At 38.1% G+C, this 60948-nt stretch overlaps 6 protein-coding genes and 1 pseudogene across 8 annotated transcripts; all 7 read right to left on the bottom strand.

Annotated features, from left to right (window-relative positions):
* Positions 1 to 1287: 1287 nt before the first annotated feature.
* Positions 1288 to 3952, bottom strand: LOC137726545 (probable amidase At4g34880). The gene is made up of 5 exons (XM_068465477.1): positions 3241 to 3952; positions 2561 to 2775; positions 2169 to 2408; positions 1877 to 2075; positions 1288 to 1644 (listed from the first exon to the last, which is right to left on the bottom strand). Exons 1-5 carry the CDS (start codon positions 3766 to 3768, stop codon positions 1288 to 1290), a joined length of 1539 nt encoding a protein of 512 aa, XP_068321578.1. The 5' UTR covers positions 3769 to 3952.
* A 27-nt stretch (positions 3953 to 3979) lies between these two features.
* On the bottom strand, positions 3980 to 6932 carry LOC137724881 (probable amidase At4g34880; annotated as a pseudogene).
* Positions 6933 to 10817: 3885 nt separating this feature from the next.
* Positions 10818 to 12879, bottom strand: LOC137726964 (uncharacterized). The gene is made up of 3 exons (XM_068465910.1): positions 12622 to 12879; positions 11724 to 12249; positions 10818 to 11353 (listed from the first exon to the last, which is right to left on the bottom strand). Exons 1-3 carry the CDS (start codon positions 12770 to 12772, stop codon positions 11002 to 11004), a joined length of 1029 nt encoding a protein of 342 aa, XP_068322011.1. The 5' UTR covers positions 12773 to 12879; the 3' UTR covers positions 10818 to 11001.
* A 5941-nt stretch (positions 12880 to 18820) lies between these two features.
* On the bottom strand, positions 18821 to 21376 carry LOC137725234 (eukaryotic translation initiation factor 4B3-like). The gene is made up of 2 exons (XM_068463860.1): positions 20160 to 21376; positions 18821 to 19267 (listed from the first exon to the last, which is right to left on the bottom strand). The coding sequence occupies exons 1-2, from the start codon at positions 21293 to 21295 to the stop codon at positions 19180 to 19182; spliced, it is 1224 nt and encodes a 407-aa protein (XP_068319961.1). The 5' UTR covers positions 21296 to 21376; the 3' UTR covers positions 18821 to 19179.
* Positions 21377 to 30780: 9404 nt separating this feature from the next.
* LOC137725735 (probable magnesium transporter NIPA6) lies at positions 30781 to 34628 on the bottom strand. Of its 3 annotated transcripts, none has more exons than XM_068464506.1 (9): positions 34241 to 34628; positions 34003 to 34059; positions 33797 to 33887; positions 33542 to 33702; positions 33306 to 33433; positions 33066 to 33203; positions 32478 to 32570; positions 32238 to 32361; positions 30781 to 31726 (listed from the first exon to the last, which is right to left on the bottom strand). In XM_068464506.1, exons 1-9 carry the CDS (start codon positions 34362 to 34364, stop codon positions 31614 to 31616), a joined length of 1029 nt encoding a protein of 342 aa, XP_068320607.1. In that variant the 5' UTR covers positions 34365 to 34628; the 3' UTR covers positions 30781 to 31613. The 3 variants fall into 3 exon arrangements, with proteins under 3 accessions (XP_068320607.1, XP_068320606.1, XP_068320608.1); XM_068464505.1 differs by having other exon boundaries at positions 30781 to 31708; positions 33066 to 33236; positions 34241 to 34626; XM_068464507.1 differs by having other exon boundaries at positions 30781 to 31708; positions 34241 to 34623.
* A 3529-nt stretch (positions 34629 to 38157) lies between these two features.
* LOC137726848 (peptidyl-prolyl cis-trans isomerase 1) lies at positions 38158 to 39010 on the bottom strand. Its single transcript, XM_068465805.1, has one exon. The coding sequence runs from the start codon at positions 38920 to 38922 to the stop codon at positions 38404 to 38406; it is 519 nt and encodes a 172-aa protein (XP_068321906.1). The 5' UTR covers positions 38923 to 39010; the 3' UTR covers positions 38158 to 38403.
* A 2243-nt stretch (positions 39011 to 41253) lies between these two features.
* Positions 41254 to 59408, bottom strand: LOC137724539 (uncharacterized). Its single transcript, XM_068463300.1, has 32 exons — positions 59196 to 59408; positions 58919 to 59092; positions 58387 to 58482; positions 58072 to 58141; positions 57832 to 57965; positions 56888 to 57028; positions 56651 to 56808; positions 55553 to 55721; positions 55226 to 55324; positions 54909 to 54986; positions 54764 to 54823; positions 54493 to 54650; positions 54038 to 54239; positions 53359 to 53478; positions 52364 to 52449; positions 52163 to 52267; positions 51141 to 51218; positions 50666 to 50754; positions 50287 to 50435; positions 48696 to 48839; positions 48499 to 48606; positions 47991 to 48101; positions 47353 to 47457; positions 47133 to 47243; positions 46368 to 46531; positions 45799 to 46249; positions 45304 to 45411; positions 45090 to 45148; positions 43920 to 44304; positions 41997 to 43559; positions 41659 to 41866; positions 41254 to 41545 (listed from the first exon to the last, which is right to left on the bottom strand). The coding sequence occupies exons 1-32, from the start codon at positions 59301 to 59303 to the stop codon at positions 41445 to 41447; spliced, it is 5892 nt and encodes a 1963-aa protein (XP_068319401.1). The 5' UTR covers positions 59304 to 59408; the 3' UTR covers positions 41254 to 41444.
* Between the last annotated feature and the right edge of the window lie 1540 nt (positions 59409 to 60948).

Consider the following 60948-nt stretch of genomic DNA (forward strand, 5'->3'; position numbering starts at 1 on the left):
AAACCAATGTCGATGTAGACCGTAAAGTGTTTGGACTTGATTCCTTGGCGAAGCTTGAAGTGTTTGGACATATTTAATTAACAACGCCATCTAATGTGAAGCTTGTTGGCTACATGTGGGTGTTTGTAAGGAAGCGTAATGAGTGTGTTACAAAGCATGCCTTGTGGTGCAAGGCTTCTCTTAACGTCCTGTAATTGACTATAAGGACGTCTTAACGTTCTACTACCTTATCAGTCTAATAGCTTCCGAGAAACTAAGTATGTAGCTCATGGACGTGGTCATAGTGCATCTCTATGGGGATCTAGATATAGCTATCTGTGTGAAAGTTCTTGAAGGACTTGCATTGACTAGTTCAAAAAGTTTACGACCAAGGAAAACTTTTTCTAGTTGATTGAGACATTTGGTATGAATTAAAGCAATCCAGACGAATGTGATATAACAGTCTTAACGAGTATTTGATCAGTCATGAATATGTGAATAACAAGTTATGCCCTTGCATGTTCATTAAGAAGTCATATCCCGAATTTGTGAGTGTTGTAGTCTTACTTGATGACATGAATCTCATTGGAACTCTAGAGGAGCTTGAAAAAACTTCTCACATCTATAGTCAGAATTTGAGATGAAGGATTTTGGAAAAAAAACTCAATACTGTCTTAGCCTGGAGATAGGGCATTGTTCGAATGGTATTCTGTTCCACCAATTGAACTACATCCAAAAGGTGTTGGCCACGATAACAAGGATAAAGCGAAGCCTTCGAGTACTCCTATGGTTGTCCAAACTCTGGATGCAAAACAAGATCAATTTTGTCCTAAAGATGAGGATGAAGAGGTATTGAAACCTAGAGCTCCTTACCTAAGTGCAAGTTTTATGATGGACTTTCTTGCCTTACAAGTAACTATATATATTGATAATTTGATCTAAAAGTGAATAGGCAAAAAGTGGTTTCACGTCTAATGGATAAGAACAATCAATCTAAAACAAAATAAAATATTATATCAGAACATGGACTGCTCATATCATATTAGAATGTGAATAATGATAAACCATGTTTTGCATTGAAAGACTAAACATCATTTAATCCTTTAAACTATTATGCAAGGCTTTAGTTTCGCGGACAACACATATCAAGTGACATGAGAGCATGTATAGATGTTGGGTTGCACATATGAATAGCCTTTTAGTAAAATGATATCTTCATTAAATTCTTTAATGTGGAATACTCTTAGCTCATTTATAGATATTACAATACACCACCGTTCACGATTCGAAAACAGTAACTCTAAAGCTTCAAGGCAGAAATGTAGGAGCCTTTCTAACTTTAGTAGCTTGCTCAAAGCCATAGGCAATCTGTATAAGCTTTGGCTCAGAACCCTTCAGTCCCCCAAATGTTATCCCAAAAGGTACACCCTTCTTGTCAAACCCAGCAGGGACACTGATTCCTGGGAATCCCCCAATTGCAAGCACGGGTGAAACATCTGAACCAGGAGTCACCAATGCATCTAACCTGTTGTCCTTCAACAATTTCTCAAATCCATCTTTTGTCAGCTTTGCCAAATTCAACAATCCTGCCTTTTCATTGTTTCCTATCCCATTTGTTGCTTGGGCTGCAAGAAAAATATCTTGCCCAAATTCCTTGATCATTTCCTGGAAAATCAATCAAAGCATAATGGTCACCATTGAGGAAAGGCTTGAGTAAGTCTACGTTGGTGAAGGAAAATTCTTGGCTCCATACGTATATGAAGTCATTCCTCCTTACTTAAATATCATCGTCTGACACATATACCAATGACCCGAGTAATGTAAGGATGAATGACTTTTCACATGTAAAGAGCCAAAAAAAAAAAAAAAAAGAGAGAAATTGTACGTTTTTACTTACCACACCCGGGAACTTGAGGTTGAAGGCAATTACATCTGCTAAAGATCGAACCGGAGATTCTACTAGGTCTTTCAAATACGCATTCAAGGATAGTTTGAACTCAGCCAATGAAGCTATGGCTTCCCCACTCAAATTGAAGTTCAATATAACATCAATGTTAGCTATTTCTAGATGGTCTACCAATACAGCACCTTCTTGACTGCAATTTTGCAAAAACAACAGGGTTCTTCACAAATAAGCCCTTCGAAGGCTAACGGGTTGATAGAATATTGGGAAGAGCAAATGTTTTTACCTTAGAGTCTTGAAATGTTTCTCAAACGACTGAAGTTGGAGATATCCGCCGCCAGAAGTGAAGAACGGATTCCTGACTATTCCCAATCTCTTACCTTTGAGTCCATATCTCTGAAGGAATTGTTTATAGCCACCATGCGGAATGTACTTGGACGCCTCTCGGGTTGCTTGATCGTTGTAGTCATAGCCTACAATTGCGTCAAGAACATCAACCGCGTCTGACACTGTCCTTGTGATGGGTCTGATACAGTCAAACACAACGCAATTCATTAGTAACCGTTGCCAAAAATTGTTGAAACAAGTAATGAACATTACACTTGCAAAATATATTTTTTGACATCTGATTATCCATCACATACTCCAATTTAATTGCTGATTAATTAACATAATTACCCAATGGTGTCCTGTCTGGGAGTTACCGGGATCACCCCAGCACGGCTGGTGAGACCAACGGTTGGTTTGATGCCCACTACAGAGTTGAAACTTGCCGGACAAAGTATTGAGCCATCAGTCTCAGTCCCCAGAGTTACTGCTACCAAATTTGCTGCAGCTGAAATTGCAGATCCACTGCTTGAGCTACATGGAGTTGCTGATAGCACATAAGGGTTCTGTTCACAACACCAACCATAGTGCATTTGTGTTATAACGAAATGTTACAGAAATAGGCATAAACTAAACCAGTTACAAACTTTTATTAAAAAAAAAAATTAATAGAATTGCCAGCATTACATAGACAATAATCCGTAAATAAACACGGCTTAGTGCCCTTTATTGTCTGTTTAGTGTCCTTTTAATTCTCTTTGATTAAAAGTTTGTAACCGGTTTTATTTGTGTATAGTTTGAGTCAAAACTCTGAGTTCACAAGCATTACAAACTTTTCATAAATAAAAAGTAGAATTGCCAACATTACATAGACAATAATCTGTATATAAACCATGGTTTAGTGCCTTTTATTCTTTGTTTAGGTTCCATACAATTCTATTTTGATTAAAAAATTGTAACCAGTTCTGTTTGTGCATAGTTTTAGTCAAAACTCATAGTTCGCAAGCATTTGACAAGAACTTCATACTGACCTTTCCTTGGCCACCTCTGGGACTCCAACCAGCAGGTGCTGTAAGAGACCTAAACTGAGCCCACTCACTCAAGCTAGCCTTCCCCAATATGATGGCACCGGCATTCCTCAACCTGGTCACCACGCCAGCATCCCGAGGCACCACGGAACCAAGCAGCGCAAACGAGCCAGCAGTCGTGTTCAGCTTATCTTTCGTTCCAATGTTTTCCTTGAGCAAAACCGGAATGCCATGCAACCCAGAGTGATAATTGGGGCCCTTACTCTTTCGCTGATAGTCGGCCTTATCAGCTTGGTAAAGCACGTCCGGGTTGACCTCTATGACGGCGCTGAGGAGAGGGTTGAGCCGGCGGATTTCTTGAAGGTAGAACTCAACAAGTTTTCTTGAAGTGAGTTGGTTTTGTTTGAAAGCTTGTTGGAGGTCAGAGATTGTAGCTTCTTTAATATAGAACCCATGGACATACAAAGTTTGGGAACCAAATGAAGTTAAAGACAGAAGAATCAAGAGCAACAATGGAAGTTCTGTGGCCATGGAAAGGCAATGGAGTAGCAGGTTGCTGAGACAAGTAATTTGCCTAGTTTCTTGATCTGGAATTCATTTAAATAAACAAAAATTTTGGACCAATTGGCAATTTAATTAATCCCAATTTGGCATGGTTTATTTTTTAAATACATGCTAAGACTGAGTAAAATACTTTGTGTAGTCAAATACAACAACGAAATTAGCAGAAAAAGGCTGAGAGCATATGGAATTTAATCAACAATGGGCGAAATTCTGCGGCGTTGCCGGAAGAAGACATAGTCGAGATAAATGCAGAGACGGTTTTTAGCATTATATTTTTTGCTAGACACTTGTTTTATGACCAATTCAGAGCCTTGGCCGTCCCAATTCCAGTACATGTAACTTCTACTGCTTAATTGTTTGTGTTTGGAACTTGATAGGCATTTGTCTTGTATTTTCGCACGCGTTTGGGCAAAATGGTTACTAGGGTTTTCATACATCAACAAATTGTAGGTGGAATCTGTGACTTGATATTACACACATCAGAACAACTTGCAGAACCAGACACTGATTGACTGATTGTTCATGAGCCGCATAATTTTTGTTTTGTTTGCTGCACAACATGATTGTGAACTTTACTGTTTGGAGGGTCAAGCATCATTGTAGAGCCCCTCGTGTCGATTGGGTTCTTGCAAGGGACTGTGTTCAAGGTGTTCTTGAGTGGCCAGGCGGGGTCTTTCTTCTGATGTGGTGAAGGTGGGTATCAAGGACTCAACTTCAGGAGTGACATTGGCAGTGTTGGACATAAATTTGGTCTGGGAACCAACAGGTGGTGGGTTCCTGATCTTAGTTGCTTGCTCAAATGCGTACGCGGCCTCAATCAGCTTTGGCTCTGAACCCTTTAGTCCCCCGAAGAAAATGCCAAATGGGTACTTTTCAGTCATGATATCCTGCTGGCACAACTATGCCTGGAAAACCACCAATTCCGAGGATTGAATGAGCAGAGTTGGAATAAGTTACCAAGGCATCTAGGCTCTCTTCTTTCATCAACTTCTCAAATCCATCTCTAGACAATCGTGCTAAATTCGACAATATTTCTTGCTCTTTTGCTCCTATACCGTTAGTCTTCTCAGCCACTTCTAAGAGAGGTTGTCCATATTCACTTAACTTTTCCTGCAAATGACCGTTAAGTTTCATTCGTAATTTGTTCGTCCATGGCTATCGAATCCATTTAGTTTAAACTTCTTTGCACACAATATTTTGGGATAACAAAATGACAAAGACGTCAATGCATAAACCAAGAGTCTTGTACTCAGTACTCATACTCACCAAAACTGAGTTATTCTTGTTGAATGCTATCACGTCTCTCAAGCTTCTGACCGGAGATTCATCTAGTTCACTTAGGTATGGGTTCAAGGCCATTTTGAATTCCGCTAATATTGCTACGAGTTCACCGCTCGAAGATGAATCCAGAATATCTTCAATATTGGCTATGTCAAGATTCTCAACCAAAACTGCACCTTGTTTCCTCCATTGCAGCAAGGAATAGTATGTCATATTTATAGACTAGAAAATGCACAGAAAATGTACTGTTACCTCGGTGTGGTAAAGTGCTGCTCAAAAGTTTGATTCAAGAACCGATCGTCCTTGACTCGACTCAACAAGCGACTTACTATCCCCAATCTCTTTCCTTTGAGACCATTAGCCCTGAGAAACTGTCCATAGCCACCCACCGGAATGTACTGTGATGCTTCATTTGTAGCAATATCGTTGCTATCAATGCTGACAATAGCATCCAGGACATGAACAGAATCAGCTACAGTCCTACAGATTGGCCTGTTCCAAGTTCCAAATGATAACCCTGTTACTCTCAGTTTTGAGTTAATCAGATAAATTAGATGTCACTATTGATCAATGAATACAAAATACCAGAGCAACGGAAAGTGTAAATGTACGATCACTTAAAGAAACTGCAAAACTTCAGACACAGAGTAAATTTGTTAGATAACAATAAGCATCACGTACCCAACTGTGTCCTGTCTTGGACTGACTGGGACAACTCCAGCTCGACTAGTGAGACCAACGGTTGGCTTGAAGCCTACTGCCGAATTATAACTGGAAGGACAGAAGATAGAGCTGTCAGTCTCTGTCCCTAGAGCCACAGCTACCATATTTGCAGATACAGATATTGCTAGTCCACTACTTGATCCACAAACTTCCAGCGACGGATTATAAGGATTCTGCATATCAAAACAAAATCGCGAGTCTTTGATTCTAGTTCATTTCAAATTCGTTTATTAAATCCACTGATGAAGTACAATTTAGATACTGATCCATGCATACCGCACCCGAATTTCACAAAAACGGAAATCACAGTTACTAATCACAACTCTTAAACAAAACACAGAAACGTTCTAAAGGTGATCACTACTCGGTGCAAACACTAATTTAGCAAAACATATCACTAGTTTTCGGCATTGTGAACAACTAACTATCAGTATAAAAAACACAACTTGATACTGAACAAACCTCGAAACTTTATAATGCTACTGCATAGATATGTCATGTGTTAGAGATTCAGAAACGGTTAAGTGAGCCACCACTAATCACACCGATATCGTATAACATTTAAGGAGCTGGTAATCAAGTCTAAGTACAACTCACCACACCTTGGCCGCCTCTGGCACTCCATCCGTCCGGCGCAGAAAACGACCGGATATGCAACCACTCGCTCAAGCTACCCTTTCCTAGAATAACAGCCCCAGAGCTCCTCAGCTTCGCCACAACCCCGGCATCACTCGGAACTTTGGAACCCAACAGCGCAAACGACCCGGCCGTGGTGTTAAGGTTGTCCCTAGTTCCAAATTGTCCTTGAGCAGAATCGGAATCCCGTGCAACTTCGGCAGCGGTCTGCTTCTGGCTGATGGGTTGGATTCCCAATCCCGGCGTTGTTCGTCGGCGGAATCGGCCTGGGAAAGCGCATCTGGGTTCACCTCCAGGACCCCTCTGAGGTGGTCGTTGAGGGTTTGGATTTTTTCCAAGTAGAACTGAACCAGTTGACGTGAAGTCAGAGTCTTGAGCTTGAAAGCGAGATGGAGGTCATCAATGGTGGATTCTTCGATTGGGGTTTTGGGTGGTTCGGTTTCGAACCCATTTGAGATTTGGGGTTGAATTACAAGGAGAAACGAGAGGAGAGAGGAGAGAGGAGAGAGGAGAGAGCAACCATCCGTTGTTTAAAAATCATTGTGTTTTTATATTTCATTTTGTTTACTATTCTGCAGAGATATCAAGTAAGTTTATGACCCCAATTGCAAGCAATCGAGTTGAACAGTGACTCCAGCTCGACTAGTGAGACCAACAGTTGGCTTGAAGCCTACTACCGAGTCCCAGATGGCAATATAAAAAATAGACCAATCTTACGTATAACACGTGGCAACAAGCGGGATGTGTAAAGTACGTCTCATGGGCCAACTTACTATGATTGGATGAAGAAAATTAAAATTCTATCATAAAATCAATTGACAATATAAGAAGTCGTCAAATATCTTGTAAGCCCATACAAGGCCACTATTCCTGTGGGATCTATTCTCAACAAAACAGAAGATGGAGCCGTCTGTATCTGTCCCTAGAGCCACAGCTACCGTATTTGAAGATACAGGTATTGCTGGTCCGCTACTTATCTACAAACTCTCAGTGACAAATTATAAGGATTCTGCAATAATGCTGCTATAAGCAATCAAATGTGGCTCTAAAGCTTCAAACCTTTAAGTGAAGGAGGCTTCCTAATCTTTAGTTGCTTGCTCAAAGTCATATGCCATCTCAATTAGCTTTGGCTCCCAACATTTAGGCCTCAGCTCCCTAAAGGAAAGGCCACCTGGTACCCCATCATCATATCCTGCTGGGACAATCACACAGGGGAGCGGCTAATCGCAAGCAATGGCGACACGCCTTGAACAGGAGCCGCCACGGACATCTATATATATATAGGAATAGGATCCGAAAGGAGAATCTTTCTTCTTTTTTTGTGGGGTGGTAATTGTGTTGGATAGTGACCAAATTAGGCTAGGAAACAAAACAATAGTGATGAGGGAACATCATGATGAGGATTATGTTTCCTTGTTTTGTGGCTTGTTTTGTGGTTTTTTCAAAGCCATGTTTTGTGGCTTTTTCAAAGCCATGTTTTGTAGGAGAAGGTTTGGATTAAGAAAAGCATAAAAAGAGCATTTGGAAACCATGGGCAGCGGATGAAGAGAAAAAAAGCATCCAAAAGAGATGGTGTGAGCATTTGGCTCTACCATGGGTAAGGGTGAGAGAAATCAAGAGAGCTAGAGTGAAAGATCTCTTGTGAAAGAACTCTTGGGGGTAGAGAGAGGCTCTTGGGAAAATTCTGTGAGTGGGTGTACAAGGGATATGGGATTGGGTTATGTCGATTTAACTCATGTGTAACTTGTACTGTTTTTTTTCTCATAGTGAAGAGCAATATCTCTCCGAGGACATAGGCAGGTTTTTGCCGAACCTCGTAAATTTCTCTGTGTCTTTATTTCTTGTATTTTATTTTGTTCAACTGTGTGTGATTTTGGTGAGGTTGTAATCTGAATCTCGATTCCGCACTAACGAACGGGCCAAGGCACAACAATTGGTATCAGAGCATCGTTGGGGGCTTTGGTTCGTTAGAGGTCCAGATTTGTTGTTCACCATGGAATTTTCAGTTGAGCAGTTTAAAGGGAGAGGCGGTTTTGCTCTTGGTAAAGGAGAGTAATGGAAGCCTAAAGAAATGGAAGCCGTGTTTAGGGATGCTTGGATCAACTGCGAAAGTTGATGTTGAGGAAGAAGACAAAGGCCTCTTTCTTCTTACCTCACTTTCAGATTTGTACGAGAACCTTGTGAAACTTTACTGCAAGGAAAGAAACAGTAAGTTTGGAGCAGGTGCAAGCTTCTTTGGTGTGGAATGATACACACAAGAGACCATGGATGATGGTGGGCACAAGACTGCTTAAGCTATTCAAGGTTGAAATCGTGGAAGAAAATTGGAAAGAGGATCTAAGAGAGACAGCAGGTTCGAATCCGGTTCCGGAGGCAAGGGTCCACAGTGCTACGGGTGCAAGGCCGGGTTAGAAAGTTTGTGGTGGAAGACTTTGAGTATGCCCTCTAGGTACTCGAAGCAACACTTCTCCTGGTGATGTTTAGTCTCAAGTGTTGCAGGGGTTTTGCAGCAGGTGGAGCTATAGGATTCACAGGTGATGAGAAGGTCCTGAGGTAGGAGGAAGTGTGGGAATTTTGTCTGGCTTGATGGGTTGTTGCTGGAAATAGGCGCGCTGGCGAGTTTCCAGGTTGCAGACAATGAAGAGGAGGAAAACCTGCTGGAGGAGACGAGGATGTGTTGAGATCCTGTCTGAAGCTAAATGGTGATTTTTAGCTTGCAGCAGCTGCACATGCATTGGCAGTAACTGAATCGGAACAGGACCAACGAGGTGGATTCAGAGTGTGCATGCTGGTACGTAAGGCCAATGGACTTTGGTACAATTTGGCCAAGGTGGAGATTGTTGGATAGTGGCCAAATTAGGCTAGGAAACAAAACAATAGTGATGAGGGAACATCATGATGAGGATTATGTTTCCTTGTTTTGTGGCTTGTTTTGTGGTTTTTTCAAAGCCATGTTTTGTGGCTTTTTCAAAGCTATGTTTTGTGGGAGAAGGCTTGGATTAAGAAAAGCATAAAAAGAGCATTTGGAAACCATGGGCAACGGATGAAGAGAAAAAAAGCATCCAAAAGAGATGGTGTGAGCATTTGGCTCTACCATGGGCAAAGGTGAGAGAAATCAAGAGAGCTAAAGTGAAAGATCTCTTGTGAAAGAACTCTTGGGGTAGAGTGAGGCTCTTGGGAAAATTCTATGAGTGGGTGTACAAGGGATATGGGATTGGGTTATGTCGATTTAACTCATTTGTAACTTGTACTGTTTTTTTTTCTCATAGTGAAAAGCAATATCTCTCCGAGGACGTAGGCAGGTTTTTGCCGAACCTCGTAAATTTCTCTGTGTCTTTATTTCTTGTATTTTATTTTGTTCAACTGTGTGTGATTTTGATGAGGTTGTAATCTGAATCTCGGTTCCGCACTAACGAACGGGCCAAGGCACAACAAATTGTTCCTTGGCATGCCCATTGTACCAACCATGTGTATCACATTGTTGACGTTGGTATGGAGATGAGTATATTTCATTGTCAATTGATTAATTTTGAGTTTGGTGCTCTAAATCTAAATCTTTCGGAGCAATTGACAGAAAACTCAAAAGTGTAAGAAAAAATAAATAGTTAAGACCACAAGCAGGCATGTTGATAATCTCAAGACATTATGTTGCAGATTTGTGGTTGTGGTAGCTTCATTTGATAAACAAGTTTGATGCCTTACTGTTACTATCAAATTATTAATAATGCCTCATCACCTTAGTGTAGAACCATCCTTTGTTTCATTGAAGAAAATGTATTTAAGCTCGCACCATCCTAAACTTGGGCCCACCAACCACCGCAAACTCCTGCTCAACCTCCATTACCGGGTTTCTTGAAAGTATACCGATGGAGCTGCCATTGAACTGGCCACTAGTAAACCCAAAGTTAAGGTAAGCCACAAGCATTAGTTCATCTTTTACCCGTAAACACATATGCACCTGTAGAGACTAGAGTTGCCAATAACTGTGAAGGTTTCTCCTTCGATGAGTCGGCCATGACTCATCGGGGTCGGCCCAGCCCCAAAATTTAAAAATGCCCGATGGACGCTGCCAGAGCCTGACCAAGCCCAATGACGAATCGTGCCTGGTATGTAGTTTGCCTTCACACTCACCATCCTAATGGACACCAACCTTCGAACCCGGAACCGAGAGGAATAATGCTTGGCACTTATCGACTAGGTTCGGAGGAAGGCCGGTTACTTGTTATGTAGTAATTGTTCTGTTTTTACCTTTTGCATTCAAGTGTTTGTTCATTCTTATGAGTCTAAAACTTTAAATTTGTAATTAATTATAAAATTTGGATGACGGATGAACTACAACTCATTAACTCAAAATATAGATGAAGATGAACTATTGTTCAAATAAAATACATAAAAACGTCTTATACATATCATAATATGCAAGAGATTATAGCTTCAGCAGCAAAACACTTTAACTCTATACTCGTAATTAGAGTTCGACTCTCAACCTCCCTCTCTTTAGAATAAAAAAAACACATAATTGTAGCTTAAGATAAACATAGAAAGAAGCTTAAACATAAATCACTTGCAAGCAGTAAATTTGCAAGGGACTTTCCCAGAACCTGAATTAGCCCTAATGAACCTCAGTCCTGTGAGGAGGACATTTCTGTTGGAGCCAATCAAGCCCCAATTCAAATGCTGAACCACAGCAATTGAATTGTAAGGATATTGAAGACTGTTGTAGGAGTTGAGAAGGGCAGTAATCCCTTCCCTTAGGAGTGTCCTATAAGGGTCTCCTCTTCCTTGTAAGCCTTGCCACAATGTTAGGTCAGTCCCATATCTCCTAGCGGCCAGTGGTCCGAAAATAACGGCTACCTTCGTGTTCGGGTTCACCGCCCTCCAGTAGCATTTGTGCTCCCGCAATGTCCACTGCCTGAGAGATCACAATCCAATCAATAGTCAGCTTTTTTTCATTGGTAAAAAGGAGAGGAGGGATTCAAAGTTGAAATTTGTTTCATTATTGGGAATACATATATCACTCTATCAAGAGTTAGTTGGTAACTATAATACAGTTGTAACGCATTACATCATAGTAAACTATGTATTTTGTGTTTTTACGGAGCAACGAATCTAAATTATTCGGTGTTTGATGTGCTAAAGAACCTTGAAACTTCTTACAGAAATACAGTATATTTCTACAGTCTAGTACAACTTGGTCAATTGAACGGTAAAAGTCATTCCTACTTGCTTCGTAAATGATAGATTGACACAATCCTATACGGCTTACTTAATGAATAACTTACTGATGTGGGCATGCTGTAGCTTCCACGAATGGCATTGGTGGCATTGGAGGCAATGAGGGCAGTGGTGGCAGTGGGGGCAATCGAGGCATTGGGGGAAGCCTAAAAGGCGGAGGGATCCAAGGCGTCACTGGTTTAGGCGGAGGGCTAGCCGGCGGTACTGGTTTAGGCAAAGGGTTAGTTGGCGCTACTGGTTTAGGCGGAGGGTTAACCGGCGTTACGGGTGCAGGCACAGGATTATAAGATGACTTTGGGCAAAAAGACATAGGCTGAGCAGGCTGAGTGAGCAAAGAGTCGACGACATACATCTCCATGTCAAACATCCTAAACATAAGTTTAAGACTTTGAGCAGGACCGGCACTAACCACACAGCCACTACCTGTGCTTGAAGAAACCTGAGCATAACAACCACTCAGGTCTGGTGTCCCATCAAACTTGATGGCATAGTTTCCGAACAAATTTGTAGTCTCCTCCCTTGACATTGTGATCTGCCCATTACTGTCACTACATGCCACTTGTACTTTAACTCCTGAAAAAATCAAAGCATATAAGTTTAGCATTAAGAATCTAAATAGAGAATGTGATCCAACTGCCACGAAAATTCTATTATGTTACAGTATATAGCAGAGCATACTAAAAAATCTCGAACTGCGGACATGTCAGCTAAAGGAAAATGATTTCCATACACAAACTTTATCCTTCTGTACACTTCTATATATACGTGTCCCTTCCGCGAGTGTCCATAAATAATTTTCCTAGCTAAAACGGGGACCGATCTTATACCGGTTATCCCATTTTGGAGGTCTAGATTGATTGTTTCTCAGTTTCTTTCGGCTTCAAACACCGAAAATAAATTTAAAAAGAGAATGTAGAACAAGGAATCAGAGAATAGGGAACTCACCATAGATGGGGTAATCAAAGAGGGATCTTTCACCATCTTTGCATTGGTCACAGAAGACAGTGCCACTCACCATTGTATTTGCCTGAGCTCCATCAATGGCTGCACACAAAACCAGAATTGCTGCCAAAATTAAATTCTCCGGCCAATCCATGAGAGAGAGAGAGAGAGAGAGAGAGAGAGAGAAAGAAGGTTGTTGGTGTAAGAAGAATGTGAAGAACTACAATACACTAGCAATAGTGAGAAGAAGAAGGCAAAGGCTTTTATATTAACAACTCTCAACTGCCAATATTTATGCAGGCCGTCTCTAACACTTGCGAACTTAACAAGTGACCCTCCTTATTTAAAAAATAATAATAAATAAAAATTAAACAATATATTCATACAGAGTTGAACAATAAATATTCAAACTTAATTGAAATCAACATCTCATTCTTACTAATTGAATAATCTCCAATTGCCATGACATTATGATTTAGGGTTCATCTATGAAAAAATATGGAGCACGACTGAAAGACAGATACAAAAATACGTTTGTGTTTGTGGAAGAAAGTAATACACAAATTAGTTTTTTTATTACTAAAGAAAAGTGAAAGAAAATAATATACTGGTTTTTCTATTGCTAGATAAATGTTTAAGTATAAGCTCCACTTAATCAATTGATAATAAAGAAAACTAATGAAAGGTCCAAAAAAAAACTTTAGTTTTAATGAAAAATGACACATAAAGGTTCAGTGAATAGTATCAGGGAAATGTAAAAATATGATTTTTTTTTTGTTAAAAGTAAACAGTATCAGAAGTGTTTCGTTAAAACTCTCTTGATAATATCATATGATGATGATTTTTCCTTTTAATAAATTTTCTTTTCATTGTAAAATTTATACATTTGTGATATATAGGAGGATCAAAAATTTAAAACCCTGTATCACTGCACTTTTTACACACCCCCAACGCCCCTATGTATTTATGGTGTGTGGAAAGGGAAAACTAGTTTTCAAACTAGGAGGGACATAGTACAGATTGCAGAGGTACATTTAAGGCTTGGCACTAATTGCCCAATTTTCATTACAACTACTGTTGGAATCACGATTGTCATCCACCGACAATTAATGGCCTGAATAATCTAGATCTACAAATTTACAAGTTGAGACTTTCTCTGAACTTTGACTGAAAATCATAAGTGGTACTTGCGGTTTATGGTAATTAGCAAATTTAAGTGTTGATTGTAATTTTACCAATTTTATGCTTACGGTTTACTTCCGATGCTAGTTTTGATTTAAATGTTTATTGTCGATGATTTGTATAACTTCACATCCGCATGTATCAAATCTATGCGCATGATTTTCAAATTATATGTACTAATGAAATCTAAGACTCGTCGTAAACTTAACTGGTTACTTCCATTTACAGAAGTTAATAGTGGAAATCGCTGCATTCTCAATGTGGAGTTCAACTTTAAGTAAATTACATGAGTAAACGTTGTTAATTTTGACAATTGGCAAAAAAATTAAAAAAAAACACTAGCCGGTGGGCTGACATTTTAGTTTAAGAGTCGCTCGATACACGGACATGGAATTCACATTGAGAGAGACCAAAAAAAAGGTCCATATGTTGGAAGTATCAAGAAACGTGGGTCGGTTTGCTGCCAGATATAGACATGAATTTCAAGCCCCTGCTGGTCGTTGGATGGAGGGTATTAGTTGGCCGTCAAAGTAGCAACACACATTCATGAGAGAGAGAGAGAGAGAGAGAGAGAGAGAGAGTGATGAATTGCAAAGCCAGCAACTACAGAGAATGGGGTTTCTTTAATGTCTTTCAACTGCACCTCCTCACACGTCTGCAAAAGATATGGGCTTTCTCTTCTGTATGTCTATGTGATAGCTAGGGCACATGAAGAAGGTGAACTTTTCATTTGATGTCCATTTCTCAGTTCTTTTCTAGACAGGACGTCATTCTTGTGTTGGAAAAGCTGGAGTTAATAAAATTTTCTAGATGTGTCCGGCTTTTAAGAAAGAATAGACGTCATGCATAGAGAATCTCTATTCTCTAAATTCGCGCTGTTTAGGTTTAGATATCAATCACACGAACCAAATGTTTTCGCTATAGCAACAGAACAAATGCATGAACAATTTTTTATTTTTTTTAGTACATAGATATTTTTTATACTTAGAGAAGAGGGAGTTCATCCAGGCCAAACAATGGGCAGCCTAATTTGGTATCGAATTCGTCATCCACAAAATTCGAACCTAAAACATCTCACACCAAGTCTGGCAAAATGAGAAAATGATTTCAAACATCTTTCTCGTAATAAAGCATACAATACTTGCCCTAGTGTATGACTCCACCCCTACCAATACATTACATTTCATTCAATCAGAATGTCAACTTGCTATAATTTACTTCAAACTACCATGCATTCCATGGAGGCAAAAAATAGGCATTAAACTTCACAAAACACTAACGTTGCAAAATTGCAAATAAACGAACAATCAACACACCCTCTTCTAGTATTGTTATGAAATCCCGTCCCAAATTATGTGTATTTTCATATTAATGGATTTATAAAATTACCATTTTGCCCCTTATCCCCTCACCCTACCCGGATCTCCCCTTTTCCCTTTTGGGATTTTCCCTATCCTTTTTTATTATTTTTATAACACTCTCTCCTCTTCTCCCTTATCTCCCCTGAGTTCACTCTCTCTCTCAACTCACTCTCTCTCTTTCTCTCTTTCTTTCTCGCATTAATCTCATCTCCCTGATCTACACACACCCACACATCCAAATCGAAACAAACGACGACGACGACGACGACGGCACCACCATGCTCACCACGTTGGGTCTCTCTCTCTCTTTCTCTCTCTCTCTCTCTCTCTCTCTCTCTCTCTCTCTATTCTCCACTGTGAAGCACAGAGAACCCATGAAGCTTTCTCGGTGAGTCCTGTGGCTTTCGAGCCAAACTCCAGCCAACTCTGACAACCACACAGCGTGTTTTAGGTTGAATCTCTTCCTCTCATCCCAAACTTCAATTTGGTAGTTAGATCACACCTTGGGGTTGAGTAGCAAAGTCGATTGGAGCTCGGGAAGCTCCGGTCTTCTCCCTCGTCGAAACCGGGTCAGACCTGACCCGAGATCCTAAGACCCGGATCGAAACCCAACCCAAAGCCAAAGCCTTGGCCGGGCTACTAATGTCATAAAAACTAACACACCAATTAAACCCTTTAATTATGCAATCATAGTATAAGTAAGTAGGGATCGTTTTATTCTGAGAATTAGAAGGGATGCTAATCAACACAAATTAAACTTATAAAACTGAAAACTAAGTTAAACTAACAACAAAACAGTGACTGGGGGGATTTTGGACGAATTTAATGAAAACAAAAGTAAATAGCAGCAAGTAAATTAAGTTGTGAATGAAATATGGATGAAAGGATAGCTAAAGGATTCTTCTCCACACATGAAACATATGCATACAAATCGATTTCCGGTTATTCTTCCTATAAATCATGAATGACAATGCTCCAAATTAATTATGAACAACACTAATTAACTCTCAGATTTTCCTAAGTTCATTGAATTGGACTCAGCGACGCAACCAAATTATTCTTCTCAAGTTCCCTAACTATGAAAAGCATGACAGAGATACATCTCAAAGATCATTAAGTTCTGTAAAAATCATAAGCATTGACAAAGCATTCGTGACTATGAAAAGCATGATACTCCTGCCAAGAATTTACTTAACTGAATCATGACTAGTGACTTTTACTACTTACAAATATAAGTTCATAACGATTAGGTGAAATTCTCTTATATTCTAGTATCAAATCTCTGCATGCAAACTAAGTATGCATCCTTAATAAACATACAAGAATAAGTTCTCTATAAAGTAGATAAGTAAATCGCATTCATATCTTACGAAACAATAACTGGATGTAATCAATTTATATAAAACATATGATCATAGCTTCAAATTCATCTCTAGCTAAAAAGAAATTTAATTACACATGTTCAACATAACTGAAAAACAATTTAAAATAAACATTGAAACTTAAAATAAAGATAGAAAGAACTCTGAAAATTCCAACAACTTCAATGGATGAATGGTAGGCATGACACACCCTAAATCTCTGCAGGAATTTCATATATATAGGGGAAATGGCTGAATCCAAGGAGGAAAAGGTTTTGGCATTTTGAATTATTTTAGGACTCTAAAAATCAGGTAGAGGGTCTTGGAATGTGATTAGGATTCCTCCTTGCAGCTGGAGATAAGATAAGATAAGATCCATTTAGCTATTTACTGTCATCTATACCAACTGGACCTACAATAATACGAAAATAACATAAGTTACCAAAATAATGGAAATTAACGAAGTAAATGCAAAGAAATAAGATAACAAAGTCACATAAATATGCTCCTATCAGCTACCAAGCCCAAAACTTTTAACCCAAAACCTAGGGCCTTCGGCCTACTAAGCCCAACTCAAATCCAATCCCTTGGGCCGGGTTACAAACCCAAAACCTTTAAGCCCAAACTCTAAGCCCAAAGTCTTTGAACCCAAGCCCTAAACCCAATTGGAACCAAGCCCAACCAAGACCCGAATCCGAACCGACCCGATCGGATCCCAAAAATCAGGTCGCGCTTGGGCTTGCGCATGGGTGCTCGTCCGTGTCGGCACATGGAGCACACACGCATCCACCAGAGGCACTGTGCTCCACTGTCCACGGCGGCATCGGCAACTTTTCCGACCAACTTTCCGACGACCCATATCGTGCGTGGCGTCGGGGCCGCCACCTTGTGGCGACCCGTGAGGGTGCGTGCGGCGGTGCCTGGGGGTACCCGAGGTCCTCCTTATGTTTTTTGACGCCCTAAATCAGTATATGACGTCCATTTTCTGAAATTTAATCGTTATGGTAGAGTTTTATTAATTGGACCCTTTATGCGCTTAGGTGCGTTTATTAGCGGCATTTCTGTCCTTCTTATTTCGAACGGCTCATCGATGATGGAGTATCTGTGAGTGGACCCCTTCCAAAATGTATAATTTTGCTATTAGAAATGCATACATGAAAAGAATGATTTAATGGTTACGTTTTATGAAACGTTTTATGAGATATCATGCTTTACTAAGAATATTTTGGAATACCATGCTTTATCGATTTCACATTCTTTGTAGTATGTATGATGGATGACTATATACTCTGAAGATGTTTTGAGATATGATGTTTGAGCTACTGAGCTCCGTTGAGATATATGTACTCATGTTGGAAATATTATATACAATGATTTTCGTGCTCATCTAGTGGTCACTATATGCCTTCGGGTGGGTGTTGTAGGAGCCTACGGGCGATTGATATTTATATATGCCTTTGGGTGGGTGCTGTAAAAGCCTACAAGCGATTGATACTTATATGCCTTTGGGTGGGTGTTGTAGCAGCCTATGGGCGAATGAAGGCCTTCGGGCGAATGAAGCGACTAAAGAGTTCTATATACCTTTGGGTGATACTAATACCACTATTTAACACACTATATATGATATATGTTTTTGAAAGGTTTTATAGCATGCTAGGGTTTTCGGAAAACTTACTACTTATTATGCTATATGAGTTTTCATAAACTTTGAGGGTTAGTACGTTGTTGAATAATTTTGTTAATACTATTTATATATCAACTTAGTCCACTCATATTTGTTTTGCGCCCCCTCAGGACATAGGAACGAGTTATACGATCCGAGCTACGAGGCATTCCCCTATCAATGATATCGTGTCATCCTCTTTGCTTTTGACATCACTTGTAATAACACTTTCTGTCACACCTTCCGCTTGTACTCTGCATTAAATGTATACTATGAACATGTCATGCATTATCACTATCATTTTATTGACGAATGAATACTATTATATTATTTTGGTAAGGTTTGTATTAGAATATTACATTATGTAATTCGTGTGAAATTTATATGCACGTTTCACTTGTTCTCAGCATATGCCTTCACAAAATAGTTTGCGTCACCCTCAAGTGTCGGCCAGCACATGACCATCCAGCTGTCCCCTAAATATCGGGATCGGGACATGTCAATTGTCTACCTATTCAGCTCACACCAGGCCTACACATTCAGCAACATATCGATCACACCGTAATGCACAAAGTTATACAGCATCCGCGTAAAAGCAATGAAAAAGTTACCCAGATAACATACGAAGAATCGTGAATCATCAAATGCACAAGGCATGAACATCTAGATTTACTTGATCACAAATTTAAACCAAACTCAGCAACCGCGCACAAGCGCTCAACAAATGTGGGAACCAAGAATTCAGGGTCAAAAATAATAATTAGAGTAACAGTAGTTCTCAATCTTAAATCCAAGATACAAACAAATCCTATGAGCAAAACTAGTATAACTGTTTAAAAAAGCCTACAAAAATCGTCTCAAGTTCAACGTATAACAGTCACATCCGAGAGCATAAATTATAAAAACTGAAAGTTCAACAGCCTCATGGATCCAACATCTCGAGTAACCTAAAATCTTTTCCCACGACTTACACCAAACCTGTAAAACCTCCTCTTCAATTCTCATCAACATGCTCGTTCTCTGGTTCAACATGGTCGCCCTCTGGTTCCTCAGAGTTGCTCTTAGTCTCACTTTTATCAGCACTGCACCCAAATAAAACAATGAGGATCAAAGTTCTAATAAAAATCTGAAAATAGCAAACACGTAGTTAGAGGCATATGCAATTGCACAGTGACACGTTACGAAGTTGAAACTAACGGAGGAGGAATGCATGGTTGCATGAGCCTTAAACTTCAAATGATTCCATTCAAGGTAGCTATATCCTTCTAGGCCAATATTCAGAAATTAGCATATACTTGCAACTGCAAGTAGTGCATAAAACACCTTCTTTCTTTGTGCAGTTGCCAGGATAGGGGGCTAAGTGTGTGAGTGTGTGTGTTCAAACAGAAGGATGAACATCTATGGATCACTGCTTGGCCTTCGAAATATGTAATAAGGTAAAAAATGAAAAAGAAGGGTGCTTTAAAAAAATACATTACAGGAGGGACCGGTAAAGAGATAATAGTGCCACTAATTTAAGTTTTTCTACATGAGACAGATCATGACAAAGTGGATTGCAAACCAACAATTTCGTAAAACTCTACCAATTAATAAGATAGCGGGCAATGGTCGGCAAAGTAAAATTCTTTTGAATACAGAAACATCGTTCAGAGTTCGAAAAGCTTCATTTGAACATAGATGTGTGCATCAAAGCCCAACAACTTCCCACAAGGTTCATAGAGCTAACCTAAACAATCCCTTTATACAAAGAAAAACTGAAAGACTCAGCACACACAACACACAACTAATACGCTAATTCACTGTTCCATCAAGCAACATTTCCCAAAAACTCATTCAAAAAATTCTAACAGCAATGCATTGCTAACATGCAATCAAGATCAACATGCAAGTACCGAAAGGATCAACTTTACAACTAAGCATCCTGACTACGAGTATTTGAAGTTCCCAATCGATCATATTACTAAAACAACAAACCTCTGGGGGCGTGAATCAGGCTTCCTCCAAGCTCTCTCAGTTCGATCACCAGCACGCTCATTTCCCATCCCAAAACTCCTCCTCCCGAACGACTCGCTGTTAGCTAGCCCCGCCACCTCCTTAATCTTAGCAGACTCAAGCTGCTCATCAATCTCCTTCCAGTCCTTCCCTTTCTCCGCCAACACCTCCTCCCTCGGCCTTGCTGCACCAAATGGGTTCGAGCCCTTAGGCTTCGGTGCAGTGGCCGACCCTGGTGAGGTCTCGTTGCTCACAGGCAAAGTCCTAGGCTGCAAATTGAGCCTCGGCCTCGCAGTACTCTCATTAAGACCAAAATTACTCTCCCCCCTCTTCTTCCCCCACACATCAGAATCCGCACCACCGCCACTGGACACGTACCCAACCTTTCTCTCTCGATCAAATCCAGACCCACCATTAGTCTCCTCCTTCTTCCTCCCCCAATTATCAGAATCAGCACCTCCATTAGACGGGAACCCTACTTTCCTCTCCCGATCAAACCCGCCACCACCACCGCCAACTCTCCGTCCCTCCGACGGCATGGAGCTCTTATTCGACACCCAGCTGTCGGATTCATCAGCCTTCGACTGTGACCCACCCAAAAAACTACCTCCTCCTCCTCTCTCCCTCCTCTCAAAGGAATTTCCCGACATCGATTTCTTCGCGGCGCCCCAATCATCAACCTCATCCGCCCTCGAAGGTTCATCTCGATTCGATTCCTTCCCAAACCCACCTTCCTTCCTCTGACCCCACTTCGAATCCGACGACTCGTCACCGTTGGAATACCTACTGTTTCCCCGATCGCCCCCATAAGTCTTGAACCCGCCGCCGAGCCCATTCCGTTGAAGCTCCTCGGCGGTTCGCTCGCGCGGACCGGTCGGCAAAAGCATCCGGTCCTCGTGGGTCAGGCCCACGGGATGCTCCACGGCGAGGGAGGTGGTCTGTTTCTTCTTCTTGGGCTTGGTGGCGGCGGCTGCTGAGAGAGATGGAAAGTCAGCGGAGGCCGGCTCAACGGCGCGCTGTTGTTCCTCTTTGGCTTGCTGTTCGAGTTCGGCTTCCTGCTCCTCGGCGGCGAGGGCCCAGGCGCCGGGCTTGGCCCACGGAGACACGGTGGCCGCCATGGTTGCCGTGGTAGCTCTGTGGAAAACTGAAAATGGTCGCTCCTTTTTTCTCTTGCACGAAGTGAGTTTAGGGGTTGCGTAGAGGAGATGCAGTGAAGAGGTTACGAATGTATAGGGTAAGGTAAGGGATGAGGATTTAATCCGACGGTTGAGATTGGAGTTTATGATTTTCCTTGTCAGAGACGGAATCTGTGAGGTTTTATTTTTATTTTATGTAAATTATATATTTACCGCATCAATTTAAGTCATACAATAAACTTATACACATTAAAAAAAATTTATTGGCACTCTAAAAATCTTATTTTACACTCATTACAAATGTATTTTTCTTTCTAAATATAGAAAGTTTGAAGTGTAGAATGAGATTTTTGAAGTGCCAATAACAATTCTCTACACATTTTATAAATATTGCAGTATCATACATCGATTAGCAAATTGGTTACAATGTCAAACATCTATCTCATTTTCTGTGAATTAATTTGTAAATTGTTGGCGTGACAGGCGAGGAACTTATTTCCTTGCTCAACTAGGTTGAGAAGTTAACTAAATATAATCCAATTAAGATTTTTTTTTTTTTTTATGTCTTAACAAAATTATAGTTAATGAAAAAAAACTCTTATTTCCATTCATATCTTCTATGATTCCTATTTGAAATTCACGACAACTCTTCCACCCGTATTCGTGTCCAAGAAAACCAAGTCCGAGGAATGACACGGAGGAATCCAGCCGATTAAGCCGATGTTAGAGATAGAGGCGGATCTATTAAGGGTGCAAGGTGGTCCTAGGACCACCCAAAAATCCAAATAGTTGGCTGTGAAGACCACTGAGGACCATCTAAATCTGGGCATTTGGTGGTAGCGGCTGCGGGGAATGAAAACCAGAAAGGGCAGCCTGAGGAGGAGGAAGAAGAAAAACAGCTTTTTTCAACTTTTTACACTCGACAATATGAGAAACTTTTAGTTATGGCAGGAATACAGATAGTATACCATGCATTTTTATGTAAGTAGTGAAAAATTTTAAAACCTTTTAACACACATATCCTACCATTTATATAGAAATATATGGTGTACTGTCTTATGTGATGGTCACATTGAATAATTTCTTCGACAATACAGCGTCGTTTCATCCCGTCATTTAATAAGTATTTGCTTTATGGCCATTTGTTTTTGGGCCAAGGCGTTTTCTAGCTTTTAGAAAATTAAGCCACGTCACTTTATTTTACGTCTTTGCTTTTCTTTTCTATTTTTGTTGAAATTATATCCTTTTGTTCTCTACCGCTTCCTCATTCTTCCCATCTTTTTTTTTTTTTATCTATTTTTTAATTGCTATCAATTTCATCTTGTTTGTTGTGTGTATGTTCTTCTCTTTGTTTTATTCATTTTTTATTATTTTCATTTGTTTGCACCGTTTTCTAATTATAGAAGACAATTTCTATGTTTATTTTACAATAAAAGAAGAAAGAAAGTTTGAATCTGGGACGCTGTGGTTGAATAGTAAAACTCTAACCACCAAAACAATGCATCACTTGCATTGTTTGCTTCGTTTTAAACCAGTTATAAAAACTGAAAATAAAAACATTTAGATATAAAATGCCGAAACTGAAACCTTGTTGTTCATTTTGGAAATGATCTCAAGCTGTAGTATGTAGCGTGTAAATGAAAAGTTAGTAGTTCATCGTTTAATTTTTCAAGGTTTTTTGTCTGATTTTTTTCAAAGCTTCTAAATTGGGATCGGACCATCCGATGTTAAAATCATGGATCCACCACTGGTTGGAGAGGTCCAATCCTTGAGGTTTCTGAGTCGACCTAACAAACCGAGAATCTCACCGACTAAGTTGCACTCGGTAAGCCAAAGGATCCCGAGTTTCATCAAATTTTCGAGCTTTGCCTCCCCCGTCGTATGCTCCCTCTTCCTCCCAGCGACAACCTCACCAGCTTTTTCCTAACCTTCCTATGCTGCCTCCTAAACCTCACCCACCTTTCCCTCTACAACAACTTCATCCTCTTTTTTCACGTGTCAAACTCTCGAGCACCTCGACATCGCCTAGAACCTCCTCACTAGCGCCCTACCTGCCACCCTCCCTAACGTCTCTAACCTCAAATACCTCGAAGGCTCAACCTCACAGAAATGTCACCTCCTCACTGGCGCGTTGCTAATGTCACCCAATCGCGACGATTAGAGTCGAGGTCGACGATCGAGAACTGGATTTGAACAATGAGGCAGTGGATTGATGAAGACGGCTATCAAATTCAGTGAACGGCATCGAGATAGGTATCTTGAACAAGCGGTTACTGTCACATCTCGGCCTGGGGGGGGACCACTTCCCCGGCCTGCTCTACCACCGTAGCATAATATTGTCCGCTTTGGGCTTACCATTCACGATTTTGTTTTTGGGAACTCACGAGCAACTTCCCAGCGGGTCACCCATCATGGGATTGCTCTAGCCCCTTTCTCGCTTAACTTCAGAGTTCCTACCGAACCCGAAGCCAGTGAGCTCCCAAAAGGCCTCGTGTTAGGTAGGGGTGGGAATATACATATAAGGATCACTACCCTGGGCGATGTGGGATGTCACAGTCCACCCCCCTTAGGGGCCCGACATCTTCGTCGGCACACCACGGCTAAGGTTAGGCTCTGATACCAAATTGTCACATCTCGACCCGGGTAGGACCACTTCCCGGGCCCGCTCCACCACCGTAACATGATATTGTCCGCTTTGGGCCCCGACCACGCCCTCACGGTTTTGTTTCTGGGAACTCACACGAGAACTTCCCGATGGGTCACCCATCCTGGGAATGCTCTCGCGCGCTACTCGCTTAACTTCGGAGTTCCAATGGAACCCGAAGCCAGTGAGCTCCCAAAAGGCCTCGTGTTAGGTAGAGATGGGAATATACATATAAGGATCACTCCCCTGGACGATGTGGGATGTCACAGTTACGTGCCAGCCACATTAGCAATTAACAGATAAATTGACGGACCAGAAGATGGAGGCCTAACACTCCAACCAATTTGTAAGTTTATGTATGAAGTTACAATGTTTAAATATATGAGTTTGTTATGTGGCTCAGAATTAAGATGGTAAAATGTAATTTATTCTTTTATTTTTTTGGTTTTTGATATGGAAAGGAATCTGACTCTGGTTTTTTCAATTTTTCGAATTTTAAAAACCTACCCCATAATAAATCGCTCAAGAGGACATAATCATAAGGGCGCACAACCGGAATTCTTGTGCATGAACTACCTCATTATGTAAAGCACTTGCATTAGAATATATTCATTAAAAAGAACCGATTTAATACATTTCTTATGTATCCATAGGTGCTATATTGGATTTGAATCAAATTTTGGATCAGTCTATATTGATTGACTGCCTCCATTAAGTTGTTGCTAAAAAATACTACTATTTTTTTTTTTTTGAATCTTCCAAATCATTCCCGCATGAGGTCCGAACCCTTTTTTATTTTTTTTTATTTTTTATTTTATTTTTTCTGATCCTTCAATAAAAAGATTCATTTTCTTCATAAAAAATGGGAGGTAGAACCAATAAAGATTTCTTTTTCGATTCATCCCTAGTGTTGAATACCTCATTCAAGAATCATTTTTTATCCAATCCAATAGAAAAGGCAAATCCCTTATGATACACCAGATCCGGCTCAATTATTGATAGAGTGAATATATCCGTCATTTCTTGACATCTCTCTTCTTATTCAAAATTGTGGTGTAACGTGTATCCCCTTTTGTTCCGGTCATGGAATATATGAAATAAATTAAAAAATGGATTTTTGTTCTAGAATGAAATCTTATTGGAATTGTCCATATCCAATTCATCATTCGGAACCATATCACATCCCGACTCTGATGAAATAGGATGAATTATGACGCTATTTTGTAAATACGTAATTATCTTGAATATATTAACTATTTCTTTATTTTCCGATCGCCTGGAAGAAACAAAAGAAACATCTTGTTCTTTCTTCAACAATTTCTGATCTCTAATGGACCTCTCAGTAGGATTTGAAAGCAGATGAAGTTCTAACCAACTGTCAGAGAAAAAAGAACAAATGGATCTTGTAGGATTCCCAATAAATTCTTCAATTTCTTCCGAAAGCATATGCTTATTCATTTACTTCTCACGTTTCGTGAATAGCCCGGACATTAAGGAATATCTAGAAAGGCATTTAGGGAATCGGTTTGATTTTATCTCTATTCATTCCGTTTGAAGAAAAGAAAGGACCCAAAGAATCGATCTTTCTTTTCGTTGTTGAATCTTTCTTTGATTGATCAATGTGTGATATTCTAAATCCTCATTACTAATGAAATCAAAATGATCTCTGGATTGGCTAGAATCCGTTACTTGAATGAAACTAGATCTTGTGGAATCATATTGAATATTTGACGATGCATTATGTACCTTGCTAAAAAACCGATCCTTGCTTAACAACCACACATTGTGTAACCAATTCTCTCTCAATATGTTCCTCAAAAAATCCGATTCGTGCGGATTTTTCCCCTAACCAAAGAAGAGATATTGGCAGAATTGCCGCATATGAAATTGAGCACAGTTTTGCATAGTCAACTTGTTTCTCGAGAAGAGATAGGAAACATGCTCAATTTCATTTGATTGAATAATTGACCTAGCTCCTTGTTGTTTGAAGAAACCCTCCTCTTTAATTGGTATTTTTTTCATGAAAAGCAAACATGAGATAACAAATCCAATCTTTCACTAAGATTTCGAATAGCTGACCCGATTTCAAGTTGATTATGTTTTGCCTCTTCCTCAGAGAAAAACAATCAAACAATTCCCAATCATGGTCCTTGCAGATCGGATCATCCATATAATATACTAAAAGAAACTCCAGATATTTGATGTCTTTCTCTTTGAATGAGATCTCAATTCCAAATGGTAGAGTCATGGAAACACTTGTTTCTTCCATATTTTGGACCTTAGCTCCATGGAACAATTTACTAACTACTGCTGAAACATAGAAGAATTGAAATAGGGTAAATTACACTTTACCACCTTAGGTTTGGGGTCTATTACAATCGCATACAACATCTTCAAAACATTTTAGTTTCATACCTCACGTACTATTTTATTTCACTATAGTACATCCATTACCCATCTTCTTCCCCCACCCCACCTTCCCTGCAACCTAAACCCCCCCCCCCCCCATCCCACCCCACCCCCACTTCCCCCGTAACCCATACCCCCTACCCCCAACCCCCCCCCCCCACCCAAAACCCATCTTTTTCCCCATGTTTTTTATGATGGGCATGGTAGATTGGCACTGCTTGATTGCTCGGTAGGCTTGAAGGGCGTTGCATGGCGGAGCACCGGTGCTTCAGCAATGGAGGGCGCGGCAGGTGCTAGCAGTGAGAAAGCAGCGGTTGCATGTTCAATGGGCTTGGGTTCCGGCTCGTTCCAGTCGAAAGAGGTTAAGGTTCTTCTGGAGACGCGAGCTATGGCTACCATTGGAGAGAAGTAGAGAGAGAGAACTACGATGGGCTCACGTTGGAGAATCCGAGATAAGAACGGTGCAGCCTTGGACGGAGGAGGTTGCTGTTGCGGTCAGAGGAGGGGGGTTGTGAGGGAGGTGGGGGTGGGGTGGGATGAGGGGTTTAGGTTACAGGGAGGGGGTTGGGGAAGAAGATGGGTTCTGGATTTGTTGTTGTTGGTTTTTTTTTTTCCCTTTAATTAAATATTTTTAAATGAATAAAAATTTATTTTTTTTACTACGTGGCACAAATTTGGCACGCACGTGGCACAATTGTGGCAGCCACGTCAGCTCTTAACGGATCAATAGATGAAAAATGTAACAGAAGTACTATATTGAAATAAAATAGTAGGTGAGGTATAAAAGCGAAATGTTTTAAATATGTTGTATGAGATTGTAATAGACCCCAAACCTGAGATGGTAAAGTGTAATTTACCCATTGAAATATTATATCAAAACATTATGTATAGATGGTATGAACTACCTAAACAAGAATTCTTGAACTGCGAACAACTAGAGCTATTACTCACTACATCAATTTTTTTCCATTAATGAAAAATGTAAATCCATTGAAAAATAAAAAAATACGCATGTCGGAAGAAACGAAGAGGGACATGATTAAAAGCAAAGGGATAACGATTCATGATACATCATATATAAAAAAAATTGTGAAATATTGAATTTGAAGTATTTCTTTTGTAACCTTTATTTACTAATGGGAAGAAAAATATCATCAAATGAAAAACTAATCGGTACAACTTTGAGTATCTGAACCAAGGTGCCAAGGTTTAAGAAAAATAAAGGGCTTTAACTATTGTAGAAGTTGTTAGAATATGTGAGAATTTTATGATTGCATTTCTCTCCATAAGAAGGATTATATGAAGATACCATAAGAAGTGGGGAGAACAGGACACTAGGTGTAGTTACTCTATCATTCCCCCTCAAGTTGGTACATAGATGTCACTAATGCTCAACTTGCCAAGTGAGCTATGAAACACTTGCTTTGATACAACTTTAGTGAGAATATCTGCCAGTTGATACTTTACGAAAGGAAAACAAATAAATTCTTTTTCCAGTTTTTATTTGATAAAATCTTTATCCACTTTAACATGTTTAGTTTGATCATGTCGAATCAGATTATGAGCAATATCATTTGCAGCCTAATTATCACAATGCAATTCCATAACTTTTCCAAGTCTTAAAACCTAAATTTGACAAGACATTACATTATGAATTCATAACAACTCACAAATTCCATATGACATACCTTGATAACTCAACTTCAACACTTGATCTTGCAACAACATTTTTTTTTTCCTACTTTGCCAAGTAATAATTTGCACCAACAAATGTGAAATAAACTGAAGTAGTGTGTCTATCAATGATGGATCCAATCAAATCAGCATCAGCATACTTAGGGATGTTTAGATGTCCATGCTTTACAAACATAAGCCCCTTTACCCAGTGCAGACTTCAAATATCTTAATATACGATCCACAACATTCCTATGGTCAATATTAGGTGCATGCATAAACTGACTACCAATACTCACAACATATGAAATATCTAGCCTCGTGTGTGCTAAGCATGTTAACCTTCCAACAAGGCTCTAATATTGTTCCTTATTAGTTCGTGTATGACCTTCTTGCTCACACATTTTTGTGATTCATCTTAATTGGAGTGTCAACAAGTTTGCATGCTTGCATTGAGATAAGAAAATACCTTGTTATGACCTGTAAACTTTAATCCCAAGAAAATATTTCAGGGAGTCAAGATCTATCATCTCAAACTCTTAAGATAAATACTTCTGTAATGAGTCCTTTTCTTCTTGATCATCTCCTATTACCACCATGTCATCAACATACACAATTAAAGCAGTAATGTTATCTCTTTTACGTTTCAAAAACAAAGTAATTATTTTGTTTAAACTCAAATGCCTTCATAGATTTAATGAATCTTCCAAACCACGCTTTGAAGATTGTTTTAGTCCATGTAGTGATTTATTCATTTCAAAACCACGCTTTGGAGATTGTTTCAGTCCATGTAGTGATTTCTTCATTTTACACACATGACTCTTCAAAACCATGTTACACCCAGGTAGGGGAGCCATATAAACTTCTTCCTCCAAATCACCATGCAAGAAAGTTTTTTACAACAAATTATTGCAAAGGCCAATCAAGATTTGCAACTAAAGATAGAAATCCATAGAAGTCCAACGGTGTTGATTTTTACCACTAGCTAATGTTCCATGATAATCAATTCCATATTTCTTAATATACCCTTTTGCTACTAACCTTGTATTGCATCTTTCTATTGAGCATAACTTTGACTGTAAAAACACATTTGAACCCCACAATTCATTTTCCCTTTGGAAAAGGAACAAGTTCCCTCGTACCATTCTTTGCATATCTTCATTCATTGCCTTCTTCCGCTTAGGATCTTTGAGAAACTCTTTTGCTGGAATATGCCCAAAAAGCAATTGATGTAACCACACGTAATTGGTTATTCGTGACAGCCCAATATCAATCCATCGACGACAAGTGCAAGTGAAAACATCTTTCAATCAAGCACGTGACTTGATAGCAGATTAGGAAGGTTTGTTGTTGATTAGGATGAGCCTAAGGAATACCTTAAGTTGTAGGGACAAGATTGGAAAGAAGTTCCATTCTTGATATACATACCCTAAGAATATTAAGTCCTAAACTATGATCCTAGTCATAGGATGACCGAAAGGACTATCGAACATCTGCAAAAGCTGGTTTGTATGTAGTAAATCTCATACTAAGCATGTAGTGACATATAATAGACATAAGGGTGATCGTCTATGAGATTGAATTCATTGAACATTGACCAACCATAGAAGTGTACAAATGGAAGATTACATAGTTGTCAATCGTACCACACTTCCAAGTATGGATGCAACTAGTTCTTAGTTCTGAAGCATCATTTGTTATCTCATGTTAGTGAATGTGATCTTTGGCCACACCTTAAAGCTCTCAAACGATAGAAAGGCCCCATAGTATGAGGATCGGGGTCATATGTATTAAAATGAAGATACGTGAATGCACAATAAAGAATCTGCAACCTTCTAGGTAATCATGAAGGTAGATGTTCCTGGATCCCTTTGATCTATCTCCATAAGTCTTTGGCCAAAGCAACGTACATGAGATACATATAGGTGATCATGTTTACATGGAGAATTTGAAAATAGTTTCATACTCTACAATTATGATTGGAATGTAGAATACAAAGAAACCAAATTGCATTGTAACCATAGCTAAGATTCTAAATATGTGTGGTATGAATTCAAACATATTCTGGCTAATCTAGATAGCCGATAGTCATAGCTAGATGTTACTAGTCAGTTTTTGGATATTCCTACAAGGTTAAATTAAAATGGTTTCTAATTATGTAAAACTAGATTAATTAAATTATCCACCACCAACTTTAGTTGAAAACTACAAAGTCACACATGGTAGAATGATATCAAATGATAAAACTGGTAAGCACCAAATTTAATATAAATTATTTATGTTAAATGTTTTATTTTATATTTAATTAATTGGTTTGAGTCTTCTATTTATTATTAGTTATTTGAACTAAAATAAAATAAAAAAAGCTCAATCCGAAAGAAAATATCGAATAAATTAAATAAATAAAATATGAGTGAATCAGGCTAAAGCCCAGTGGCTAAGGGAGGTGCAACAAGCCCAACGAAAGACATAAATTGTATTCCTATTGGCTTATGAAACATACCAGTGTGCTTTGTAAGTTCAGTAATTATAATTTAATTAAGACTCAAATAATTCGTTAAGCAAAAGACATAAATTAATGCAATTTTAAAACCTCATGTATAATGTAAAAAAAATTTAAACCTCAATCCAATTTGAAAATTACCCTAACTTAAAGAGTAAAATATAGTTAGCCCAAACAAATAAAGTGCACTTCATTTGCCCTTAAAAATTTGAAGATGTCCAAAACAAGAAAACAAAATTGAAGATCCCAATCGAACTCATCATTCATCAACAACAAAACCCAAAATTTCAAGAGTTTATGCAAGATTTACAGATTCCATGTAGTATTTGCCCATTACATGGCTACTGCGCCTAGCAGCTCTATTCTATCATCTTTCAATGCCGGTATTATACACACTAGAAATAGGGGAAAGAATCAAACTCAATCTGGATATCAACGAGAATCATAAACGAAAAACTAGTGAATGAGAAACCGAGCATCAATATATACAGATGCAATTAGCCATCACGGAGAGATAGGACATCGCCACAATGACAAGAAGTCTCTCCATCCCCTGGTATTGATACAGAACTGCAACCCCATTCCAGAGCCGAGGATGATTCGGAACTTAGCATTCAGAGGGTTCCAGAAACACACCACACAAAATTAACTTTGTTTGAGTGTCCGGCTGAGGGTCTCATCTGCTGGCCGGTGAAGTGCATAAAATTAACTCCGCAATCTGCTACTATCCACAAGGTCTGCCTCGGACAAACTAGGAGCTCCCTACTATACACACACTCTTGAAAGGGTGGCTCTATTGGCACCCAGCACATTGCTACAGAAAAGAAATTATAAAACAGGCCAGCCATGGGACTGAGGGGATGTGCGGAAAGGGGAGGAAAGGTGAGGAGACGAAAGGGGATGGTGAAGGGTGGGGAGAGGGGGGCCAACTTCTTAAAGAGTAAGGGTAAAATGGGTAGCAATGTGCTGGATGCCCATAGACTCACTCCTACTCAAAATGATAGTTGCAGTGCAGCTTCATCGCTTGGGATTGCATTCTTCAAGATGATTGTTTCAGATTAAAATTAGCATCACGGTTCTGGATAATCTGAATTCTGTAAAGTGAGCAAACGTTCATCTTCAGAACTCTTCACTGAATCTCCTCTAATGTACCATGTAACAGTTCCTGCTATGACGAGAAGAACTACTGTAAGCTCAAGTCAATACTCAATACAAAGATTTACATGATATGTTTTAAAAGCACTCGGAAGAAGCATCTCCTCGTACCAATCATAAGCAAAGAAGGAAAATATTACTGCCAAGTGTAAGTGTAATATGACCCTAAGTCAAACCAATGTGTTAATCACAACCTGAAACAGTTCAACCTGATAAAGAAACACTACCCGCAAAATTTTTTCTCTTTTGGTGCTCAAATAGAGTAGTAGTTACAATGATGATGGAATGTTACAACTGAGTAAAGATTCAGCCACATTGTAAATATTATTCCTGATCACTGTTTTCATATCAAGAGGAAACCAAATGTCTCGCATCATTGGGATCAAATTTAGCATGCATCTGTTTTATGTTCAACCCGTTTATTAGAGAAGAATTTGTACTTGTCATATTGATCCGAATTCAAAGGACAAATTAAAAGGTAACAAAGAGCCCCAAATCCCATATAATACAAGTTAAGGAAACAAAGTCCATATAAATACCTTGTGGTTGTGGAGCAGATGGTTCCTGATCTCTTGTTGCATGGAGTATGATGGTTCCTGACAGCACAGTAATGAATCCACATATTTCAGAGGCTATGCTGCTTACATTCTGACCAGACCAATCCTGTATAGAATATGGAAAACAACGTGAAATCAGAATCTCATGTCTTAATGCATGGAAAACAAGTAACAAATGAAGGCATCAGAAGGAAACCCCACTATATAGAACAAGCGATCTACCTTGAACATTATTACGCTAGCAATTATGGTCAGAGTTGTAAACATCACATAATATACTGGGGCAACAATTGCTGCATTGAATGTATCCAAAGCCTGAAACAAAGATGCCGCCAACATCAGTGATATGAGACGGAGCACATAATAATTTATAATTTGAACTTCCTAGAGAGATCTGAGTTACAGATGGCTGAAATGAAATACCAACAAGATTAACATCCAAGCAGCATGTGATACGTTGAATTTTTCAATAAGTAGGCCAACTTAAAGTTACTTTCAAACTCCAATTAAAATTTCAGATTTTGAGAAATTTCCAAATTTATCAGAACGCAAATACTGTATGCTTTATCTACTGCTTTATATTGACAAGTTATATAGCAAAAGTAGAGTACATCAAATTCCCCTCCTTTATAGGCTAGGAACACAAAGTAGTTGAAAGGTAACAAATGGGCTGAACAGGATCTAAGAAAGCCAATAAAAGTTAGGCATTCAGGTGGAGCAAAGACTTTTAGCAAAAAAAAAAAAGGCCAGTCAAAAGCCAATGACGATGGTTGTGGAGGAAGGTGCCAAAATTAAAAGAGCAAAACTGACCTTGTTAAGATAATTTAACTGTGTAACAACACAGATTATAGCAACTGTCAGAAAAAACCACGTCTGAGGATAAGCAATCTGACTTACTCCCTCAAGAGTTAGCTTTATTGCAATTCCAATTGCCTTTATGCTTACAACCTGAAGTAGCACAACAGAGGTACACAGCCAAGCCTAACAATATTTGAGCACATAAGAACAAAATGACTATACGTGCTTAGCAAACAAGAAAAGGATAGTTACCGTAAGTGAACCCATCAAGGAACAGATTCCCAAGTAGACTAGTAGATTCGTTTGCCCATATTGTGGTTCAAAATGCAAGACCAAAACTAACACCAGGGAAATTGTAGCTACAACATAAACCAGAAAGGCTGTGTAGAAAAGGAAAACACAAAAAGTTAATTACAACTTACAAGTCAATGGAGGTTTTACGACAAGTAGCATTGAAAAAGAAAAGGAAGAGATATGGGGTCACGAACCTGTTTGGGTAGCCAGGACCCAGATTTCCTCTACAGAATTTAGAGTATGTTCCTGAGGTGCATGGATCACGATCACGATTGATCCCACGATGCAGGTAACACATCCCACGATACCCATTTTCGTTATTCGTTCCTTCAACAAGAAGTGAGCCAAAACAGCACTAGACAAATCCAACAAACACCTAAGTCGGTAACAAAAACTTTCAAAACAATAATCAGCACAGCAATGAACTCAGCGTCTACAAGTGCATTTACCTGACAATTATACTCAGTGCACCAAGTGGTGTTACAAGAACTGCCGGAGCATATACATAGGCCACGAAATTGGCAACTTCCCCAACAATCACTACCCATTTGAAAAAATCGAAAACCGAATATAATTTCAGTAACTCATGATCATATCTAGTTATGAGTTCAGTAAAATTTTCAGCAGAAAAAAAGAGAGAGGGAGCTACACTTACTAGTGATCATGCCAGCCCACCAGAGTGGTTCTAATAAGTATGTATATCCACCAACTCCTACCCAACTCAAACAAATCAAGGGGAGCACCATAACAAATTTTGATTAAATCTTTGTAAATTACTCCAAATTTTCAATCAACACATCACTAATTATTTTTAAAAATTGAATCTTTGATTAAACAATTGCAATTTACTCCAAATTCTCAATATCTGATATTGAAATTCATATAAAACTGACCTGCTCGGGTGCCGGCGGCCCCGGCGCGCTTGAGACCCTTCTTTTTCAGGATGAAGCTCGCGCCGATGAACGCACTCGACCCCATCGCCAGTATCAACCCCTTCGTATTCTCCGGAACCCCCATCTCTCTTTCTAGGGTTTCGATTTCCCGCCAATCAGAGTCGAACAACTGGTTTCTCACTCCTCTCTCGCTCTCTCTGCAAATTGCAATACGCCTGTGAAGCTCTCGAGAAGAGAGAGATCTGATCGCGATTTCTAATTTCTAATTAATTCTAATTATTCCTGATTTATTTTGCTAAACTGAAATTGTCTCTCTCTCTCTCTTTCTCCGTCTCTTGACTCGCAGTTTCCGTTGTCTGGCCGGAAGTTTCCGTGGCCGTGCGGAAGGAAGTAATGATCCCCTGCTTCGCGTGCTACTTACAATGTTGCGGGAGCTGATTTCATTGGTCCGTGACATGTTGTGGGGCCACACTGAAATGAAGAGAGTATCCTTCCTCTTCTGGAAGGTGCCACATGTACACTTGGTTGAGAAATACTCGTAACATAAATGGTATACAATGTGTTGTTATAAAAGCAATAAAAAAAATTATATTTTATGATATTGAGCACGGATTGGCTGCTTAAACTAGAGGAGTTTCTTATCAAGTTACTTTAGGGCTTATGAGATAAGATCATATTTCTACGACTTTAATATTTTTTTTTTATATATTTATTGACTTAGTAGATTTTACTTTTTTATGATTTTTAATGTCATTTTCGTTTTGTTATCGGTCCAGTTTGGTAAGGTGACAATTAGAGATTACATAGAACAAGAAGGAACAGAGTTGGACTTGATTTGGATTGCATTGGAGGGAGAACAAGAACTAGGCGTTTTGGAGCTTATGGAAGTGTCAAACATGTGCAAAAATCTTGAGGATTTGAAGATGAGGAATATCAAGGAAGATGATCCTAGATGGAGTGAAACACTATTAAAGAGATAAGGGAGTTGTTGTGCACTTTATCTTATCTTATCTTCGACTGCACAGAGGAGTCCTACTAAGCTTTACATATTCTCTAACTAATTCCCTAGAGTCCTACTATAATCTAAACTCTTTTACACACACATAAACTTACTAGTACTACAATTACATAATTTAATTTGAGTGTTAATTGCTAGCATATTATGGTCGAAACTGTTTATATTATATTACAAATCATTGTGTAAAGATTATTTCTACAAAAGATCAATTAAAACTAAGATTATTTAATCAAATCAATTGTAGAAAATGGTTTGTAATGTTTTTAACGAATCCATTTATTTGTTTTATAAAAGTTCGATGACTCAACGACATAATTTTTTATTACAGTTATTTTTTTTACATAGTGATTTATAATATAAACAATTCCGATTCTAAATACAAAATTCTATAAATAAACCACGACGTATTTTAAAAAGGCATTCCTCTTCAACACTTGAGGAGCCAAATCTTTATCCCCCCAAAAAAAAAAGAAAAAAAAATGCATATCGTGGTATAGCTAAAGTAATGCATTGGACATCTCAAATAAAAATTGAAACAATAACAACGTCCCTTTTGTTTTGTATTAGGTCGCGTGGAACACATTCCACTTTCTTAATGCCGGGAAACCCAATGAGAAAGAAGCCTATGTGGACGTGCGGGCCAAAAACATCTCCAATCAAGAAAACACATCTCTTTTGTTTTGTATTAGATTTAGCAAGGGGGTTGAGGGAAGTACAAAATTCACCAAAAGCCTCTGCCATCTCAAGAAAACACACTTTCAACTTATAGCATGTTGAGCAGACGAGAGAAAAAACAAGGACGCCAAGATAGCGGTTTCTCAAACTTTTAAACATGTCGACATGCATTTTAATAGTAAATATATGATTGACTACTCCAACTTGTTCTAACCCTTAGATCAAATATGAGTTTTAACCCAAAATTCATTTTCGGTAAAATTTAGACCAAGATTTTTCCTTAATTTAGTGGACTTGCCCATCATATATGTGTATTTTTTTTAATTTTACATTTATAAATTCATCAAATCCAACAATTAAAGTCTAATATTATCAAATCCAACGGTAATAAAAAATATCTAACGATCTAAATTTAAATTCAACGGCCAAGATAATTATAAAAAAAATATTTTATGTGTTTCGTATTTTTTCATGATGTTCCCAGAGTTTCGTATGCCAGTTTAGTGATTTTATTATTTATCGAAATTTAATATTTTTAAATTATCTTTAAATACAAAAACATATATATGTGATATAAATGTAGATAATAACATTGGGTGGACCACACACAAAGCTGACACAAAGCTGCATCATCAAATATCTGCCATCATCCAATACCCATTCTTACCTCTACCTGTGCATTTAAAGAGATAAATCAATTTACATCCAACGAGTTCGTAAATGTCACGTTACATTATTAGACTCGCCATATCAAGGCCCATTACAGACAAGTCTTTCTCCAACTTTATCCACTAAGATCTCGTTCAGACTGTACTGATTATTTCTGTCAGATAAGATAAATAATCATCGGATAATACTGATTAAATTAATCGAACGTTTGATACAGTATCAGACTAATAACCGTATTATTTATATTGTGTTTGGTACTGAACAGATAAGAAAGGGGAAGAAAAAAAATTGACAAATCTTTGTTTCTTTGTTTGTTGAGATCCGAGACGGAGAGCCGAAGAGTTTGTGGGGGAGGAAACAGAGAGAGATGCAACGGCAGAGAAGAGGGAGGGAACTCCTACAGTAGCCAGAAGAAGATACAGGAGAGAACCGAAAAGTCTGTGGTGGAGGAAGTAGAGAGAGATGCAACGGCGGAGAAAAATGCAGCGGCGAAGAAGAGGGAGGGAGATCCTGCGGTAGCCAGAAGAAGATGCAGGGAAAGAAAAGTTTTGTTCTGGGTGGTTGGATGGGACTTGCTGGTGGTGGTGGTTCATGGTGGCTGGCGAAAGAATTGGGTTTTGAGATTTGTGGGATTCTTTGGTTTCTTGGAAGCTACTTGGAATTTTGGGGAGTTTTGATTGGGAAAATGGAGGAAGTGTGGTTGGTTTTTGTAAGCAGAAAGAGCAGCTGGCAAGAAGAAGAGAGAGAAAACGAAGAAGAAGAACAGAGCGAGAGAGAGAGCCCCCGACTAAATTGTCCCGTGATTTTGGAGAGCATAAGAAAACGGGTAGTCATCGGAGAAAATAGATAGGTCGGATTATTTAATCCGATAGCTATTTAATACGAACGAACATCAAACACCGTATTTCATATCATTAGTACTATCTGATGCTTTATACGGTGTGTCAAACGACTGATGCTTTATACGGTGTGTCAAACGAAACCTAAAAGTCCATGAATATGCCAACAAGCACCACAATCCAAAAACCTAAATTCATATATTTGACCATATTTAGAAAGAATATACTAAAAATCTTTTGGTACTGCAAACTAATTAGAAAAAAAAATTACTTGTAAAAAATATAAAATAAAAATTTTAAAATACTAATAATAATTCTCTATTTAAATAGCGAACATATCATGCTAAAATGCCAATTTTTAATCTACATTTACAAATTATGTCACTAGTAAAAATTAAACACGAACAACCATCCTCCAATCGTTTTGATTTACAAATTTTGACTTTTGGTTTAAATTTTCAGTCACCTTAAAATTATCCTAAAAGCCAACGGTTCAACAACCAACAATTAAACAAGAAAATTATTATTAACTCTTCAAATTTCTCATTCTGCGTTTTTATATTTAGAAAAAAAATACACTTGTAAGACGTGAGGTTTAAAGGGCCAAAAACACTTGATTGAACAAAATTAAACTGCATAATTAGATCACAAGCAATAAGCAAGCATAATTAATATTATAATATAAAGCACTGGAAAAAAAAGAGGGACAAAATAACTGAGAAAAAAGCCTAATTTATTTAACGATAATAGCTCAGTTCGACAGAGAATAAAGAGTCTCAGATGAGAAACCACCGGAAGAGCATTAGACGGAAAATCAGAGAATTAAACCATAATAAGGTCCATAACCCAAACCCTAATATGACGCCACCTAATTAGTACCCAAATTTAAAGACTCATAATAACAAAGACATAGAACGACGACGTTTCCATCATCCACAGATGAGCAGTCGAAACGGCATCGTCTAGGAGAGCTGGCCACAGTCGGCGACCACCACCGGCTTCGAGGTCCTTCCCTGTCCAGACCCCACCTTCTCGATGTTCTTCACCACATCGAGCCCTTCGACCACCTGCCCGAACACCACGTGCTTGCCGTCGAGCCACTCGGTCTTGGCTGTGCAGATGAAGAACTGAGATCCATTAGTTCCGGGACCGGCGTTGGCCATGGACAAGATTCCGGGTCCGGTGTGCTTCTTGTTGAAGTTCTCGTCCGCGAACTTGGCGCCGTAGATCGACTCGCCTCCGGTGCCGTTTCCGGCGGTGAAATCACCTCCCTGGCACATGAAACCCGGGATCACGCGGTGGAAGGCGGATCCCTTGTAGTGGAGGGGCTTGCCGGAGCGGCCGACGCCCTTCTCGCCGGTGCAGAGAGCCCTGAAGTTCTCAGCGGTGCGGGGGGTGGTGTCGGCGTAGAGCTCCATCACAATGCGGCCGGCCGGCTGGCCTCCGATCGTCATGTCAAAGAAAACCTTAGGATTTGCCATTGCTAGGGTTTGATTGGTTTGTTGGAGAGGAGTGATTTGAGGAAAGAGAGTACGATTAGGGTTTGTTATGCGTGGACGAGGTGACGAGGACGAGGGGATTTATAAAAGGGTTTCTGCGGTGGATATCCAGGGCAAGCTTTTGTCAGCCGTTGGATGGGAAAACGTGGAGAGAATCCGAAAGGGGATGGGTTAACCGTGGTTGGGTCGGGGTTTTAACCGTGGTTAAGTTATGGGAACCCTAGGCTGAGTGAAATTACTGAAGTAGGTATATGCTTTTGTCATTATACGGATAAGGGTTCGTCGACATCTCAGAAGAGAAACGACGCCGTTTGGAGGGGGATTAGGTTGGTGAGGCACACGTGGCACACATGCTCTTCAATCAAAAAGTGAAAACACTGACAATTTTGACTGGTCTTACAAACCCTATCTGGAGCAGATCCAACGGTCGAGATGTCACGAAGATGCCAACAAATACGTGAAGCCAAAAGATCTGAAATTACGGGTCAGGGGGCCCAATTTTTATGCGCCCAAAAAAAAAAAAAAAAGGGATAAATTAATGTACACCAACCAGGAAAATGTGGGTTGATCCAACAAACAATCAGATTAAATTAAAGATTAGTTGGTTCTCAATGGAGTAGGCATATAGACACTCAAATCTATTTTGATAAGCCACAGTCACGATTCACGTAGGTAAAAACCTGCTCCAATGATGTAGTCAATTTCGTATGCAATTTTTGCCTATACTCACAAGTCACAAAGTAGGCATTTTTCACTACTTCCAACCAATGTTCTAAAAAACTCTGCATAGCACTGTTTAAGCAGTTGGTTACCATCTCGATTAATTTCTAGCTGTTTGAAATTAATAAAGGGTACTTAGACCCGCTTAGGCATCCGCTAGCCAGCCTAAACACCCGCCTAAACTTGTCTAGGTTGTAACTCTCACTTAAATAGAAAACCGATAACTTTCATTTTGCATTTTATGTTTTTCAATAAAATGTAAGAACTTGTTGAATATTTAGATGAACACTCGTTATATTCTTGTTCTCATGTTTTTAATATGTTCTAATACTTTATACTTTATGTTATAATTTATATGTCCTTTTATTTTGTAATTTATATATTCTAAAATAATTATGTATTTTATTAAGAATAAATATACACTTATTTATACAATATATAATTAAGTAACTTAAATTTGTCTAGGCCTCTGTCTAGCCGCCTAAGCGCTAGGCCTCAGCCTATCGCTTGACTAACTCCTAGTGCTCGACTAGCGCTTAACATCTTTTAGAACTCTGCTTTCAATATTATAGGAAAATATGCCTCACATCACTATTTTTTATAATAAAGTATTCAGAGAAAAAATATAAAATGAAGTATAAAAGTAGATGTTAAATATGAAATAAACTAAAATTTTGCCTGCTTAGTTTTTAACTATTCTATTGAAATGATGAACTTTTTCGATGTCGCAATTGAGTGGCCAACTCACCACGTCAATAATTATAGGATAGTTTGTCTATTTTATTTACCTACACCATTGGAGATGCTTATAGAAAATATGAACCCCATGCCAAATATGCTTTATAGGGTTATTGTTCCCAAAAAGAGGAGGGCACTTTCTTTACAGAAGTTGTGGGATTCTCTTCAAATTATTCCAATTTCTTCCGGAACCAGTAATCATGTATGGCAATTTTCATTGAGTGCTTGGTCATATCTTTTTCCAACACTCATCATGTGACAGTTACTAAGCGACATCCCATGACAAGCATTGCTTCAACAATCCCATCATTTTGTTCTAGATAAGTTTTTGTTAAATCCCATTATTATTTTTTTCTAGATAAGTTTTTTATGCAAATCTGAATTGCATAACTATCCTTCCAACTTCCTCCAAACTTGTGTATTTTAGAAAAATAATTTTACACATTATTTTTTACTTCCTGCACGCTTCTTTTAGCCATTATTTCACCTTGAATAACAAGCTCACCACCATTCTAACAACTTAAAACACCAACTTGCTTATTTATCCCTTAAAATCAAATTTCATTAAATCGTTGTAATTCAAAATTACGCGAGGGGAGAGAGAGAGAGAGAGAGAGAGAGAGAGAGAGAGAGAGAGAGAGAGAGAGAGAGAGAGAGAGAGAGAGAGAAGGGCAATGAAACCGCGACACTTCAAGAAAATACTTTTTCCAAAATTACATGCAATGCCACGGTAAAGATATATGTTAGGTCCCACTAGTACCAAAAACAATGATAGACACCCATCATACCATCAAACATGGAGGGACAGAAAATTCGCACGCGACAATGATAAATGGCCACGGATTTAACAAAATCTTGTCCATCAATCATACAACACATCTTTCTCGAAAGGAATTCAATACATACAAAGACCGAAAGAAATCCCACAATTTTATAAGCAAAATGTGGAATATTTCTGAAGCCATTCATCTGATAGATACAAAGTTTTTACATTATCTTCCGAAGCCTTACAGTTTTCGGTTTTCGCCTATATGCACAAGATTATCTCACAGAAACTCATCGGCCTGTAACAGTCCTGGATAAATGACCGATACCATCTGTTTCAAGGACTTCACAGATGGTTTGAGGAAAGCGTGTCTCTCTGTCGCTACAAAACACATTACAAGAAAAAATGAGTACTGAATGAATGCGCAATAACTTGGTAAGAAACGACGAATTCAGTGCAAATAGAAGGCAGTATTCAGAGAAATGGAGTTTTACCCTTTATTAACAGTTTAACTTCCTTTGAAAAATCCTCCACACGCCCTAATACAGGTCTTATGCCATATATCTGTAGAACACAGAGTTCCAAGTGCAAGGCCATCTCCATTATTTGTAGCAGTAAGCAACAGATACTCTGGACTTCGATTTGAATCTCGTTTGATCTGTTAGCCTCACACAGCTCCCTAACAATTGTAATTGCTTGGTCCTACATCAGAGATAATAACACATCCACGTTAAAAAGGCACCTCAACTCGAAACTTACAAGTTATGGTAGACCAGATGTTTTTACATAATGAAACAAAAAGCTAGTCAAAGAACAAAAACCATCATCGTACCTGTAAGCCATGTAAGATCTCAGGCATTGGAAGCTCAGGAAAATGGTCAAGATCAACAAAGCCAACCTCTTCTGCCCTTCTAGCAGCACCCTCAGCTTGTAAGCTGAGGAACTTTAGAAGGAGAAAAGTTATTCTGTAGATCTGTAGGGCAATAGAGTCGGAGAAGTATGATTGAGAAATGTGATTGCCATTTACAGATGCTTGAGTTTTCATAATCAGCGCAGTAGATGTGGTAGGGATGGCGGAGAATTTTGGTTTTGACACACAACTGAGGGCTGAAAGAGCAAACCATCCGCTTTTACTGTTGATAAATGAGGGTTTCTTGCAGCCATCAAAATCCTCTTTAAGGATAGGAGGACATAAGAGAGGGGCACTAAGAGTCGAAGGTTCTCCAAGCCGTTGAGTTCCCCGACTGATAAAAGCTAAAAGATGGATACTTTTCTCTCTCAACTGGGAATCCAATTCTTTCATGCACTTAACCCAGGAATTCCGATGTTTTGCTAGCATACACATTAGCATGAGAGTGTGCTCAGTTTCTTTAAGATCAGAAAGAGAAGTTTGTCTCTGCTGAGCCCGAGGCCTGGTCTTGTCCTGATCATTAGATGGGAAATCCGGAGCACTAAGATAGTAAGAAATCATATAGGCTTTCTCTGAAAAGAAGTAAGGTATTACATTCTCCACAAGATCAGAACAAGAAGAACTGTCTCCTAACGACTGAACCATAGCTGTGATGACTGCCAAACCAAGTCCCCAAATTTGCTGAGGCTTTTCCAGTTTCTCAGATGATGAGTTGGAATTTCTGTTATCAATAGTTATGGAAGAAGACATACCATCCAAGTATTCAGTGAACAAGAATCTCAGAGACGAGAGAAAGCCATAATTAATAAGCATTTCTGCACCCTGCCTAACACGGGCAAGAGTCAAAAAGAACTTCATTATAATAGGCACAGATTCAAGAGAATCTTTATCTTGAAGCTTCAGAATCACGAGCTGAAGCTGGAGGTGATTCTGTATAATTGGGAGCCAAGTGCTGGGAGTCAAGAAATTTCTAAGTATCAAGTCCATAGTAGTTAGTGAGAGGGTTCCATGCTCAGCAGTAGCAATACAATTACAGAGAACTGGTAGTAGACTAAGACTCACATTAGATATTTTAGCCACGTCTTCAACAGAAGCTACATCTCTTGCCCCAACCAAATGCGACTTATGACAACTGAACTCCACTGCCGAGAGAAGCAACATAAGTAAGAGCCTTACTGCAGTGTCAACCCCCATATCTGATGGCCCTGTAACTAATGCTCTGAAATCACTCAATGCTTTAAGGCCAGAACCTGATGTTTTTAGTACAAGAATGCAAACAGACAAAGGCAGGCTTTTATGTGCATACATCATAAAATAGAGAAGCAATTCTGCTTGAGCCGCAAGGAAGTGAAAGACATCTTCAGAAGCACCAGGTACTGGAGTAAATGATTCTACTGTGTCGTGGAAGCTCTGGCATATGTGATCTATGCACGAAAAAACAAGTTGATCAGGGATTTGTCTTGCTGTACTCTTCGTCTCCAGCGACTGCAGTAGCAGGCACACATGAATTAGTTTCAAAAGAAATAATATATTCGTAAAAAAAAATCCATATGACCTTTGACACAAGGTATAGCATAGTGTTCATAGACTAAATTGTCACTAATGCTGTTCAACTTCCAAAATCTTTGAAATGAGGAATCAGATGTTTGAAATAGTTTATACACAAAAATTACAGGTTCTGTAAAATATTACACATCAACATTTGTTTTTAATTAGCTTTAAACCATTACATCTTTTACATCTGCATGATCGTTAAAATATCCAACCATAAATAGCAGTGACAGATCAAGTTTTTAACAATGAAAAAGCAAATGAAAGCAATTAGAAATTCTAGAGAGTACTTACATTATCCCCGTAAACAGTTAAGACACTTTTTAATGCCTTCAGTGCAGAAAGCTTCGAACTTGTTAGCAACACCATTGAGTTTGCAGCTTTCATATGATGCAACATTGTTTCTGCAGTTGCCTTTGACTCCTTCCATTTTGAATAATCCCAAAGATCTAACCCCAAATCAGCACGTACACGTTTAAGATCAAACAAGTATGTCTCTCTTACGGTTACAAAAAGATCACCATCATCCTTGTGTTGGTAAGTCTGAAAAACATTTGATTCAATCAGGAACTGAGAGAGTTCTTTGAATGGTCCAGCACTGATTTCACGGCCTTCAAGCTCTCCTTGCAGATGATAGTAGAGATCACTAAGTATCAAATAGTTTGGCTCCTTCCCTGCACTGAAAAAAGATAATATATTATTCATACATAGGCACATACTTATCATGCAATATTCATTGCTTCCATTTCCTCACGTGGTACTCTCAGCATTCTTATGAGATATAACACATATTAAAAAAGTAAGAAGTGAAACAAATAAACAAAAATCAAATATGGTCTTCAAAGCCTATGCAAATTGAACCACCCAAACTTGTGATTGCATGTCACCACTAAGACGGTTTGTCAAATACTGGAACACAGTATCAACTTTAAGATCACGGGGGGATGTTCATCATATACGGTCATTATAACAAAAAGAAACACTGTTACATGCACATGCATAAAGTTGACAGCACATGCACACAAACGGATCCAAATATAACTATTGAACGCGAAAAATGGGCTGATGATATGTAGTCAATCGACATACTAAAAATATGAACACAGGCAAGAGAATAAAAATATTTTGTAATGTTTTGAAAAAAATATAAAGTAAAAATATCATACCGTACATCTTGACAAAAGCATTGAATAACTCTTCCAAGGTTCAGTAACTAAATGCTTTACTTATACTTTGTTAACTTCAGGGACTCAAAATTAAAGTTTCACACATCATTCATATCACAGGGAGGACTGTTTTCTCAATATAAGAAAACATTTACCGGTAGGGACAGTTATAAATATCCAGAATCCTCAGGTGACGTACCGTATAGAGGCAGTTTGTTGACTTATAAATGCCTTGTTCAAAAGTGGCAGTGCTAAGTGTAGAAATTCCAACAGAAATTAACAATAGCAAACATATCACCTGTAACCATGCTGTGAGTATTGAGCTAACAATTCAGAAAAGGCAGGATGACTTCTCAGCTGCCAATGAAGAAGGGTAAAAAGAAAGGTAACAGCAATCAGATACAATGCAAATTTTACAATCTCAATTTAACAAAACGGAACGTATTAAATATGAGAATCTATAAATTATCTTGGATTACAAATTAAGTAACACAATCAAGAAGGGATCGAACCTTATTTGACAGGATTCTAGACTTTTCAAGTAATGACACAGACAAACTTCCTGCATCACCAATTGATAAGTTTACCATCACACGAGCAGTTATTACACTCGCAGCAACCTGTTAAGTTACAGAGGTATGAATACTGCATTCTAAAAATTAAGAACCTATAAGAAAAAGTCAGACATCCTATCAAGGAACAACTTCGTTAATAAGTTAGTACTAATGTATGTCATACAGCATATTGAACAGAGCAATGAATAGGCGAGAAACTTTTTATACAAAAAAGGACTTTCCTAGAACAGTGAATGTAAGCGGAACACTACATGCTTCAACTTATAAAACATAATGCAACCAACAAAAACGCACAGAATGAATGAAGACGAAATGATAAGTGATAAATAGCCAACCAAAGTGAAGAAAAACCCAGGACCAAAACCACAGACAAAATTCACAAGTTAAAAAATTAGCAGACTCGTAGAGAAAATAATTCTGACTAGAACTTACCTTCGCCCGCAAATACAACTCAGGGTCATACGCACAATAGGTAAGTGACTTAGTCAGATTGCCCAAAACAGAGCTTCCACACCAGGCTGATAAAATATCTTCAAGATCTGCAGCTTTTGATTTTTCTGATCTTACTGTATTTTGTTGTGATTCAGGCAGCTGTTTTACAAATGACTCTGCATGTAACAGCTTTTTGTGCAGGAACATATCATGCGCTATTATTTCCAATATGGCAGATTGGCACTGGTATCTGACCGACAAATCTTCAACTTCTGTCTCAGCATTTTCAGGTGGAGGAGCTTGCATACTAGAAATTATCGAAATAGGACAGGACAATTTTTTCCAGAAATTTTCAGAGCTTTTCAGGCATTCCAAAATATTAGTGTACTGACCAGCACCTTGCCACAGCGCCCTTAGAAAATTAAGAACATTCAGCAGTATTCGGGGATTGCTGCAGATTTAGAAAAAAAAAAGTAAAAAAGCAGAATTTTCAGGACTGCAAGCTAAATGATGAAGGGGAAAGTAACTGACTAAGAAACAAAATCAAGAATTCATTCAGGACAAAGTACCTGTTGATAAGATTATTAGATCTTTCAATGTGATGCAAAACTGCATGAACAGCGCTTGCCTTTTCAGACTCAAAATCATTTATTGGCAGCTTCACACCGCCACCATTACTCAGTTGGACATCCTTATTCGCTTTGGTTGGTAATACAGCAACAAGAAAAGCAGGCTGTATGAATAAACAATTAAATAAGAAAAAACTAAACCACATAGTGGAGGACTCCAGGGAAAGGTTTCACTATAACTACATAAGTTTGCTTTGGTGAGGAAATGCATTAAAATTGCCACCATATGCACACAAATACAATGCAATCCAATTAACTAGTTATTTTTTGGAAAAAAAAAAAAAAAAAAAAAAAAAAAAAAAAATTTACTAGTTCTTTGGTCGGGTCAAATCAATCTAAAACACTTTTTTCTCTGTTTTTTGCAACATAAATTTTTCTTACTAATCAAGCGATAAAATTGGAAGTTGACAAGAAACAGAGTTAAGTAAATTAGGGCAATCGATTGCTAAAACACAATGCTTGCCAATCTAACTAAATATTTGTGAACGATAAGCTCGTATGTAAACACAGAATTTAAAAGTACTTTTTTCCAAGAAATTGAAAAAATAAAATAAAATTTTGAAGCATTAACCAAACAATTGTGAAGATACCTTAAATTAAGTGGAAAGAACTGGACCATTAGCATTCTTTCTTTTCTTTCATAAGTCTATGAGTGATACTCCAACAATTAAAAATATACAGAACTTAACACCTACTGTAACAAACCTGATAACACGCAGCAGAAGTGAGGAGATTGACTGCAGCAACAAAAAGATCTTCATTCAATTCCGACTGCTCAAGTAGTATGTAACTAATAGAATGCCTCAGCTCTCCAATCTACGACGGTTCAGTAGTGCCACAAACAGATTTAGAAGCAGTTGATTCACTCAAGTGAATTTACAAGAAATTAACATGGAACTAAAAGATAAACATAAACCAACATTACCTGTTTGTCATCCAGACCGAAGCTGCTACCAAACAAATATGGTTGCATAAAATCGGCCATCATCATGAACAGTGATAAAACCCTAGCAGCACCAACTTGTATTCCCTGCGTTGGGAACTCGAGAATCTTAATAAAGATGCTAAACATTATAAGAAAATTATCCCACCTACCATCAAGCAATTCAGTTAAGGCCAACAAAGAGTCAAAGACACATTCCCCCATATTTATAGTCTGCCCAACCTTTTCATAATTAAATGCAAATAAGATGTGCATAATGCTATATTCTATCCAGTAGTGCATGCCAGTTTGAAGGTAAAAAAGATCAGCATTACGCACCTATCATACCCAACGGTCTGAGCAACAAACCACTGAATGCAATTATAAGTTTCTTATGAATCCATGTGTTGTACAAAGTATATAAAACAGAAACAAATTGACAAGCAACTCCCACAAAACAATAATTAGATAGATAATGGACACAAGTAAATGAGGAACCATTCAGCAGAACTAACAATAAAGAAATCAACATTGTAATTTGATAATATATATGTAAATACACAGTTACCGAAATGGGAGAACTGTAGTATTTAGAAACATATCAAGAATGTAATCAACAATTGAGCATGGAGAGGCCATACAGGATTGCGAAAGTAAGATATCAAGGACACAAGCGCTGCAACAACAGGAAATGGTTTGGTTGCTGATGAGAAAACTGCTTGATGAAAAAATGGAGGACTGGAAGATATATCCTGAAAATAATCCCAACTGAACATCAACTACAGTACAGAATAAAAATACAACGTGTAAAACCAACCATCATATTACAAATAAAGAAATCTAGCTATCACAGATTCACAGATACATATAGTTGGCAACTACACAGAACACTCTAGAATAGGGTAAAGAACAGACAAGATTTTGTTATACAGTTGACTGCTCTTTTTCCTTTTTAAAGCAAGCTAGAGGGGATTTATATTTTAAACTTGTAATGTACATCAAGAAAACTCACTTTTGAACAGAAACAAAACACCACCTCTGTACATCATCTAAGTAATACCAAAAAATTGTAACATGTGCAACTTTAAAAGTCTTTCAAACATAGCATACAATCCAAAATGCATATTCAACAAGCTTATGTCGAAATACCTTAGAAAATTTAGAAAGCATGATGAAAAGAATATCTAAAACAGCACATATAGCCATCTGTAAGCCTTCAATCTCTGTTAGATCAACAAGCCGGCTGAAATAAAGTCTCTGCAGAAAAATGCTCCCAAATTAGTGATTAGAACAAACGACAGCAGGTCATCACCAAATAAGATTAAAAGATACATAGCATAGCCCACCTCCAGCGCTTGGGTGGTTGTACAAACAATCCGAAAGAGAGTACTATGGATGGAAGAATCAGACAGTAACCTATCCAGGATGGCTTCATCCAACTTTCCAGAGCATGATATCAATGTAATACATTTTTTCATCACTTCAAGCACCTGAAACAGTAAAATGATGTTGGAATTGACCTTCCCGCCATAATTGACATTTACAACACCAAGTTTCCATTTCATAAACCCCAACAACTGAGTAAACAGTTAACTAGCATTGAGAAGCCACATTCAGGTGCAGAAAACAATGTTCTGTACCATGTATGCATGCATGCACTGATGCACACTGCAATTCCCTAACAGGCACACATTGATGCAGACAAAGTTTCTGATATGAATTCATTTACAAGCTTGGTTATTGGGCTCACGATTATCAGCTTAAAAATATGCTTACAACTTGATTCTTTTATGCTTTTCTTTTCTTTGATAACAAACAGTATAAACACTATTAAAATGAAGTGAAAACAGTACAAAATTGAACAAGTAAATCCACTAAAGATACTTTAGTTCTATATCAGCTTGTTATCTACTCAACAGTTCTGGAAGATCATTCAAATTAAGGAACAAAAGGAGAAAATCATTCCAAAATTTTCCAAAAATTGAACTTCCGACTCATTGGAAGTTTGGAATATAGGAAAGTGGAGATTGACAATTGGCACAACATGGACAAATTATATTATATATATACTAAAAGAGTAACATTCAAATTAATTCCTATTGTGTCCTTTTAGACTCAGATCACTGTTACTTCTACAGTGGATTTGCTCTTCCCCCATTCCCATAAGTAACCAAAGATCACGAAGAAAAGAACTAACTCCCATTGGAATGTCATTCCAAGGACCTTAATTCGAAACTCTAGCCACCACAATAAAGTCTCACATAGTGGCATCAATGCCAAATCGAACACGAATGGAAAAAAGCCAAAGCGATTATCTTCCCAATGGAAATCTTTACAGCAACCTCCTAAAAAAGCCCTCTTCCCTATTTAACAGCACTCTCATTCATATTTTAGAAAGGTATCTGAAAGACTCATGAATCATATGCCTCGTACTCTTTAACTGGTTAAGTTACATCAATTAAAAGAACAAATGCAGAAGGCATAAGAAAGACAAATGGCTTCGTACTCACAGCATAACAAGCTACAACAAATAGGAAAACAACTGCATGCAGAATAAACGGATTTGACCTCGTATGAACCAAAAAAAAAACTTGATTTGCCAAATTTCTTGTCATTTCTATAAATCTAAAGGTGTTTAATAACAATAAAATTACTCTCTTGCATGTGCCTGTATGGAACCATCAATTTTCTCAGTGTTTGACGGTTTAAGGCTGATATACGACACAATCCAATTACAAAGACCAGATCAGAATTTATGTTAGTTATACATAAACCAAAAGGCTGAAATCCAACAGTTTACATCCAAGTGTGTTCCATACTCGTATAAATAAACATTGGGAACCAACTTGCCACAATACCAGCACAAGGGAAACCAATTTATGTTAGTTATACACAAATCAGAAGGCTGAACCCCATCAGTTTTCATCAAGGCTGTACCTTCAATGTTACTCTCCAACGATCATGCTTCACCTTGTATTTCCAGTATTCATGGTTAACAAGAACATACTGAACAGAGAAAACAATTAAATCCTGGACAGCATCATTTTTTAATCCTGTCTCCATGAGACCTAGAGTAAAGTCCAGCACTGCAACATTTTAAAATCATCCGTGTCAAAGCCGAAAGCTAAGTATACAAAATAAAACCAAAAAACAAAAAAAAAAAAAAAAAAATCCAGTACTTCCTATTTTATTGTATGTAGCAACATATTTTAGTACAAAACAAATCAAGATAGAACTGGATGTTATACCAGCAAAAGCACATCAATGCAAGACTTAGCAAAACAGAAGATGGCAAAATGAATGATTTAACATATACCTGATATAGTCAATGAGCAGTAACTATCATTCTGCTCACAGTCAATTAATAGCATCTTTGCCAGTTTTCCAGAAAGAAACCATGAACCACTAGAAACAAAAAACCAAAAAACAAAGTGATAGAAAAGGTTAGAACAAAAAAAGAAAGTGCAAAGCTGAAGAAGTGCCATAAAGAGAAACAAATCTTCTACAACACAACTGGAAACAAGTAGAGTGTTCCCAGTAAAAAAAAAAGTATCAAATGAACAATTATACAGGAAAACAAATTGGCCAGCAATATACAGTGGCGAAAAATGTCTTACGAAGAATGCCAGACAAAACACTGAAAAATAAATAGAGATAAGAAAATTAAATAAAGCTCCACTTTAGATAATTGTACACCTCAATTAACTTAAAGTAAGAATGTGTAACACACATTTTTATGTATGCATGATACCAGCAGAACAAAGAAAGCTGATATTTTCTCAAAGATTCACCTTGATGGATCATTGCGGCCATTGCTGAAATCAAATATATTTGCCTTTAAAGCCAGCTCAGACACACGAGAAGGCGAACTGTCACAATAAATGCATCTTAGAAAAACAGGTTGTGCTCACGGCCTAGGCCAACAACAATTCAAGCAATAATTATAGGCTCAATAACACTCAGAAGTTCAGGATATATTATTTACTCACACAAAGAATAGAAGTGTTCAAAATATTGCATATAAGATTGCACTATAAATTTAAAGAATTCTGTCATGTCCAACTAGGACTGCTAGCAGTGTAGGGAAGTCATCGACGCCAGCTTAATTTTCTTATGAGGAAAGAGAACCTTGTTACTATCAAAGCAAAATTACAAACACAGTGAACAAGTATCCACCAAAACAAAACAAACCTACAACAATGAGCCGTATCAAACATCAGAATCATAACATCAAACTCTCATGCATACGTACCTAACACATTTCCAGTTGAAGACATATTTGAGTAACAGTTTCTAGGCAATTGCATGCAACAAGGCTAAAAATTTATATAGAAATTAACTTAAATATTAAATATTTAGCATTTTTGCATGCAAAGGACCAGCAAGTTGTTAAGTGTATCTATACCTGCACCATATCAATAAATATTAATCTTTTGTTTTAGAAGACAATGCTTTCATGTGTGTCATCTGCATTTCCTCCTGGTACAGAGGATATCAAAGGGGGAGGAGGAGGTTTGAATTGGAATTTGGGTGTGGGGTTAACGGCTCTCTACCACTGGAGCTACAAGCTCCCATCATATCTATGGTTCTTCCAGTTTCACTTATTGCTATGGTTGTACTAAATGAAGGCTTTAGATAATAGCACTAAGACTTTATGAAAACTTTCAAAAGACACTATTTCTGTCAATTTTAGTAGCACAAAACCACAGCATTAGATGGAAAAGGAGTCTTCCACATAGTAAGGATATCAAAATACCCTGAATTAGAAAGACACATACAGAACAACTCAAAAGAGAATAGGGGATAAAGTTACCATCTTAACATCTTTGCCAAAATATTTATACCCACGGACATCAGAGCAGCACCGCCTGAAGTAGGAGATAGTTTTCTGACCAAAGTGCAAATGATCTCAACCAACCTGGATGGTAAAACATGAAAGTGCCAATTACCAGAAATGCTAATATAGGCAAGAAAGAGGAACACACAAGCACAAACAAAAAGGTTGCTTAATTACCGCATATTACTTTCTATCTGTCCACCCATGCCAGTTGATTGGAAATGCGATGAGCTCCCAATGTCCATCAAAGCAAAACATACCGCCTAAATAAAACACCAGTACAAAAAGCTTGGTAAAAAAGAGATGGTTACAGAAATGGAAAGAAATTAAGAGAGGAGGAAAGAGGTGAAGGAAACAAGGCAAGGTTAAGCTCAATTGCAGCTAAACTATTCTCTGTCCACTCTAAACAGCACAAGAATTCAGAAGTTGGTGGTGGAGGCTGATAAAATGTCATCATATTAATGGCAACCCATGGGGAAAACTATTTCAATGTTCTGATTGCATCCACGTTTATTTAATACAACTTAATCGAGATTCAAGGCCTTAGCCTTGACACGTTAAGGCATAATCCTTTCAGAACTCGAACTATAATAACAAAAATATAAAAAATTACCAACTTCCATTCAACCATTAAACATATAATTTAACCAGACCATCAAACTTGAATACAGATCCAAACAATATAATCAAAAAAGCAATTTCAGTAAGGGAAAATCTACCCTTCACACATTCTAGTCCTCCTCATCGTCACTACAAAGATCACCATGCAAACTACCATCAAGTTATTGGAGTTAAAGGGCGTTTCTCAAGCTTTTACTGTTAGCACCTTAAACTATGTCTTTTGGGGCATGTTTTATTATGTTCGGAAAGTGTCATTTTATCCCACAAAGCGTAAGCCTTGACAAAAAGTTTATGCCTCAGCCAATTAGCGTATGCTAAATGGGATAAATGCTAAAAAAAGGAACCCTATAAAAAACTGAATGGCTCGCTATGAGGCGATCCTCAAGGTGTGCCTGGCTCAAACTTTTTAAAACATACAATAGAGCATGAAAATCACCAAATTTCATAGGGAAAAACCAAATGTTAACAACAAATTGTAATATAAACTAATTGATGTAACCAATAGGCTTCGAATCCATAAAGACTCCAGCAATGAATGATGAAAACCATACTGTGTTAAAGGTAACCATCCGCCTAAATAGGTCAAGGATAAGAAGAGCCTCGTCATTTCTGTCAAAATACAGCTCCTGGGACAGGCGCATGAGCAATACTAGCACCCCAGATTGTTTATACTGTACAAAAGAAGGCATAAATTAGCACGAAACAGCAACCAAATAAAATTTAATTGAAAATACAGTTGGATATCTTATATTACTTTCCTGGATATACTGTTTTACAACCCACTTAGTAAGAATGGACATGCCACCCGTTATCTCAGAAAAAACCATGGCTAGTAGAAACTAAAGTAAGACAAAATCAAAAAAGATAAAGGAAGATAATTTAGGAAATAAAATTTTGATGTCGCACGCGTAGTGTGTATAATTGAGACATAAAAAATTAAAACAATTTAACCCTTTGAGGATAGTAATAATTTTTCACATGATAACTCCTGAAAATGACTATTCAATTTTCAAACTACACTAGAAAAAGCATTTTGCAAAACATTGAAGAGGAAGGAGAAAAACAACACACACAGATAAATGCACTAACATTGGAAAAGTCTCTTTAAAGTATAACCTAATACCCGTGCACTTATAAGCAGTTGAAAGTCTAGTGATATTTGTCTAGAATATACAAAAGTCACCAATACAAAGTAATTACCAATATTAGTTAAAGTAATTAGCCATTTACCTCCCATCGTACAAGAGCGGCGTTTCCACTAACTAATCTTAAAACATGTCCACAAGTTTTACTGGGAATAACCAGACCTTCAAATCCAGGAACATGCAGCGGGAGGTGCGTCTCAACAATTTGAGACATGTCCTCCCCAACGGAGCCATTATTAATCTGAACAAGGGATGAAATACCCGCAGACTTATCCAAAAAGTTATACCTGTTGACAGGATGATTACACAACAATGAGGGAACAACATAATAATTAATTCTTTAGAAAATCGATTATAATTAATCGATACAAAAATTCTTCTTATTATCAAGTTCAACTAATAAAGTAAAAACTTCCTGACTGAGGATTTCGATAACCAAATTAAAGTTTAACCCTACACCCATGTAGTGATTAGGTCTATAACTCATTTTGTTTATCAAAAACTAGAATTTGGACAACCATGCCAAATAAGTCTACTTACACACATTCTGCAGGCCAAGTTCCTTCACAAAGTGATGATAAAAAGCGAACTAGTTCCACTGTCCTGAAGGGAAATTCACCCTCTAAGTTGCAAAGAAGACACCGGATAGGGCCATCAATAAAACTCTCACGATCCCAAAACTGGATACAAAGTGACTCCTGCAAAATTGAGAAGAATTTCAAATACACTATTCAAACAATAATCGCAATTTGAACTTTATAATAATTATTTTATTGAATCACAGATGCTGGAAGATAATCTGTGTCCAAACCTCTCCCTGATAAATTTTGCAAAGAATATCCAGTATTAACTTCAGAGACTTATCTTCCAGCTGCACAAAACAAGGACAGAAGAAATTAGGAATACATCCAACAAAATGCCAACAAGGTTTTAGCAGAGGTCCATTATGCATTTACCTGAAGATTGATCTCATAAGATGCAATAAATGCAGATATAAAAGTTCTCAACACACTGTGATACCCATCAGCAGGCCCCTAAGGAGAAAGAGACACAAAAAATATCACTCTTTAGGAAATGAAAAGACTTTGTGAGGTAAGAGACCAAAAAAAAAAAAAACTTAAAATGGAAAAGTCAAAACATAAATCAAAACTCGTTGACACCTCGAGATGGATCCCAAGCGGCGAAAAAACCAAGCAGAAAACTTGAACATATGGGGCACCACTAGAAACTGATCACTCTAAACACATACACTTACAAATTGAGAATAACTTACATCTGATTCTTTCAATACATCACTTTGAAGGATTTCAACACAATAAGTCAAAGATGCAGCCTCGAACGCTTGACGAACATAACCAACATGATCAATTTCCTGGAAAATAAAAGAAAAACTAAGCACAGTAATTATGGGAATTGTTATTAGCACTCCAAAATTCTCATTTTGCACCCCAAGCTTTCTATATTTAGAAAGAAAAATACAATTGTAAGGAGTGCAAAATGCGATTTTTGGAGTGTTACCGTGCTAATAACAGTTCTCTTAATTATTTCTATTATTCATACAGCCTGGAATCGGAGACAACATATGCGCAGAACCACATACCATTAGTACATTGCTCTCTTCACTACCTGGAAGTGATGAAATCAGACAAAGAAAAACAGCCCAGGCTAGAATTAATGGACCTGCTTCTTTTGTTTCAAAAGCATTGAATGTTGAAATTATCGCTTCCATCTCTTGGACATCAGCCAAAGTAAAAACAAATGTGCCCTGCCTGAGGAATAACACAAGTGGTCTAACATTTAGAAAAGAAAATAAGAAAGGATATAGTTAAGGATGTATAAAGTGGCAATTTAACAATGGACACAAAGAATAGAGTGAACAATAGCATATAAGCCCTAGGGAATCAACCACTGTTTGGAATGATAATGATGAAGCTTAACAGTTTTCATTTAAATAAATAAAAAGAAAGTTACCCAGCACTAATAAGCATAATGTATATCTAAAGTTGCCTTCATGGCATGTTAAAATTACAAATCAGCTGATCCTATGGTCCTATGATTGCAAACCTAAAAATATAGATTGTCCTGAATTCCCAGTCACATTCGCATCACAGGCTTGGCTAACAGCATGCTTATAGATCAGATAGTAGTTAAGCTTCACTCAAATCGGGAATCAGTGTTTGGATATGGAAACGTTCAGCCTAGACAGCCCATATTATTTTAAAGATTTCTAGACTTGCTTGTAATGAGTTAGTGGTTCTTATTTATATATAAGTATCAATCATATTGCATTCACATGAAAAAATAAATAATAAAAGAGCATATCATCTGTGCTTGGGGTTTCATAGTTAGTAGAATTTTTGACCCAATAGAAACCAATACTTAAGTCCACCTTTGTTATTTTAACTCGGTCGTGTCTAAAATACAACACCATGTCTTAATGATGAGGCAAACTAAATGCACGCAGCATCTGCCTCGCAAGTGGATTCCACCTCAGGACATTTCATACCTTGGTCTCTGCCAAAGGAATCTTCATGGAGTACATAAGCGAAAAAAATGTTGCACTGTAATGTGCAAGAAAGGTGATCTCCACAATCTAGATATTTAAATGCACAAACCAACAATTTGACCAAAGATATTTAGTGTTGCTAGATCATGACTTGCAGAATGAATACAAGATGCATCCTAACTAGCTAAGAACCTGAAAGGGATTGCATCGTGAACCATCTGGAGAAGACTTTCCAGGTCCAGGGTTTCTATAAGGATGAGAAGCAGCTGGACTTTGGTTTGATAAGAAGAACGTAGCGCTTCAGTTGATACTGCCAGATTTTCAAAGTTATAGGACCCAGATAAAGTTCCCTGCAGGACAAAGGTTTTGACTTGGACTGGATAAGAGAGTACTTTGTAAATGAATTATGTGACGAAGATAACAAAATACCTTATAGAGCAAACACAAAGTTTTCCACCTTTCACCATTACAAGTACAAAATGACTCATAATAAGCAAGGAAAAGAATGTCCAAAACCAAATTGTCTTCAATTAGTGTCTCCTCAGCCCACAAAGTGAAAAGGTCAAGATCCTAATAAAGCAACCAGACAAGATAAAATCAGGCTTTGTAACAAATACATAATTATTCAATTCCAATAAAAATGTGCATGCACACATGTACCCATGCGTCGAGACACATATTTGTACATGGGCATCAACGTAGAATTTCAAATATAAATAAGGAAACATAAGACATGAGATTGGTCAAGTTAGCAGAATAAACTATGATAGGATCGTCCAACTTGCTGAAGCTAAAACTTGTTCCACCTCTCCTGTCCTAGAGCCTCATATGAATGTAAAACAAGGACAGCTAATAAGATATTCCACACCCGAATACATGATTCGTAGGCTACTGCACAACGCATGACAGCAGGGACTTGTTACTTGTTAATATCTGGCTTAAAACTTCCCCCAGCTGTTGTTATAGCAATGACTCCCACAGTCCCACTAGGTCACCATAACCTTAGTTTCACGTAACATAACCTCCTTCAACACACTATCTCAAATAACAATATGAAATCCTAGTAAATGATAAATACCAAAGAGCTATCTCGTCCATTCTGTCAGCTTCCTATCGCCCACTACTGACATTGTAGCCAAAGCTGGTCAATCATGCAATAAGATGTTATTTGGACATCAATGAACTTCGTGATTTGGCATTGCACATCCCATAAGAATGAAAAGAGTAAAGGGCGCCCGAAGAGGGAAAAACAATAATTGCTCCACTAGGGAGTAGGGATTTATAAATTTAAAGGGGTAAGATCATATCTGCCATCTAGTTTAGAAGGCTCAAAATTAAACAGAGTACATTCTTGAATTGGGATTTAAGCATACCATTTGTTCCGGGTGACTGGAGGAGAAAAGAAGTTGCAGCACATTTATCAGCTTCGCCTCCAATCCGTCAGTAATCAACTTTAGTGCTTCCTTCTTAATAGCATTACCATCTCCAGAGACGCTTTCCAAAGACACTGCATTAATGATCAATTCTCAACCGCTGTTGAAGTACAGCTCTAAAAATGTATCCTGATGCCATAGATAGTTTAAATGGAGGGGTGGAACTGATGATTGACTTACAAGCATGTGTGAGAATACTCCTGGTGCACTTCAGCAGGCACTGCCGTTCAACATAATAGTGAATAATCACCTGTGTGGGGGAAGAAAAGGGGGAAAACAAAGACAAATTAAGTGAGACAGACCACTAGCAATAAATGTCCCTCTTCTCTTTCTTTCCCTGTTTGTGGTTAAAAAAATGTCCGATTCATGTAAGCAGGAAAAATTTTTGTTCACACTGAGCTCATCCAACCCATACCCAAGTACTTAGAACATAGGAACCATTATAGCATCCAATATTCATATCAGTCGCAGTCAGACAATAAGTGAGATACTAACCGCATAGAAATACTCGTGCAGTATAGAGTCAAGAGCTACATCTTTGTTCTCGAGAGACCTTTCAACAAGAATGTACGATTGCACCTCATCTAGACACTTTAGACAAATAACAAGATCAGTTTCGTAGCAAATGGAGAATCAATGACCATCATTATGTTCTACAGAATACCAAATCTATCTGTTTCCAACAACATTAGAACATGCTATTAATTCAACTGAGCAGCACCCAATTGTTGAAAATTTGCAAGTGGATCATTCCAATCTCAGAAAAAGTCCCATTACAACCGATTTCATTAATCCTAAAGCTCCTTGATTAGTTTTACAAGAAGGTAATTGTCATTGATAATCCAAAACGAAATCAAAGTTCTCGCAGAGCCCGAAATCAGAAAAACAAAAACTTTTACACTAGGCCGAAGTTCAAATTTGGAATGTTTGGTTGATTTGAAAAATTCAAAATGTATGTATATATAAACACCAGATGTACACACATTTTAGAAGCAAAATTGGCGTAAAAGCAGCAGTACAAACTCACCAAATAGGAGCTGACTTTCAAAGCTTTATCTTTCAACTCAGGCTTTATATTCAACTGGTGAGACCCAATTTTCACTTGCTGTGAATTCAAAGCCTCCCTCGAATTCTCATTGGGCGGCTTGAAGCGAGACACTGTGTCCACGAACCAAGCGTGATTGTCCGTTAATTTCTTTACCTAAGCAAAATACAACCAAGTTCAACACTTCTCATACATGCATATATATATATATATATAGAGAGAGAGAGAGAGAGAGAGAGAGAGAGATGGGGGGTTTTACCAGAATGGGAGGGAGGTCGGAGGAGAGAGAAGCATTTTCGAGCTCGGTGAGTAAGAGAGAGAAAGAGTCCCACCAGAGGGAGGCATCGATGGACTTAGGGCTCGCCATTGATGGAGCTTCGAAGTTCAGAGAGGTGAACTTAAAACCCTAAAAGAGTGTTTCTCAGTTTCAGAATCATAAACCCAGAAAAATTTATGATTTTTTATTCTTTTTCGCGCTTCAGAGTTCAGAACAAGTGAGAAAACCTGAATCTGGGAAAATTGGGCTCCAAAATTTTTAGTTTAGTTGGGTCAGAAACGATGAAAATTGGATTTCGGATTGGGCTCAGGTTTGGGCTTCGTGCGGATATCTGCTGGATTTCCTAATGTGGGCTCTAGGGGATCCCTGTAATTGTTTATTTTTTTCGAACTTAAACCTCTCACTCACTTACTCTAAACCTAAAATCGTCAGAGTTGCAAAGGATTTGTAGCTTTTTTTTTTTTTTTCCCTTTTGGGTGAAAGAAGAGAAGGATTAGGTGAGAATCTCTTCGCAAATATTCACTTGTGAAGCACTTACTCTTTCCCCAAAAAAAAAAAAAGATCATTGCACCCAAAAACCCACCTCCCCCCCCCCCCCCCCAAAAAAATAGCCAAATTTTATTAAGCTACAAGTAGGGGCACTCGGCCAAAACTGGCAAACAAATAATCAACGGAAACGGTAAGTAGGTAATAACCTAGGGGTCATTTGATAACTATTTTATTTTCATTTTTTTTTTATCTAGGGAACAACTTACAGTAAGTAGAACTAGCTAGTACATAACTAAATGCTAATGAAAATTATTAATAGGCCATTTGATAACCATTTTGTTTGGTAAGTAGGAAACAAACGGATGTAGACAATTTAATCTCCTAAAAGTAGTTACCAAACTATATTTCAATTTTCAGTTTTTAAAAAAATGAAAACTAAATGGTTGTCAAACTGAAAACAAATGGGTGTAGACGATTTGATCTCCTACTAGCAGGTGTACCCGCACATTGCCGCAGGATTTTAAACTTTGTTCAAGGCTTGAAAATATGTGGCAAAGAGTACTGTTTACAGGTTACATTATATGTAACATCCATGTAAAGACTTGAAACTTTTGGGGATGTTGGTACGCGATAATTAGGGAGTGTTATTTACATCCATATATTACATAACAAAAATTTGGGATATTAATGTGCCCCAGGTAGTGTTTTTCAAAAGCTATGGTCCTACTCATACTTGTAAATTGCCCTTTTATGTCCAAACTGTATAAAGTTCAAAAACTAAAGAATTGTTCCTTTATAGACACCCAAATGCGTAACTCCGATAATTTTGTCTCCTTCATTCTCCACAACAACGTCAAACAGAAAATCAAATAAATAAATAAATAAATAAAACTCAAAACATAATTCAAGCACTTAGTCAATCACATATGATACCAGATTTTATGCCACCAAAGTATTTGATAATATACCTCATCCCATACCAATAGAATCATGAAGGGAAAATTAGAATATCGGAATGTATAGCCACACTAAGCAGTTAACCGTGCACCTAAAGCATACTAATTCAAGAAGAACATGGCATCACAACAGGAGAATCACTACCTCAAGCTGTTCTTGTAGACAATCTGCAATGGTTTTCTTTTCTTCCAAAAGCCTATTTGAGAGTTTCCGCAGATTGCTTACTAATCACTTAATTTCTCGTCTGTCGCCCTGAGGACACATTAGACATGAACTATAAACAATTAAA

Source organism: Pyrus communis, chromosome 2 (assembly GCF_963583255.1).
Source record: "Pyrus communis chromosome 2, drPyrComm1.1, whole genome shotgun sequence".
Lineage (NCBI taxonomy): Eukaryota > Viridiplantae > Streptophyta > Magnoliopsida > Rosales > Rosaceae > Pyrus > Pyrus communis.

Bases quoted from the DNA above. Each gene is read 5' to 3' on its own strand.
- LOC137726545 (XM_068465477.1), bottom strand. From the start codon at position 3,768: ATGGCCACAGAACTTCCATTGTTGCTCTTGATTCTTCTGTCTTTAACT. The intron at 2,076-2,168 runs GTAAAAACATTT...GCAAAATTGCAG, and splicing joins AAACATTTCAAGACTCTAAG to TCAAGAAGGTGCTGTATTGG. The intron at 1,645-1,876 runs GTAAGTAAAAAC...TTGATTTTCCAG, and splicing joins ACCTCAAGTTCCCGGGTGTG to GAAATGATCAAGGAATTTGG.
- LOC137726964 (XM_068465910.1), bottom strand. From the start codon at position 12,772: ATGGATTGGCCGGAGAATTTAATTTTGGCAGCAATTCTGGTTTTGTGT. The intron at 12,250-12,621 runs GTGAGTTCCCTA...TGATTTTTTCAG, and splicing joins CTTTGATTACCCCATCTATG to GAGTTAAAGTACAAGTGGCA. The intron at 11,354-11,723 runs GTAAGTTATTCA...GTGATCTCTCAG, and splicing joins GCTACAGCATGCCCACATCA to GCAGTGGACATTGCGGGAGC.
- LOC137725234 (XM_068463860.1), bottom strand. From the start codon at position 21,295: ATGGCGGCCACCGTGTCTCCGTGGGCCAAGCCCGGCGCCTGGGCCCTC. The intron at 19,268-20,159 runs GTTTGTTGTTTT...ATTTGGGTGCAG, and splicing joins CCTGATTCACGCCCCCAGAG to TGCTGATAAAAGTGAGACTA.
- LOC137725735 (XM_068464505.1), bottom strand. From the start codon at position 34,364: ATGGGGGTTCCGGAGAATACGAAGGGGTTGATACTGGCGATGGGGTCG. The intron at 32,362-32,477 runs GTAGATCGCTTG...TATTCTATACAG, and splicing joins CTAGCGTAATAATGTTCAAG to GATTGGTCTGGTCAGAATGT. The intron at 31,709-32,237 runs GTATTTATATGG...TCGTCATAGCAG, and splicing joins ATCTGCTCCACAACCACAAG to GAACTGTTACATGGTACATT.
- LOC137726848 (XM_068465805.1), bottom strand. From the start codon at position 38,922: ATGGCAAATCCTAAGGTTTTCTTTGACATGACGATCGGAGGCCAGCCG.
- LOC137724539 (XM_068463300.1), bottom strand. From the start codon at position 59,303: ATGGCGAGCCCTAAGTCCATCGATGCCTCCCTCTGGTGGGACTCTTTC. The intron at 55,325-55,552 runs GTATGTGGTTCT...TTTATTTTCCAG, and splicing joins AAGAGAGCAATGTACTAATG to GAAATTGATCATGTTGGTTA. The intron at 54,651-54,763 runs GTTTGGACACAG...TCAATTTTGCAG, and splicing joins GCAAAATTTATCAGGGAGAG to GAGTCACTTTGTATCCAGTT.